Source organism: Trichosurus vulpecula, chromosome 3 (assembly GCF_011100635.1).
Source record: "Trichosurus vulpecula isolate mTriVul1 chromosome 3, mTriVul1.pri, whole genome shotgun sequence".
Classification (NCBI taxonomy): domain Eukaryota; kingdom Metazoa; phylum Chordata; class Mammalia; order Diprotodontia; family Phalangeridae; genus Trichosurus; species Trichosurus vulpecula.
In genome coordinates this window covers 403,634,155-403,706,243 of record NC_050575.1, presented here as the reverse complement: position 1 = coordinate 403,706,243, position 72,089 = coordinate 403,634,155, and the positions used below count along the sequence as shown (strand labels likewise).

The 72,089-nt window shown below is 39.6% G+C and overlaps 1 protein-coding gene and 1 pseudogene across 1 annotated transcript; one reads left to right on the top strand and one right to left on the bottom strand.

Annotated features, from left to right (window-relative positions):
* Positions 1–13,906: 13,906 nt before the first annotated feature.
* LOC118842733 lies at positions 13,907–21,978 on the top strand (annotated as a pseudogene).
* An 8,303-nt stretch (positions 21,979–30,281) lies between these two features.
* On the bottom strand, positions 30,282–69,927 carry LOC118842732 (zinc finger protein 420-like). The gene is made up of 9 exons (XM_036750106.1): positions 69,783–69,927; positions 67,403–67,484; positions 60,905–61,088; positions 59,696–60,004; positions 59,292–59,614; positions 58,575–58,665; positions 36,663–36,789; positions 35,821–35,916; positions 30,282–34,350 (listed from the first exon to the last, which is right to left on the bottom strand). The coding sequence occupies exons 1-9, from the start codon at positions 69,925–69,927 to the stop codon at positions 31,811–31,813; spliced, it is 3,897 nt and encodes a 1,298-aa protein (XP_036606001.1). The 3' UTR covers positions 30,282–31,810.
* Positions 69,928–72,089: the final 2,162 nt, after the last annotated feature.

Here is a 72,089-nt window from a genome sequence, read left to right as displayed (position 1 = left end):
AGCTTGAGAGAAAGTGAATATTGGTTTCCTGTCATGGTTGCAGAGAAGATGGAAAAAATGGGAAGAAAGGAGATAGGGAGGCCATACCTGATGATTGTTTTTAACCTCTTTCTTATAAAATAGATGAAGTAAATCATGGTGAAGAGATATTGTGATCTGAAAGAATTGAATGATGTGGAACAGTGTTCTCTGGAGTAAAAAGAAGTCATCTGCCATTACAGTGAAGATTTGAGGAGTTTATAATTGTGATCATCCTTTATTTTCTCTTGCAAAGATTGTTTTTTTTGTTTTTTTCTGTATATATTTTATTTAATATTTTAGTTTTCAACATTTATTTCCACAAGATTTTGAGTTATGAACTTTCTCCCCATTTCTACCCTCCCCCCCATTCCAAGACGGCATATATCCTGATTGCCTTGTTCCCCAGTCAGCCTTCCCTTCTTTCACCCCATTACCCCCCCCATCCCCTTTCCCCTTACTTTCTTGTAGGGCAGGATAGATTTCTATGCCCCATTCCCTGTATATCTTGTTTCCCAGCTGCATGCAAAAAAAAAAAATTTTTTTTAATTTTTTAAGCATCTGCTTTTAAAACTTTGAGTTCCAAATTCTCTCCCCTCTTCCCTTCCCACAATCCTCCCTAGGAAGCCAAGAAATTCAACATAGATCACACATAGATCATTTTGCAAAATACTTCCACAATGCTTATGTTGTGATAGGCCAACTATATTTCCTTTCATCCTATCCTGTCCCCCTTTATCCAATTTTCTCCCTTGATCCTCTACCTTTTCAAAGCTGTTTGCTTTTGATTACCTCCTCCCCCATCTGCCCTCCCTTTTATCATCTACTGTTTTTTTAAATCCCGTTCACCTTACTTTCCTGTGGAGTAAGATACCCAATTGATTGTGCATATTACTCCCTCCTCAAGTTGAATCTGATGAGAGTAAGATTCACTAATTCCCCCTCACCTGCCCCCTCTTCCCTTCCAATAGAACTGCTTTTTCTTGCTACTTTTATGTGAGATAATTTACCCCATTCTATCTCTCTCTTTCTCCCTCTCTCAATATACTCTTCTCACCCCTTAAATTTATTTCATTTTTTTAGATATCATCCCTTCATATTCAACTCACCCTGTGCCCTCTGTCTATATTCCTTCCAACTGCCCTGATACTGAGAAAGGTCTCATGAATTACACACATCATCTTTCAACTTTGTAAGTCCCTTGTGATTTCTCTTTCTTGTTTACCTTTTCATGCTTCTCTTGATTCTTGTGTTTGAAAGTCAAATTTTCTATTCAGCTCTGGTCTTTTCACTGAGAAAGCTTGAAAGTCCTCTATTTTATTGAAAATCCATATTTTGCCTTGGAACATGATACTCAGTTTTGCTGGGTAGGTGATTCTTGGTTTTAATCCTAGCTCCATTGACCTCCGGAATATCGTCTTCCAAGCCCTTCAATTCCTTAATGTAGAAGCTGCTAGATCTTGTATTATTCTGATTGTTTTCCCACAATATTAAAATTGTTTATTTCTGCCTGCTTTCAGTGTTTTCTCCTTGACCTGGAAACTCTGGAATTTGGTGACAATATTCCTAGGAGTTTTCTTCTGGGGATCTTTTTCACAAGTCTATTGGTAGATTCTTTCAATTTCTATTTTGCCCTGTGGCTCTAGAATACCAGGGAAGTTTTCCTTGATAATTTCTTGAAAGATGATGTCCAGGCTTTTTTTTTTGATCATGGCTTTCAGGTAGTCCAATAATTTTTAAATTATCTCTCCTGGATCTATTTTCCAGGTCAGTGGTTTTTCCAATGAGATATTTCACATTGTCTTCCATTTTTTCATTCCTTTGGTTTTGTTTTATGATATCTTGATTTCCCATAAAGTCACTAGCTTCCACTTGCTCCAATCTAATTTTTAAGATGGCATTTTCTTCAGTGGTCTTTTGGACCTCCTTTTCCATTTGGCTAATTCTACCTTTCATTGACTTTTTGGAGCTCTTTTGCCATTTGGATTAGTCTATTCTTTAATGTGTTATTTTCTTCAGTATTTCTTTTTGGGTCTCATGCTTCATGGTTTTCTTCCATCACTCTCATTTCTCATCCCAATTTTTCTTCTACTTCTCTAATTTGCTTTTCCAAATCCTTTTTGAGCTCTCCCATGGCCTGAGCCCAATTCACATCTTTCTTGGAAGCTTTTGATGTAGGCTCTTTGACTTTGTTGACTTCTTCTGGGTGTATGATTTGATCTTCTTTGTCACCAAAAAAGGAATCTAGAGTTTGAGTTTGAGTCTGAGTGTGTTTTCGCTGCCTGTTCATGTTCCCAGCCAACTACTTGACCTTTGAGCTTTTTGTCAGAATATGACTGCTTGTAGAGTAGAGAGTACTTTGTCCCAAGCTTTAGGGTCTAAGCACTGCTGTTTTCAGAGCTACTTCTACTCCACCATCACCCCAGGCTCTGTCAAAGCAGCGCTTCTCTTCCCCCAAGAACTGCCAACCAGGACTGCAGTTCAGATCCAAGCAGGGCACAGCAAGAGAATCTGTCTTTGTGCCCACAAAGCGCTCCTTGCATTCCTTCTCTGATCTGCTGCTAGATTCCTCCCACCATGTGAGCCAGGGACTCGGGAAGCTGCTGACACTGGTGCTCTGGAGGCAGCCTCAGGAGCTTCCTGATGCTGCTACTGCCACCACTGCACGACCTCCTCCACCCCCAGAACTGGTGGCCAGACCACTCTGAACTTGATCCTGCAAGTTTTCCCCTAACCTGCTCTTTGGTGTTTGTAGGTTGAGAAGTCTGGTAACTGCCACAGCTCACTGTTTCATGGGCCCAAGGTCTTTTACGACTGGCTGACTCCAGGTCTGGTCTGTCCCGCGCGCGCGGCCCATGCTGGGCTGCCCTCTGCCCTCAGCACTGTGTGATAGACCTTTCCCGGCGACCATCCAGGCTCTCCTGGACTGGAGATCTGTTTCCCTCTGCTATTTCATGGGTTCTGCAGCTCTAGAATTTGTTCAGAGTCATTTTTTACAGGTGTTTATAGGGATTCTGGGGGGAACTTAAGCAAGTCCCTGCTTTTCTGCCGCCATCTTGGCTCTGCCCCAATTGTGATCATTCTTACAGCCAAAATATACTAAATAAATATGTTGTCATTTTTATTATTTGCATTGTTAATAAGTTGTATTTTTAGTAACAAGTTTAGTATTTATTTAATCACAAGAGAGGAAACGATTTAATATAGAGATATTAGTAACTGTTATTAGGAAAGGAGGTTTCTTCAATTCCTTCAATAAATATTAAACTCAATAAATGTCAAATGAAATGGAGTGAGAGTTCAAACCAACTAACTGATCAATGAGAAAGAGGTTAAATTTTTAGTTATTAAATAGGAAAACATTCAAACAGGACCCTGGATTGTTCTAGAGCTCAAGAGGATAAGACTAAATATGTGAATGAGTCAAGAAGTATCTTGAGGTCAAAGGATATAAACAGGAAGTTTTCAAAAGAAGAAATCAAAGCTATTGTTAACAGGATTTTTACTTAGCCAGTCTCTAACTTGAGAATGAATGGAACCATACAAAGCAGGACTAGAGACTGGAGTACCAGTAATGAAGTAGTTTAATTAATCAATTTCCAAGTGAGGAATGTTCTCTTAGTTGAAGTAAAAGCACAGGTTATATATTTACATCACAATCGGGGAAGGAAAGAGGAAGGTGGATTACAAACAATCATTTAGTGGTTTCCCGTGAGAAACACATAAGTCTCACAATATGACATTTCTGGAGTCAAGGTTTTGGAGGTTGTGACCACCTCCCCTAAAGTACAGAACTAGGGTTCTGTGGCTGAAACAGGTTCTTCAATCTTTGATTTGCTTCACTTAAGGTCCAGTGATTGTGAATGTTGTCAGAGTTTTGATTAATCAGTTTAAGCTGCATTGTGAGCTCTGACTCCTGAGCCAGAGAGGCAGCTCTTGAGAAAGGTAAATTGTTAGCACGTTCATTACACATATCATATTGATTAATATGAAAATTATAAATTCCCTTCTCATTCCCTCCTTTCTGCCAAAATGGTAGGAATGACCCTTGAAGGCCAATGAGGAACATTCATTTGAAACATGATTTTTAAAAAATTTCTTGATTATAGAAATTTGCTATAAAAGGAAAAAAAAGAGGAACATAGTTATCACATAACAGGGGAAAAACTCCCTTAACTCTGTTTGATTCCAGGCATGAGTTACATCTGACAGGCAATCATGTAGTTACTATGTGTTAAGGCAAGGCATAGGATTAACCAGGTGGAAATTTTTCTTTCCCAGAAAGGAAATAACACAATGGGGAAGTAAAGTCAGGAGGATTCTATCTCGGCTATGTCCTAGGTTATCCCCACAGCCTTTCCCAGGCACAGACATCCACCTTAACAGTCCTCAGACTGCTGCAATGCAATTTTCTGTTATTGGCTTTGTGACAATTCAGACAACTATCCCTTCAATCAGAGCTCAAAACAAATTACAGTCGCAGGAATTTTTACCTTAAGTAGCAAAATTTTCATTAATCACAACTTAAAGAGATAAGTACAACATAAAAGTGAAAGAAAAAAACCTGCTACTTCCATGAACATTAAGAGATTGAGGGGACAGTAGCAAGGAGAAAAAAAGGCTTAGTTCGTAGAGTAACTGCAAACCTCAGCCCACATCTGGTTTCTTGGGTTGGTGGTCTGCATCAGCTGTCATCTTCTTCTCATCCTGGGGTCTTGGGAACATCTGTCCACATCAGATGTCAGCTGTTTCAGACCCAGTTTAATCTTTAGGGTGGGTGGTACTGCCCTTTTGAGATATGACAGGTGGATCCAGGACTCCATTCCAGGGAGTTTGGGTGCAGTGGGAGTAGCGAACAGGACTTGAAAGGGGCCTTTCCACTGTGGCTCCAAGGAGTGTTTTTGGAGGTGATGTTCCCAGTAGACCCAGTTACCAGGTTGGATTAGGGGCTGAGTTTTGATTGGAGTTTCTAAAGAATAGGACTGTGAGACAAGTTGGTAAATCTGATATTTTCTGAGCCAACCCAATGCAGGAGGGACTCTTTGGCTGCTATGCTTCCCACCCACAGGTACAGTGGCATTGGGTGTCTTCTTATTATCTCATAGGGACTGAGCTTATCAGAACCAAATGGTCTAGACCTGAGGCTTAGCAAGAAAGGACTTTGGGCCAAGGGATACCTAGCTCCTCAGAGAGTTTAGCCAGGGAGGTTTTAAGTATCCCATTAGCTCTTTCAACCATTCCTGATGACTGGGGGTCACAATGGATTTCCTTAGGAACCCTTCACAATGAATGATTTTTCCTAAGGGGATTTTTGCTACTCTAGTGATTGTGGCAGTATGACAGGGGAACACTTCCACCCACCAGGAAAACATATGAACCATAGCCACAGCATAGTTATGACCAAGGGCAGGTGGCAGTTGGGTGAAGTCAATCTGCCAGGTTTCAAGTGGCGCGTCTGGGAGAGGAAACTGCCCATGAGCAGGCTTCAGAGGCTTGGATGCAGTGTGCTTGGGGCAGGTGGGACACATTTCATAGTCGGTGACAGTAGCTCTGTGAAAACTCCCCCACCAATATTTCTGAGCTAGCTCAATTAGCTTGTCGGGTCCCTAATGGCTGAATGAACAAAGATGTTCCATCATGGGGAAGGATAAGTTCTTAGGGAGTCCTATACATCCATTTGGGCTGACCCATAGTCCTGTAGTTTTATCAAATTTACATCCCTCTTGTTGAAGCTTTTCTTGCTCTGTGATAGGCATTCTTTTCTGGGCAGTAGCTATCTCTTCTTTTGTTAGGCTAGGAATCTTAGGCAGACCTTCAGAGAGAGATGGAAATACTAAGGCCATACCTATGGGGCAAAGTGAAAGTTCCACAGGGACCTGTACTATAGGAGCCTCTCCCTCGGGAGTTTGAGGATTTAAAGCTTCAGTTTTTGCTGCTAGGTCAGCCAAGTCATTTCCAGGTGCATGAATGCTGTTTTCTCAGCTATGCCCTGGAATTTTAATTACTGCTACAGCTTAGGGAAGCAGTAAAGAATCTGGTAGATGGGAAATCTATTTGTGATTTTTAATGGGCTGTCCTGAGGAGTTGAGGAAGCCCTGATGTTTCCATAGCATCCCAAAGTCATGTTCCAAAGTCTCATCCTTACTTTCCACCTCAGGTGGATAGATGGCAGGATTGAATGTGCTTACACCAACTATATTCCCCCCTTTCTCAGAGGCAAATAGACCAAATGGGAGAGCTAACTGCAGGGCAATAGCTAGGGCACTGATAACTGACCCAATATCAGTAACATCAGAAGTCCACCAGCTGGGGGGAGCTTGGTTGGGAGCTGGAGGGTTGGAAGGGGTTAAGGAGGGTGATGGGGATAAAGGACACAAGGAAGTGGTCCCTCCTGGTCAAATACAGTAGTGGCCTGTCCTAGTAAGTGTCCAGGGGCCTCAAGGACTGGGACAACAGGATGAAAAGCTCTGATCTCTCCAAGAAAAAGGGAGAGTGGTTCTGAGATATGAGCTGCAGGGGTCTTATTAGTAAGTAATGCCCACAACTGAGATACACTTTTGACTCTGGGGGAGGAGAGTGGGGAAGACAGAGGGGTTTAAAACTAAGAGTGTGGCACCGGTGTCTCCAACAGGAGTCATGAGGATTACAGGCATCGCGTGTACACCCCCCTCCTTTGGCTACCCCTCCTGCCAGCCCTCCCCAGCTAGTCATGCTGAGTGACTGGGATTGCTGGGAGGGTCCCTTATTGTTTTCTGGGGTGCTTTCTGGCACCAAGTCCTAGTCTCCCCTGTCCCAGATGAGACTACCATGAGTTGACACAGATCCAGATACTTTGGTCTGTATGAACACAGGCTGAGTTGGAACTGGTCAGCAAAGCCTATAGGATCCTCCCTGATGCTAGGATACTCCTTAGCAATAGCCTAGACTTCTCCACACTGCCTGGGCTTGAAACCATAGGTCCTGACCAAGCCACCCTCCTCAGGGTTTTTTCCTTGGAGAACTTTAGTTTGCTCTTCGAAACGAAACACTTTGAAAGGGGAACTAGTGGAGTCTTTTGGTAAAGATGGGCATATTTTAGGTAGCTGGATAGTTTGGGGGTTGTTAAGGAGAAGGTTTTCAAATAATTTAATCCTTTCTTTCGTTGATTCTAATTTGGACCTATGCTCTCTTTCCCTTACCTCTGAGTACTATTTATTATAGCTGTCTCACTTCAGAGGCCAAGTTTCCTTATTCATCAGTTTCTGCCTTAAACACTGATTTGGTTTTATCAAAGCTTCCCCAATGGGGCCAGCAAAGTTTTGGGTCATCACGAGTCAAATCAATCCAATTCTGGTGATATGTAGGACAGTCAAGGCCATATTTCTCATACATTTGAAAGGCACACGTTCCTTCTGGGGATTTGCTAATAGGAATTGCTGTATCTTCCTCCCTGCCTTTGCCACATGTCTCCCATTTTAAAGGTGAACACTCAAAGATAATGACACCACTTAACTAACAATACAATATGCAATACACAAATACACTATAACAGGATATAACAACATAAGTTCACAAAATACAAATGCACAATTACAAGTATTCTACACTATGCTAGCAAATCACTTGAATGATAGAAATAACATTCCACAATTCTAAGTCCAATTAAAAAATTCATTTCAACCAGTTTAAGCATACATAAAACCAACTGTACAAGCAATTCTTATGCAAAAAAATTTTACCTGATGCAGAAATGAAATCCTGAAGTCCATAGCTCAGACTGCATTTATAAAAGAGAGAAGAGAAAAACTGAAGGCCAGAGCCAGCCTGGCATTATAAAAGACCATGCAAAGCCAAATCTGTGTGGCCAAAAAACAAAACAAAAAACCCCACAAGCCTTGCCAAAGTGATCTGGATCAAGAAAAGGGGCCCTGAAGCATTCCTCATGATGAAAAGCCAGACTTGATCAGAGGCTGGGGCCTGTAATGGCACGAGAGTCAGGAGCGTTGAACTTGTCAGTCAAGTGAACTGGGACTTTCGGAAAAAAAAAAACCCAGCTGCATCTGTCCCTTCTCCCTGTACTGAAGAGCTCAAGACTTCACCCCATATCCATCCCTTAAAAATTTCTGACACCAATGAATGTTAACAGGATTTTTACTGAGCTGGTCTCTAACCTGAGAATGAATGGAGCCACACAAAGCAGGTCTAGAGACAGGAGTGCCAGTAATTATGTAGTTTAATTAGTCAGTTTCCAAGTGAGGAATGTTCTCTTAGTTGAAGTAAAAGCATAGGTTTTATACTTAAGTCACAACTGGGGAAGGTAGATTACAATCATTTAGTGGTTTCCTATGAGAAACCCATAAGTCTCACAATACAACAACTGTGGAGTCAAGTCTTTGGAGGTTGTGACCACCTCCCCTAAAGTACAGAACTAGGGTTCTGTGGCTGAAACAGGTTCTTCAATCTTTGATTTGCTTCACTTAAGATCCAGTGATTGTGAGTATTGTCAGAGTTTTGATTAAACAGTTTAAGCTGCATTGTGAGCTCTGACTCCTGAGCCAGAGAGGCAGCTCTTGAGAAAGGTAAATTGTTAGCACGTTCATTACACATATCATATTGATTAATATGAAAATTATAAATTCCTTTTGATGGGGTGCTTGGTGCTTGTGCTTAGACCCTAATTCTAACATTTCTCCTTAGTCTCTGCTTGGGTGCCTGTGCCTGGACCCCAATTCTAAAGTCACATCTCTCCCTAGCTTCAAAGCATTGGCCCTAGCAGATTTTCTCCAGTTCAAGGGCAGTATGCCTTAGCAAAACATGTATCTCTCCTGATATTGACTCCAGGTGCACCTATAGAATTTATTAGTTTGGACTCCTTGTGTATTGCTAATTGGCTGTGCACTGGGACATAACAATATTTACTACTTACTGACCTTCCTGATATGTATACTAGACAGTCAACTGTATACTCCCTTACATTCATCCTGTCTAACAAGACATTCGATGGAAGCAACCTGGATATCTTCAGCCAGCCCTGACCTTTGGTTGACTTAGTGACATTTCACAGTCAAAACCACACCCCCAGGTAGCCCCCCTTTGGGCTATTTCCCAGTGAACTCTGAGTAAGATACCTGCGCAGTAGATACTTTAAGAACTGACCACCCCTTAACCACTCCCTAATCCCACCCCAAAACACCTAATTGACAGGTTTCACCCCCAACTCGTATTTAAACTTTCCCTGTAGCCCTGTAAGGTTGCAGGTTCCCTAAGAACTCTTGCCCACTATAAAGCGTAATAAATCTTTGCCACCTTGACTTAAAGAATGTTTGAGATTGTTCATTCATTCCAGATGGCCCTGACCCTCTCCAGTACTCAGGTCTTTGAGGGGCACTCCCTTTCAATGACCCCATCTGGGAACTGCAGTCTTTGGGCTCCTGGACCTCATTTCCCTCATCCCTCAACATTTCCTCACTACCAATAGTCACATAAAATGCTGTAAATCACCAATAATTAGAGAAATGCGAGTTAAGTTTTACATATCACTTCACATCTATCAGATTGGCTAACATGACAGATAAGGAAAATGACAAATGGTGGAGAGGAGGTAGAAATATTGGGACACTAATACACTATAGGTAGAGTTGTAAACTGGTTCAACTATTCTGGAGAAAAATTTGGAACTATGCTCAAAGAACTTTAAAACTGTGCATGCCCTTTGACCCAGCAATACCACTATAGGTGTGTATCCAAAAGAGATAAAAGAAAAACTAAAAGTTCCTATAAGTATACAAATATTTATAACAGCTCTTTTTGCAGTAGCAAAGAATTGGAAATTGAGGGGATGCCCATCAACTGGGTGTGAACATGTTGTGGTATATGATTGTGATGAAATACTATTGTGCTATAAGAAATGACAAGGGAGATGATTTTAGAAAAACCTGGAAAGACTTATATGAACTGATTCAAAGTAAACTGAGCGGAACTAGAAGAACATAAGTCACAGTAACAGCAACATAACAGTGACCAACTGTGAATGACTTAGTTACTCTGATCCATAAAATGATACAGAACAATTCCAGATGACTCATGAAAAATGCCATCCAAAGCCAGAGAGAGACTGAAAGAACTATAAGTGCAGATTAAAACATACTGTTTTTCACTTAATATTTCTTGACATTTTTTTACTTGGCATAGAGAAATATGTTTTTCATGACTTCACATATATAATTGGGATCTTAATGCTTGCCTTTTCAGTGGGATTGGAGGGAGGGAAGAAGGATTGGAGGGAGGGAAGAGCATTTGGGATAAAAAAAATGAATGTTAAAAATTAATTAAATTTTTTTTTGAAAAGCATCCTGAGGGGTGACCTACAAGAAGTATAGTTGATCCTATAATTCTTACTACCTAAACTGGTGCATTAATTACTTGATACAAGAAATAATTTTGATATTGTCTCATTTTGTGACATCGGTCGTTATGTGAGTCTTCTTCTAATGACACTAGGCTGACTTAGAACCTTTGACTTTGATCATATGAGATTGGATTGAGCTGATTTTCCTACTGTTCTCTGTCAGTTGAGTGCTGAATTTTGTCACACATATTCATGCTTCATTATTCTTTTTGTGTGTGTGTTTTCAAGAATGAATATTGCTCCAGGGAAATGCACAAAAGTCATGGCTCTTAAAGAGCACACTCCAATGACTATTAGAGATACTGCAGTTGCTGTTGGTGTGAGGAAGACAAACACTTCAAGGCTTATTCAGGCTTATAATGAAATAGAATCAGTTTAACTGAAGCTCAAAGGAAAAAGCTATCAAAAATGAAAAACAATGCCGAGAACCCAGAAAGTTGGCTACAAAACAGACAAATTAATCCTTGGAAAGGAAGCAGAGGCTTAAGAGATTTACAGATTGATAGAGAGATTCCTCTTAAGTGCAGGGCAGATTTGAGAACAGTGAGACCAGTCAAAGCAAAACAAAACAAAAAACACCCTGCTAACTGTTGCCATGAAGAGAAACTACTCTTCACCGGCAAGACACTACGAAGACTAAACTACCGGATTGGAAAAAGGTTATTTTTACTGATGAAACTCACATTTTTATTCAAGGCTATACCAAAAGCATTGTCAGAAGGACTCCAAGTGATCTGGTTAGGAGTGGGACATCTTCACCAGACTGTAAAACATTCACCTAAAAAGTGTTTGGGGGAATTTTTTTAAAAATCACTATTATTTTGGAAGTTTTTTTTTCCCATTGAGGGAAATATGACCCTGAAATACTGAGAAGAAGAATTGTTCTGGAAATACAGAAATTCATAAATGGGGGTGGAATGCTCCATCTCCATACTCTATAAGTGATTGCACATCATACCAATTACCAGGAAAGGTTAAGAAATTCTTAGTATATTCATTACACATATCATATTAATTAATATGAAAGGGGGTAAGATTCGTTAGCCTCACTCTTCTAGGATGAAGATGGTTATATCACTTCCTCATGAGATTCTTATGGGTACCTCTGAGGGCTTGCAGTGTCTCTTCTTCAATGCTATTACTCAATAGTGACTAGGTCCCCACGTCCATTTAACCAATTAATATCAATTAGCTTCAACAAGGGGATATTTACTTCAAAGAAAGAGCAAACAGAGAAATCCAAACATTTCCCCCCAAAACCTCAGGGAACACTCGCCTTTAGTGCCTCAGCCTCTGGAAAGAATGGGTTCATACTTATTGAAATATCTGCATAGCACTGGTCCCACCAAATTCATGTCCAAATGTAGGCTTCTCTTCTGGATGATGCCTGGGCTAGGTCCCAAAGGTCACTTCTTAGAGCCACAAAATCAGACTGGTTGGCTGCAAACCACAGCACAGCCTCCATTCTTGGACTTCTTTGTGGCTCACTCATCTGATGTTTTGAAATTTTGGATCAGCTGGGTGGTGCAGTGGCTAGAGCTCCAGGTCTGAAATCAGAAAGACTTGAGTTCAAATCTGGCCTCAGACACTTACTAGCTATGTGACAAGTCATTGAACTTCTGTCTCTCTCAGTTTCCTTATCTGTAAAATGGGAATTAAAAAAATAGTAATGCCTACCTTGAAGAACTGGTGTGAAGTTCAAATGAGATCATAACTGTAAAGCACTTAGCACAGTGCCTGGCACATGGCAGATGCAATATGAATGTTAGCTATTATTGTCATTATTATTATTATTATCATTATTATTATTATTGAAATTGACATGGTTTAGCCTATAATCTCCTTCACTTAAAGGAATAAAGTCCAAGGGAAAGAACTGAGGTCCATGTTCATGGGTCACATATTGACTTGAATGGGGAAGGCCTGCCTCTCTTCTCTCACCAAGAAGACAGCACCTGGTTAACCAAGATCCTTTTGAATGACCCTCAGGTCCAGCTGCATTGCTCTAGCCCATCAAAGAGGCTCCTTCTTCTCTTCATCTTGTTAGCAGACCTGTTCTAGTTACAGAATGTCTACACATGCTCCAAAGATTATGTGAGAATGACTTCAGTCTAGAACTCTGCACAGTCTCCTAAGAGCTGGGCTCACTGGCCAGTCCCCATATCCAAAGATGGAAAGAATCATGTTTCAGTGGCCTTGAACCTCACCTGGTTATAATCCATTAAAACCTAGCAACTATAATAAAAGCAAGACTTGAGAAAATGGATTATTCAAGGAATATACACTTAATATCCAATATGATAAAAATGTGGTTTCACGGGGAAGAATCAAATAGGATAAAATCTTGTGAACTCATTGCCAAATTATATAAAACAAGTGATCACAAGCAAAGGAAAACACAATGCACATGAAATATTTTTAAAAGATATAATACGTTGTAAGATTTATTGTAAAAGTCAGTAAATAAAATTACTTTCTCCAGTCATTGTGTCCCCCTCATAGACACTGTCCCCACATGGGTGTCCTCCTTTCTACCTCCATTCCTCAGCTTTCCAGATCCTCTTTATGTGTTGACTTTCTCCATTAGAATGTAAACTCATTGAGAGCAGGGATTGCCTTTTTTTAAAGACAGGTATAAAAAGATAGAGAAATAAAGCATTTATTAAGAGCTTACTATGTGCCAGGCATTGTGGTATGCTAGACAAGTTATGATTTATTAGGGGAAAACAAAAAATAAAGGGGAGTTGAAGGGGAGGGGCATTGAGAAGGAAGAAGGGTAGCATGGTAGCCCATGGGAAATGGAGGGTGGGGCTGGAAATTCAGAGAGCAGCTTGACTGAGAGGGGTCCTCCTGCTATGGGGGTTTGCAAGGCAGGCCTTAGGGTGGAGCAAATCTCAGAGGAGTAGAGCAGCCAGTGTGGAAGGGAAGCAGACCAGAGATTCCTTCTATTTGTATCCCAGAGCTTAGCACAGTGCCTGGCCTGCCTCTCTCTCTCTGTCTCTCTCTGTCTCTCTGTCTGTCTGTCTCTCTCTCTCTCTCTCTCTCTCTCTCTCTCTCTCTCTCTCTCTCTCTCTCTCTCTCTCTCTTTCTCTCTCTCTCTCTCTCTCTCTCTCCCAAGTATTTCTTGTGCCAGGGTAGATCACAAACACCCTGAGAGAAGGAACCCCGGGCTTATTCCTGCCTTCTTTCCCAGAATGGTTGAGGAGTAATTTTTAAAGCTCCCATTGGAAGATGAATTTCTGATCCTATCCCCAACTTGGCCCAACTTAGCCCAGAGCCACCCCTTGATCTGGAGTTCAGATCGGGAAGCCCCGGGAGCAGGGAGGAAGTGGTTGACTGGTATCTGCTGCTGTCATCAGGTGATTATGGCTCTGGTGCTGAGCCCACCGGCACGGTGGGATGGGCAGCCTGGTGAAAGTCCTTTATAACTGATTCTGTGTCATTGTAAGCCTCGATGTGTTTGCCTTCCCTACACGACGAACTACACCAGAGGCGACAAGCATGGTGTGGCTATCGACAGCGTTGGCTTTGGTGGCAGGGGTGGCGCTGCTAGTGAACAGGGTCTGGAGGCTCGTCCTGGGCGGCGGAGGCCCAAACCTCTTCCGCCGAGGACGTGGAGAGGCCTCGGCGGGAGCTGGTGTCGGACGGACGGAGAGTCTTGGAGGAGGGGCCTTAAGCAAGGTGGGCATGGTGAAAGGGATATGGGGCCGGGGAGATGCAAATAGGAGAGGGGCCGGAGTTCTGCTTCTGGAGTCCAGGGAGTCGTGGGTTCGAATCCTCCCTCTCAGCCTCTTACCTGTGCAATGCTGTAGAACTGTTTTACGGGAGAACAAAGTATAATCTAACCCTTTGTCCTTGATCCTTTGAATGGACCTCTGACTCACGTGCCTGATTTCTGAAGTTGCAATAACTAATATAATAACCGGCCAAGAATGGGTACCACAATGCTGACAAAATTCGTACCTGATTTCCTTTCCCACCAGGTATGCCCAGGTTTTATCAGCAGTTTTTATTTAGGTATAGTCATCCCACACCAGCACATATCCGTTGTGCTTATTCTATTCAACACACATTCCTTCCTTGCCTATTATGTGCAAGTCATTGGACTACACCTACTTTCCTTCTCCTTTGCTAATCCCCGGTCCATCAAGTGATGATATTATTGCTTGGGCTCCAAGTCCTAAAGTCACCTTTTCCTTTCCTAGCTCAATCTGGTTTATTCATTCAGGTCTTGCTCAGCAGATAGGAAAAATTTTCTGTTGAAATGGGCTATATTTCTCACTGCTTTTGAGTTAGAGAAGCAATGTCAATACAAGTATAGTGGCTTTTCATATTGTATGAAGTCAGAGACTCTCATTTTGCTCCAATACCCTACCTCCTGATCACTTGGTACTGTCTGAGATAGACTCCTTCTTTTCTGGTCTTGTGTGCAGCTTTCTCCATCACCTGAGCGCCAGACCAGCTGGAAGCAGGGGTGATTGGCAGTGGTATTGGGGGCCTGGTAGTAGCAGCTGTCCTGGCCAAAGCTGGGAAATGAGTCCTGGTGCTGGAGCAACATACCAAAGCAGGTGGCCATAGTCATATTTTTAATCAGAATGGCCTGGAGTTTGACACAGGTAAAGTGTAGGAAGAGAGGGACATAGGGAATAAAATTATAATAGTAGAGGCAATCAACACATCCTTTCTAGAGTTAGGCAAATCAAAAAATAAACAAGAAATAAAGACCTAAAAGGGTTTTAGAAAATGATAGATCTTTGGAGATTATTGAATAGGAATAGAAAGGAGCATACCAATTTCTCACCTGCGGATGGGACTTCTACAAATATTAACAATGTATCAGGTCTTAAAAACTTCACAAACAGGTGTAGAAAAGCAGACATATTAAACACATCCTTACTGACTGAAATTCAATAAAATTAATTCAATAAAGGGCCACTGAAGAAATGAAAATAATTAAAGGCCAATTAACTTAATCCTTAAGAACTGGCGAGTTAAAAAGGCCTCATTTCTAAAATATACAGGGAGCTGAGCCAAATATATAGGAATACAAGCCATTCCCCAATTGAGAAATGGTCAAAGGATATGAACAGGCAGTTTTCAGAGGAAGAAATTAAAGCTATCTATAGGCATATGAAAAAATGCTCTGGATCACTACTGATTAGAGAAATGCAAATCAAAACAACTCTTAGATACCACATCTCTCCTGTCAGATTGGCTAAAATAACAAAACAGGAAAATGATAAATGCTGGAAAGGATGTGGGGAAATTGGAACATTGTTGCATTGCTGGTGGAGTTGTGAGCTGATCCAGCCATTTTGGAGAGCAGTTTGGAACTATGCCCAAAGGGCTATAGAAATGTTCATACCCTTTGACCCAGCAATACCACTTCTAGGGTTGTATCCCAAAGAAATCACACAAGTGGGAAAAGGACCTATATGTACAAAAATATTTATAGCATCTCTTTTTGTGGTAGCCAAGAACTGGAAATCAAAGGGATGCCCATCAATTGGGGAATGGCTGAACAAGCTGTGGTATATGAAGGTGATGGAATACTATTGTGCCATAAGAAACGGGGATGATGCAGACTTCGTAACAACCTGGAAAAACCTACACGACATAATGCTGAGTGAGCGGAGCAGAGCCAGGAGAACGTTGTGCACAGCCACAGATATATGGATTCCGTGAGGACCAACCCTGACATACTGCGCTCTTCTCAGCAACCTAAGGGGCAAGGACAACTCCAGGGGACTCACGATGGAGAATGCTATCTTCATCCAGAGAAAGAACTGTGAAGTTTGAATACAGATCGAGGCGCACTACATGCTCGCCTTTTTTTTTGCTTCTCTTTTGTTTTTGTTTTTGGGTTGTTTTTTTTGTTTGTTTTTTTTTGGTTCTGTTTCTTCTTTCTCATGATTCATTCCATTGGTCAAAATTCTTCTCCACAACTTGACTAGTGCATAAATTAATTCAATGCAAAGTTATACATGACAGTTATATGAGATTCCATGCCATCTTGGGGAGGGAGGGGGGAGGAAGGGGAGAAAATCTGGAACTCAAAACTATGTAGAACCGTGTGTGGCAAACTAAAAACAAATAAATAAATAAATAAATAATTAAAAAAATATCATAGAAACAACAGATAATTTCATTAAGAGAAAACCAGAATTTTTTGTATGCAGTCAAAGCAGTCCTTAAAAATAAAAAAGTTTATATTTCTAAATTTTTTAACAAAATAAAGAAAAAAACCAATGAATTTGTACCAAAAACCCCTAGAAAATAAATAAATTGAATCCCCAACCCCAAATTAGCTAGGTGTAGTGGTACACCACTTAAATTCTGCCTCTGGGGAGGCTGAGGATGGTGGATTTCTTGAGTTCAGGAGTCTTGAGATGGTGATTGGGTATCCACATTAAATCCAGAACCAATATGGTGAGTACACAGGAATGGGGGAGGGGATAAGGATTGGGGTGGGGTAAACTGTCCCATGTTAAAAAGAGAGCAGGCCGGAGCTCTCATGCTGATACCACTGGAGAAGATGGGAAAGCCCAATCTAAGAAAGAAAGAAAGAAAGACAGTGTTGTGCCAAAAAAAGCAAGCAAGACCCGGATATAAATTTTGATGTGGATTTATTCAAGTGTGCGACTGTTTGGAGTAAAGACTCAAATCGAACAGCCCTGAGCAGGGGTAGGTCAGGTTATTTAAAGGGAAAGAACATATGCTTCCCCAAGGCCTCAGGCACAAAGGTCCGGCCATCTCCCAAAACCCACCACCTACACTCCTTCTTCCCCACTTTTTTGGCCACGAAGGAATCATCTGAGGGTGAATAGGAGGGAAGAGGGGTGGCAGAGGGGAGGGGGTCTGAAACAAAAAGAAGGAGGGCAGCATCCGAGAGGGATGCCGCCTGGGCGGTGGCTGCTGGTTGCCAACTGCCTCAGGGGAGTTTCACATGACTATACAAGAGTACCAATTTACCCAATTATTTGACTAAAAAATTTTTCCATTTCCCCCCATAAAACCTTCTAGGTCTTTGGGTATCACAACTTGACAATAATAGCATTTTCTGACAAATATCTTTCCTTTTTAAAGCTTTTACCAGGACCTCACAATCAAATTTTAATTTTTAAAAGAATGTCCTAAAAGCCAATTATTAAAAATTAGTCCTACTGACTTTAAAAGCCAGGTTCAGAGGTCAACTAGTTTTGGACCCCACTGTTCTCTCTCTTTCAGTAAAACTTCCACTTCCAGGCTTTCCCAACTTATTGTACAAATAGGGATCCCAGTACTGCTGCTACAAAACCTAGAAGTTTATAATTTCTTAAATTAAACTTTAAAAGACATGGTCATATAACTTAACAGTTTCCTAATCCCTTTGTTATTTTAACAGTACAATTGTCAATCTAACAACACTTAGAGAAATTGCCTCTCTAACAACATTGCATTTCTAAAAATTTTGTTACATTGGTTGGTGAACAACTATTAAGTTCATCTGGGACAGAAACCAGAAACTAGAAACCAGAAATGGTTGGGGACCTGATGTCTCAGACACACCCATGGGATCGATGTATTCCCACTGAACACTTAAGCTGTATGCGGCCCCAAATCGCCACCAGAACCAGAAGGGAATTCCCACCAGAAACCTGACTTACCTCTGGGCTCTGGAACGTCTCAGAGGCCGGCTCCCCTGGAGGTCGGGACGAGGAGATACCCACTACCTGAAGACGAGACCCCGCCTGGCCCGGGTTGTGGGGGGTGCTACAGGCCACCCCCAAATCTCGCTGGGGCCTCCAGAAATGTTGTGCCGAAAAAAGCGAACGAGACCCAGATATAAATTTTGATGTGGATTTATTCAAGTGCACAACTCTTCAGAGTAAAGACTCAAATTGAACAGCCCCAAGCAGGGGTAGGGTCAGGGTATTTAAAGGGAAAAAACACAAACTGATTTCCGTGGAGATGGGAGCACAAACTGTGGAGAAAGCTGGGGCAGGATTACTCCCGTGGAGATGGGAACACAAACTGTGGGGCGAGCTGGGGCAAGATGGAGGGTAAATTGGGGGACAGGGCACAACAAAAGAAAGGGATGGGGGAAGGAAGGAAGAAATTCTGGAAATTAAAAGAAATAGATAAAATCCAAAGCAAAAAAAATGAATTGAATTAATAGATAAAATTAGGAGCTGGATTTTTAAAAAAAGCACTATTTTAGGCTAATTTGATTTTTTTAAAAAGAACAAAACCTAATTATCCATACGAAAAATTAAAAAGGAGAATTCACAACAAATGGTCACTGGACCTAGAGGCAGGAAGGCTTGAATTCAAATCCAGCCTCAGACACTTCCACTAAAGGAAAAATAAAAACAGAGTAGAGATGGCATTATAAGCAATTTCTCTCAAACATTCAAAGACCAATGAATTCCATTATTTCACAAAATGCTTGCAAAAATAGATAAAGGAGAATCCCACCAGATTTTTTCTATGACACAAATATAGTCTTGATGCCTAAAGCAGAGAGAGTCAAAACTGAAAGAAAACATCAATATCTCTAATGAACACTGACATAAACATTTTAAATGAAATATTAACCAAGAGGCTATAGCAGTATATCACAAAAATTATATTCTGTGGCCAAGTCGGCTTTATACCAGAATTGCTGGATTGGATCAATAGTAGGAAAGCTACAAACATAATATATTGTAGTAATAAAAAGAACAATAAGAATTGTGATTCTATCAATAGATATAGAAAATGATTTTTGATAAATTATGACACATCATTCTGTTACAATATTAAAACATAGGAACAAATGGACCTTTCCTTAATATGGCAAGAACATCAATCTAGGGCAGTTAGGTGGTGCAGTGGATAGAGCCCTGGGCTTGGAGTCAGGAAAACCTGAGTTCAAATTTGGCCTCAGACACTACTAGCTCTGTGACCCTGGGCAAGTCCTGTAACTCTGTTTGCCTCAGTTTCCTTATCTGTAAAATGAGTTGGAGAAGGAAGTGGCAAACCACTCCAGTATCTCTGCCAAGAAAATCCCAAATGGGGTCACCAGGAGTCAGATATTGTTGAACAATAATATCTATTTAAAACCAAGAGACAACATTATACATAAAGGGGATAAACTAGAGACCTTTCCAATAAGATCGTCCAAATGATGCCTAAGTTGTGAGCCTGGGAGACTGAGAAGATATTGGCACCATTGACTGTAATAGAGAAGGTAGGAAGATGGGAGGTTTGAGAAGAAAGATGGCGATTTTGGTTATGGACATGTTGAGTTTAAGATGTCTAAGGGAAATCCAGTGCAAAATGTCCAATATACAATTGGAGACATAAGACTGGAGGTCAGGAGAGAGGTTGGGCTGGACAAAGAGATAAGAGAACCGTTTGCATAGAGATGATCCACGGGAGTTAATGAGATCACCAAATGAAATAGTATAGAGGGAGAAGAGAGGAGAAGGCTCAGGACAAAGCCTTGAGGGACACCCATGGCTGATGGGTATTACATGTATGAAGCTCCAGCAAAGGAGATGGAAAAGAAGGGCTCAGGGAGGAAGGAGAAGTAGGAGAGAGCCATGTCATAAAAACCTCAAGAGAAGAGAAGATCAAGGAGAAGATAGTGCCCAATAGTGGCAAAAGCTGCAGAGAGGTCAGAAAGAGGAAGCTTGAGAAAAAGCCATTCTCTCTTATAATGAAGAGGTCACCGATCATGGGGAAGACCAGTTTCAGTTAAATGCTGAGGACTAAAGGTTTAAGGAGATCTAGTATGGGGTGGGGGGCATTGTAGTGGTAGTAGATGACTTCAGACATGAATTAAGGGAAATCTAAGTAAAGAGACAGAGATCTCAGCTGACACTGGACAACCCCATTTGATTTGCACAGGTCACACAGCTATTAAGTGTCTGAGACCAGATTAGAAATCAGGTCTTCCTAACATGAGGCCCAGGACCCTATCTACTGCACTTCCTAGCTGCCTCATCTTTAGGAGACTGTTTCTTTTTTCTGGCTCTTGGAGGAGGTAATCCCATTTCTTGCCGCTGTTTGACAGGAATCCACTATGTAGTACAGGTGAATGAGGGCAGCCTTATCCTCATTGCCCTGGACCAGATCATGAAGGGCCACCTGGACTGGGCTCTCTTGGACTCCCCCTTTGACATCATGGTGCTGGAGGGACCCAATGGCAGAAGGGAGTTCCCCACATATGCTGGGGAAAAAAGCCTATATTCGGGACCTCGAGGAAAAGTTTCCTTGTGAAGAAGCAGCCATTGACAAGTACATGAACATGGTGAAGGTAAGACTGGGCTGAGCTGGGAGGCTCCTCTCTGTCTGCAGAGACCCAAGAAGGGCCAGCACTGACCTACGGGGGGGAGGGTGGAGATGGAGGAGGGACAAGAATTCTGGCCCCAGGTGCTTCTCATCGGGACATTGGAGGTTTGCCTGGCACTCCCATGCCATGGCCTCAGGGATTTCCACCTTTACAAGCACTGAGGACCCCCTTGAAGATACACTGGTGGGCAGGAAAGTCTTAGCACCCAACAAGTCACTCAGAACTGTCTGCCTCAGTGTCCTCTTCCGTAAAATGAAGATAATACTAGCACCTACCTCCCAGGGTTGTCCTGAGGATCAAATGAGATAATACTTGTGCCTGGCACATAGTAGGTGCCATCTAAAAGCTATTATTATTATAAACCAATCCTTAGTAGGCTCTAGTTTATTAGATTAGCTCCTGTCACCTCACAGGGTCCTGAAGAAAGGGGATTTGATGGAGGGAAGGAGGCCTCAGGCCAGGTTGGGGGCATTGAACACTCCTGTGGAAAATGAGCCATCTGTGATCTGTGGGCAGTCAGGGGCGAGGGGGCACAGCCTGAGGGCACTGGACAGAGGAGGAGGGGGCATTGAACACTGCTGTGGAGAATCAACCATCTGTGATCTGTGGGCAGTCAGGGTGGGAGGGGTCACAGCCTGAGGGCACTGAACGGAGTGGGAGGGGGCCACGAACAGGAAGAAGAGCCCAAAGCAGTGGTGGAAAAACCCTAAAACAAACATCCTACACTCCCCAGTTTTACCTTCAGTAGGGCAGGGCAGGGCTCAGGTCACTGTGTTCCCCTGGGAACAGTACTGGTTCTTATTAAGTTAAGGATTAATGAGTCAAATGTTCAAAATGCAGATTTTTCTAAGAATTACTTGGGAAATTCTGGGAGGGATGCCCCTTTAAATTCAGGCTATGCTTCTTCCTGACTGCCTAGTATTGAGATCTGGCCCATGTCACTGAGGCCTCAGCTCTCCAGCTGGCAGGGGCAGGGATGCACTAACTTCTTTCTCCCTGGGTTCCTTTCTTTCCCCGGGAGGTAGCAAAAGGAATTCTTCATATGGCCATGCTGAAGCTTATCCCTATGCCCGTGGTGAGGCTGTTAAACAAGTTTGGGATGCTGGCCTTTTTCTCCCCTTTCTTGAGAGCAGCCACCCAGAGCTTAGCGGACGTGCTCAGCCAGCTGCCTGCGTCCCTGGAGCTCAAAGCCATGCTCGGCTATATCTTTCCCACCTATGGTATGGACCTTCAGCTCTGGGAATGCTGGGGGTAAAGGGAGCAGCCGGGTGGGAAGAGGGAGGCCTGTGTGAACAGGCTGCTGGTCTCTTGGCTCTCAGGTTGTTCCTTCCTTGCTTTGCTGGACGTAGGTGGAGAATGGTTTATACCTGTGACCCTTAAGAGTCTGTGATCAAGAAGGCTGGTCATCTGTCACTTTTCCCCATAAAAGTTCCCTTTACTCTGTTCCCTGAAGCTCTTGCTGTCCTGTGAGATGTGGCTGTCAACTTTAAATAAGCCATCTTTGCAGTCTTGAAGGAGAACTCTCTCATTACCCCAGGTTTGGTTGGTGACAAGGTTCCCTGATAGATTAGGGATTGGGGGAGATTCTGTTCCTGAAGGTAAACTGAGTAAACTTGTTTTAGAAGGGATTGTCATCCTAGCCTATAGAGTGTGAGTGCCAAGCCTTAGAATACTCACCTTGCTTCTCTCCCACAAGTGTGCACCCAAAGAATGCCAGTTTCTCTCTGCATACCATACTAATCAACCACTTCCTGGAAGGAGCATATCCTTTTTTTTCTGAATTCATTCATGGCCAGGCAAATATTCCTAACACTGGGCCAGAGGCAATAGCTCAAAAGAAGAGCTGTTCAGTGCTAAATAAATAAATAACACGTATTTAAGGGTGTATATGTATGTATATTATACATATATGTATATATATACGTATATACATACATACATACCAAAGGTAATAGGAATCTGGAAATGTAATTGAGGCCATCTTGTTTCTAAATTGTATTTTTAGAGTTCTCTTGGGCTGTAAAATTTGAGAGACCCTTGTGAGGTCTGAATTTTGTTATATATAAATTGATCTTTTTAAAAAAAGGGTGTGATAAAAATGTGATAGTTTGAAACTGTTATGTTTGGTTATAAACAAGTAATATTACAGCAGATTTCCCTTTCGAAATCTGGGCTATTTATAAAAGTGTGTACAGTGGGGGCAGCTAGGTAGCGTAGTGAGTAGAGCACTGGCCTTGGAGTCAGGAGGACCTGAGTTCAAATCTGGCCTCAGACACTTGACACATGTACTAGCTGTGTGACCTTGGGCAAGTCACTTAACTCCAAGTGCCCTGCCAAAAACAAACCAAAAAAATAAAAATAAAAAAATATCTTTTAAAAATGCATACAGTGGTTCAGGGTGTTAATCTCCACATATTGGTAATGAGATGAATGACTTCCTGTGTAAGGAGACTTAAAAACGCATTCACCTAACTTGCTGGGTAGTTTCAAGTTTTAAATACATAAAAATGTTTAAGGTATTATTACATTTGTATGATTTAAATGTTGTTAAGAATTGTATTATGAGATAAAAATGTTGAATGGGTTAAAAAGCTGTTATTGAATTATTGTTGAAATTATAAACTTTTAATTAAAATTGTTTTGCTATCACTTAACAGCATTTGTGAGATTGTTAACTAAGACTTTGTGAGATCTCCTCTTGTAATTTTTGCCAATCACGTACAGAATTGTTTTGTCACAATTTGGCACTTTGTGATATCTAGGAATTTAGTTATTATAATACTTTGGGAGTTTATGAAAAACAATTCCCATTATAATCTACATGTTGTTAGATTAAGAATTGTACTTAATCAAGAATCAAGGCTGTTAACTAAAACAAGAATTCTTGGCATAAATTCTTATCAATCCTGTGTAAAATCTTGAATTTTATGAGTCTCTGGTTGGGACCATATGGTAGGCAGATATGCACAAGCTGAATGTGCCTTACAGAGATACCCAGACGGTTCTGGGCAAATGTTAACGCCCCCTTTTGTTGAGTGGGGTGGAAACTGATGTCTCTTTGATCAGGATCCAGTGACCTAGGTCTACCCCAGAACCCATTTTAATACAGCTCCCCTCCCTGAATGTAGGCCTGTCAATTGGCATTCCTTGGGAACACCTACTCTTTGAAGGGAATATGTTTTACCTTTTTCAACCTGGTAGAAGGGAAGGAGGGGGGAAGGGCAGCAGTTACTGGGATTTAAATTATACTGAGAGAGAATAGCAGGGGTCAGAAACCAGACGACCTCCAAACCTGGCTTTTTAAAGTCAGCAGAACTGATTTCTACTTATTGGTTTTTAGGATAAGATTAGAATTTGAGATGTAGGACCTGGTAGTGAAACTTGCCATCTGATGTAAAAGAACCAACCTTCTGGCGTAGATGATATGATGCTGCCTTTTTTTATGGCAGGTCTCTCTAATCAAAATAAGTAGTTAGTGATAAAAGGAAAGGTATCTGTCAGAATCTGTTACTATTGTGAAGTCATAGTGCCTAAAGACCTAGGTTTTATGGGGAAAAATGGAAAATTTGATTAATGCGAATATGTGAAATCTTGCTATTTTCAATCAAATGACTGGGTACATTTGTATTCTTGCATAATCATGTGAAAGATGACATTCTTTCTAAATATTAATGGGAATAATTAGACAAAGAGAAAAAAAAGTTTGTGAAATAAAGATACAAATGTAAGGTTGAATCATTATCCCATAGATTAAGGCTGGGATTTAAAGTTACTTTGCATCTATGTGGAATAAAGTCCTTAAATGTTTTATGGTGAGGTAAGAGCAATCGGGTATTAATACAAACGCTGTAATTAATTACTGGAATTAAATCAGAGACATTTTCAGTTTGGGGAAAAGAATTTCAGTATAAGTTTCTTAGATCAGTTGTAGAATATACTTTTGCAATTGATGGGAAAAATTAAATGTGGTTGTTTGGATTTGAATTCATTCCATGGTCTAAAATGTAAAGATAATGCTAGCACTTGAACCTGTCATATTTATATGGTTCAATTCTTGAAGTATATCTCATTCTTTCAGATCAGGTATAATTAGAGGAGAATAGAAAAGCCTGGGAAACTGATACAAATGTGTTAGAGCAATAACTCATGATTTTAATGGGAAGATTTTGTGAAGAAGGGTGGAAATGCATGCAAGCTATTTATGGCTCGCTTTGGAGATGTTGCTTAAGCAATGTGAGATTACAGTCATATCTTAAACTGATTATTGGAACTTGCTATTCAAAGACTTAATGGGACTGTTAACTGTTTCTGAGTCTAACTCCCGGTGTGAATATAAAGGAAGGCTGTCTGAGCCACTAATCCATGATGCCATCAGCTCTGTTAGGGGCAAGTATGAACTGCAGGTATGATTTCATGGGAAGGTTGTGAGAGCAACTGCCCCACATGTGGTGAGGTGGGACTCTCTTGATTTGATTCCTTAACTGAAACCTGGCAGACTTTACACCGGGCTCAATGCAGCTTGCAGTTTGACACAACCTCTGCCTGGAGTTTACAGGAAGTTACTATAAGTTAAGTCCTTAATCTCTTAGTGACAGATTTATATAACCAGAAGGTTTTGTCAATACAGTAACAAATCTATTAGAATAATTGATTATGGAACATCTTAGGTTACTATAGGACTGGGACTAGTGTTCCTGTAAAAGTTAGGCTCCTTTATAAGGGACTTGTATAAGTTATGGTCTTTTAATTCTTGGTAATGGTATGGAGACAATTAGGTCAAGGGCTTGTGAGAATATTATTTTGTTATATGGTTAATATCATGCTTGTCTAAAGTTTTGTTAGAATTAGCAATGTTAAAAGAATAATGGCTTGCGGCTTATTATTTAAATGCCATCAAAGAAACATGGCATGACTGAAAGTTTATGATGTTATATATACTGTGTTAAAAATTGATTATTTAATGTATTATGTATGTACTGGAACTTGTTAATTTCTTAGTGAAATCTCATCCTCCTGGTGAGGAAATTAACAATAGATTAAAGTATAAGAAACTGGGTTCTGATGTGAATTTTTTAAACATGACAATTGGTCAAGGTTTCAATTTTGAATTTGTAAAAATGATCAGGGTATAAGGATTAGAAATGGTAACTTAAAATTGTGCTAAGGTAACTTTTGTAGGATAATGGAAAGGAAACTGGTTCCTACAAGAAGAAGATGCTGAGATGCTGTGCTGGAGATGGCTGGAACAAATACCAAGGACAAGAGGACTTCATTGATGATGTTCCCTGCCAGACAGCTGTATGGGAAGAGACTTTTGGATCTTAAAGGGACAATTGCATTATTGTTTTCTTTTGGTTCTGTATCTTTCCTCTTTTAAATCAAATTTACCAATCGTTCATCTACTTGATTGTTTCTCCCTCTGAAACGTTGAGTTTTATCTCTTCACACAGTTTTTTTTTTAAATTTGTTAATGTCTTTCTTGAGTTTAGTATTCCTATTTTGGTATTTAATTGCTTTTTAAAAATGATTGTTTCATTTTTTCAAATTCGTTTTAGATGCACACCCAATTCATTTGTGAGTCAGTCAATTAGCATTAAGCACCTATTGCTAAGTGCTGGGAATACAAATCAAGGCAGGAAAATATAGTCCATGCCCTCAAGGAACTCACAGTCCTATGGGACAGACTATACAAACAATTCTCAAGAAACAAAATACATGAAGTATAAGTTGAGTTTTGTCTCAAAAAGAAAGCACTAAGTTTAAAGAGGACTGGAAAAAGCTTCTTGCAGAAGTTGGAACTTTAGCTGGGACTTAAGGGAATTCAGGGAAGCCAGGATGAAGAGAGTATTCCAGGCATGAAGAGCAGGCAGTGAAAACATTGCAATTTGGGAGATGAAATGTTCATGTCTAAGGAACAGCAAGGAGGCTAGTGTCACTAGCACAGAGCACTGATATTTTCTTCCTTCATCTATCCTACTCTTCCCTCCCTCCCTCTCTCCTCTGTCCCCATTATGCACATGTTTAGAGATACACATTTTCTCCTATGGGCTGCTTTGGCTGCACCCTAAAATTTGGGCATTTTGCATTATTAGTAATATTAATGAAATCATCTATCATTCCTATAATTTGTTCCATGATCAGTTCTTTAGAATTTATTCAGTCTCCAATGGACTTTTCTTTCATAACTGGCCCTTTAAAAATATACCTTTCATTGTTGTCATTAAAGAATTCTGGTTTTTGGAAGTTGTGAGGATTTTACAACTTAACATTCAGCAATTTTTGCTAAGGCTTATAAGAGATGATTGAATTTTTGTTTCCACATAAATCATGTGATACATAATTTGTAAAACATAAGGAGTCATACCAGTCAGAAAGTCTCTTACTACAGGAAATGAAAAAAATGTGGTGGAGGATGCAGCTCAGTGGTAGAGCAGATATTCCTTTCTTTGTCCTCTGAATGAGTAAACCTAGTGAATACCTTTTTCTGTGTCAACAACTTCCAAGGCTGGATGAGGCTTCATTGGGGATGGGGGCACCTTGAGCCAAAACACTATCTTGAATAGTGCGATTTTCTTATGTTAATGTAGGGGAAACACTGGTAAACTGGGTTCAATGCTCTTTATCAATTGAGAAAATTCCTTTCTCATGCTACAGAGATCACAAAAATCTGAGTGACGCAGACATCTTGAGTTGAGATTAAAACTATTTCTGGCTTGTCATTCTTTCACCAAATAAAGTACAAAGAAAACGAGGATGAAAAGGCAGGGGTGGGGGTGGGAGAGAGGAACCTGAAAAGTGGGAATGGGAAATGTTATCGGGGTGGAGATGGGGGGGAAGGGGTTAGGTGTTTTCAGATAGGCTGTGAACCCTGAAACATCCAATGGACAACAGGGGAGGGAAATGTGAATTGGGTTAGGAATAAAAAGCTTTGTAATTGTCTTAAAGGGTGTGCCTTTTGTTAGGGGTCACCCATTCAAAACATAAAATAAAAATCTTTTTTCCTGAATTCACTAATGGCCACGTGAAGTTCTTGGTAAGACAATTGTTTCTCATAGATTCCAAACACATTTAAGTAATACGTATAATCTTTTAAATAATGATTCAATAATCACAAGTAGTTTTACATATTTAACTTTTCTAAAGTTATATTTAGGTCATGACATCTTATTTATTGTTTGGTTAGATTTATTTAGGGCTAAAAGTGTTGTATTGGGTAATTCACTATTACATTTTTACTGTCCGTTTCTCTTTGTAATTCAGTTTTCATTTTAAGTCTCTAGCTGTGATGTCATTCAGCACATATATTTCAAGTATTGAAATTCATTGTCTATGTTGCCTTTCTGAAACATGTAGTTTCTCCATTTCTCTATTAATTATGCCTATTTTTGTTGCTGCCTTGTCTGAAATTGCAATCAAGTCAGTGGTGATATATCTAGGCTGCAAGCCTGGATGACTGGGAATATGGTGGTCCCCTGGATATTAAAGATGTCAGGAAGAGGGAAGAGTTTTGGGGGAAAGATTGTGATACATCTCACTATAGGAGCAGGGAGAAATTTCTTGTTTTGTTCACGTGATGTAATGTGTACTGGGGGGGGGGGGTCAGGATAAGATATATTGATGGTCCATAGATGAGTAACAGAATATGCTTAATAAAGTATATGGGTTTAGAAAATAGAAGAGGAAGCCGATTTCCAAAAGACATGGATATAAAGAACAATGACATAGCAAGGAATCGAATAACAAAATTGTAAAAATCAAGTGGTCGCAAATAAAGAGATATGAGAAGATACCCCCAACTTAGCCCTCAGTTGTAGTGGAAGGTCCATAGATGTTACATGCTTTTGGATTTCTTAATGTATTGACCAGTTATGCTGATTATTTTTCCTCTCTAAAAACCAAATCACTACGGGATGGCTCCCTTGGGAGATGAAGGAGGGACCACATATGGAAAAAGAAAACATAAATAAGACTATTTTTTAAAAATTTGTGATTTGTCATTGTGATTTCCATTTTGGACTTTTTGAGTTTAAGATGTTTATAGGACATTCAATTTGTTATGTCCATCTGCCTATGGGAACAAGGCCTCACACATGTTCCTAACTCCTTTTGCTGGTACCTTGTACAACTTCTTCTCCCTCCTCTATCTAGCAAGGCATGTTACTAGGAGGGAAGGATTAATGACTTCCCACTCAGGATACACAGTATGACCCATGGTTCCTGGACATGTTCTGTGTTATAAGGCTGCTGTACTTGTTTCTCACCTCCTCCTGCTGTGCTTACATAGGCCCTGAGAATAGCGGATGTTTTCAGATGTTTCAAGGAAGCCACTTGAAAATTCTCCCTAGGGCCAGATGGAAGGGGAATGAAATAAAAATAAAAACCAAAATTGTGGGCTACCTGAAACTGACTTTACCGAATTACATAAGTGGAGAGTTAGCAAGGGCCATGTGGGCTATGTACTGCAAATAATATTTGAAAACTAATTTCCTCCATGACATGCATTAAGGGTGCCTGTCCAGTCTCCAAGCAGGGCACAGCCCCAACTACCTCTTTAGGAAGCCCAATTCTACTTTCAGATAGTTTTAATTGGTAAGTTTTCTTAACTCACATCTAAATTTGCCTCACTGCGATTTTTACGTTATTCCTAATCCTACCTTCTGAAGCCAAAATAAGAAATTCTAGTCCTTCTTGCACCAGGTAGCCTTTCAAACCAATCAAAGGATCAAAAACAGTTATTAAACATATATTATGTGTCAGGCACTGAGTTCAACAAAGGTGAGAAGGGCAAAGAATGTAACAGTCCTGATTTCCAAAAAGCTTACATATAAATGTTTGTATGTACACACTCACAAAAATATAAATAGATATTGTTGTTCTGTCATTTCAGTTATATCTGACTCTTTGTGACCCCCATCTGTGGTTTTCCTGACAGATACTGGACTAGTTTGCTATTTCTTTCTCCAGGTCATTTTGCAGATGAGGAAACTGAAACAAACAGGGCTAGGTAACTTGCCAGAATCATACATTAAGTGTCTGAGGCCACATCTGAATTCAGGAAGATAAGTTTTTCCTGACTCCAGGCCCAGCACTGTATCCACTACACCACCTAACTGCCCCTTATGTAATGGTGGTTTATATATATTCATCTCAGGAGATCTAGACTTGTTCGACTAGACCTTGATTATAGATTATTTTTTTATTTAAAAATTTGCTTTTATTTTTAGCAATTATTTTATCATCACTCTCATAGAAAAAAAAGACAAGTATAACCTTCATTAACCGTTAACCCTGAAAGTCTGGTTAAAGGAAGCAACAAGCTAGGTGATAGAAAATTTTATATTACATATTCATTTATTCCCTTAAAGTTTAGCAGATACATACATGTATGGAGCCAGACAAAGTCTGACTGCCTGAACAGAAAAATATTTTTATATTTAAATATTTTTAGAACAGTCACAATTCAGCATATCTGTGTTATTCAATTTTATGATCTCCATGTATGTTTAACCATGATACAAGAAAAGGATTTTCCTTAATGGAATAGGCTGTAAATACAGTAAGAGAGTTGACAAGGGTCAGATGAAACTATAACCTAGCATTTCTGTGTTTAATTTACCATTAACATTCCATAACATAGTCTACGCCCATAAAATATTAAGCAAGAGAGTTTCTTGGGATAAGGGTCTCATCCTTTAATGGTTAATAGGCAGAGGAAAGAATGCTCTTAGGTCAGCTGATCTGGCCTTGCTGACACAGGAAAAGGTATTCTCTGAGTTTACTTTGAGAACAAAGAGGTTGCTAGGTTCAAATTCTTCTTCTGGTTAATCAGCTTAAGCCTAGTTAATCAGTTTGGGCTCTCCCTCTGGTCAAACAATTCAGGCTCTTCCTCTTATTGAAATTACTAGATTTATATAAAAATGATCATCAACACATACATACAGACATGTATAGTCCTGCAAAATAAATCCCCACATTGGTCATACCCCAAAATTTAAGTTTCAATCTGTATTTTAAATCTATCACCTTTCCAGAAAGAGATGGGCGGTATGATTATCTTCAGTCCTCTAGAATCATGGTTTGCCTAGGACAATTGTTTACAGTAGGGCTGTCCAAAACGCAGCCCGCGGTACTATTTATGTGGTCTGCCTACAAGCATAAAAATTTATATAAATGCTTTAGTAACCAAAGGCAAGCTACCTCAGAGGTCTCACTAAAATGGCAAATTAAAATATATTGTCTATTGTTTCAATAAAAACCTAAGGTTGGACAGCCCTGGTTTATAGAGCTGTTGTCCATCTTGATGGGGGTAGATAATCCACACAATGACTTCCCCATAAGGATGAAATCACAGGTCCAGAACAAAAGAGACACATAGGCAGCCTTTCTCCTTTGAGGCCTCTGCAGAGGGGAGGGATATCTTCTCCCATGGGGTTAAAATAAGGGTTCTCTGAGCTGCATCCAGGGATTCAGAATCACAGTCTAGTCAACTAGTCAGTTCCACACCCCTTACATTCATGAAGGATCACTCTAGTATGAATTCACTGATAGATACAGTGTCCTTAGTCTAAAGGCATCCCCTTCAGAAAAACTCAAAAGGCTTCTCCACAGAATTAGTTCTTTGATGTTGAGCAAGTTGTGTCTTCAGGCTAAAGATCTTCCCACATTCATTGCATTCATAAAGTCTCTCTCCAGTATGAATGTCGGTTGTTGAGTAAAAACAACACTCAGGTGGAAGGCCTTCCCTTGTACATTACATTCATAAGGTATGAATTATTTGAAGTTGAGAAAGATCTGACTGGTGATGGAAGGTCTTCCCACATTACTCACATTCTTAAACAATTTCTCCAGTATGAATTCTCTGATGCACATTAAGATGTGGCTTCTTCCTTAAGGTCTTCTCATATTCACTACACACACGAGGTTTTTTTTTTCTCCAGCATGAATTCTGGATGTTTAATAAGATCTGAGTTGCAATGGAAGGCCTTCCCATACTCCTTACATTCATGAGGAATCTCACCAGGATGAATTCTCTGATGGACATTAAGTAGTGACCTCCATTCAAAGGCCTTCCTACATGCATTCCATTCCTAAGGCTTTTTTCCTGAATGAATTCTTTGGTGTTGAGTAAAGGTCTGTAAGGTAAAGGTCTTCCCACATTCATCACATTCATAAGGTTTCTCTTCAGTATGAATTCTTTTATGTTGAGTAAGATCTGAGTTGTAGGGGAAAGTCTTCCCACACTCCTTGCATTTATAAAGAAAGTCTCCAGTATGAATTTTCTGATGTACAGTAAGATACTCCTTCTTCCTGAAGGCCTTTCCACATTTACTGCATTCATATTGTCTCTCTCTAATACGAGTTTTTTGACGCTCAGTAAGTTGTGCCTTCCTCCTGAAGGCCTTTTTGTATTTATAAGATTTCTCTTCAGTATGAATTCTTTGATGTAGAGTAAGTTCCGAGTTGCACAGGAAAGCCTTCCCACACTCCTTACATTCAAAAACAATGTCTCCAGCATGAATTTTCTGATGCACAGTAAGATGTGCCTTTCTCGTGAAGGCCTTTCCACATTTGCTACATTTATAAGGTTTCTCTCCAGTATGAATTCTCTGATGTACTCTATGATGTGAGTTACTCTTGAAGGCCTTCCCGCATTCACTACATTCATAAGGTTTCTCTCCAGTATGAATTTTTTGATGTTGAGTAAGATGTGAGTTATAGGGGAAAGCCTTCCCACATTCCTTACATTCATAAAGAATGTCACCAGTATGAATTCTCTGATGTAAAGTATGATGTAGCTTCCTCCTGAAGGTCTTTCCACATTCACTACATTCATAAGGTTTCTCATCAGTATGAATTTTCTGATGCACTGTAAGTTGTGAGTTAGTCCTGAAGGTCTTCCCACATTCACTACATTCATAAGGTTTCTCTCCAGTGTGAACTCTCTGGTGCACTGTAAGTTGTGCCTTACTCCTAAAGGCCTTTCCACATTCACTACATTCGTAAGGTTTCTCTCCCGTATGAATTCTTTGATGCTTAACAAGTTCTGAGTTGGAGAGAAAAGCCTTCCCACACTCCTTACATTCATAAAGTATCTCTCCAGTGTGAATTCTCTGACGCAAAGTATGACGTCTCTTACTCCTCAAGGTCTTCCCACATTCCCTACATTCATAAGGTTTCTCTCCAGTATGAACTCTCTGGTGCACTGTAAGTTGTGTTTTACACCTAAAGGCCTTTCCACATTCACTACATTCATAAGGTTTCTCTCCAGTATGAATTCTTTGATGCTTAACAAGTTCTGAGTTGCAGAGAAAAGCCTTCCCACATTCCTTACACTCATAAAGTCTCTCTCCCGTGTGAATTCTCTGATGCTCAGTATGACGTCTCTTACTCCTGAAGGTCTTTCCACATTCCCTACATTCATAAGGTTTCTCTCCAGTATGAATTCTCTTATGCACACTAAGCTCTGGCTTTCTAAAGAAGGCCTTACCACATTCACTACATTCATAAGGTTTCTCTCCCGTATGAATTCTTTGATGCTTAACAAGTTCTGAGTTGGTGAGAAAAGCCTTCCCACACTCCTTACATTTATAAATCATCTCCCCAGCATGAATTTTCTCATGCACTGTAAGTTGTGACTTAATCCTGAAGGCCTTCTCACATTCACTACATTGATAGGGTTTCTCCCCAGTATGAATTCTCTGATGCATAGTAAGCTCTGACTTAATCCTGAAGGCCTTTCCACATTCACTACATTCATAAGGTTTCTCTCCTGTATGAATTTTATGATGCTTACCAAGTTCTGAGTTAGAGGGGAAAGTCTTCCCATATTCCTTACATTTGCAAAGCATCTCTCCAGTATGAATTCTCTGATGTAAAGTATGACGCCTCTTACTCTTGAAGGCCTTTCCACATTCACTACATTCGTAAGGTTTCTCTCCTGTATGAATTCTCTGATGCACAGTAAGCTCTGAATTATTCCTGAAGGTCTTCCCACATTCACTACATTCATAAGGTTTCTCTCCAGTATGAATTCTCCGATGCAAAGTAAGCTCTGATTTACTCCTGAAGATCTTCCCACATTCACTACATTCATAAGGTTTCTCTCCTGTATGAATTCTTTGATGCTTAACAAGTTCAGAGTTGGAGAGAAAAGCCTTCCCACACTCCTTACATTTATAAAGCATCTCTCCAGTATGAATTCTGTGATGCTCAGTATGACGTCTCTTACTCCTGAAGGTCTTTCCACATTCACTACATTTGTAAGGTTTCTCTCCTGTATGAATTCTTTGATGCTTAACAAGTTCAGAGTTGGAGAGAAAAGCCTTCCCACACTCCTTACATTCATAAAGCATCTCTCCAGTATGAATTCTGTAATGCAGGTTCAGATACGACTTCCACCTGAAGGTCTTTCCACATTTACTACATTCATAAGGTTTCTCTTCAGTATGAATACTCTGACGCAATATAAGTTTTGACTTATACCTGAAGGCCTTCCCACATTCACTACATTCATGAGGTTTCTCTCCAGTATGAATTTTCTGATGCACAGAAAGATACTTCTTGTTCCTGAAGGCCTTCCCACATTCACTACATTCAAGAGGTTTATCTCCAATAAATTCTCTGCTCTCTGAAAGGAAGAATAAAGAGCTGATTAACCCTGCCTTTTTTGCCCTTTCCCAAGGTACTTAGTTGCTCAAGGTTTTAGAGCTATTGTCTTGCCTTCTCACTTGAGAAGGCTACTCTCACTAGTCTTTCACTAAGGATAAATTTATCTTATGTGAAAATATGACTCAAAGGTAATATATGTAAATGAATTAACTTAGGATGAAATTACCTGGAAGAATGAATGAAGCTTAACTCTACTATAAGTGGTTGACATTTGAATGGAATATGGCTATTCAGAAAAAAACAGATGACTGAGAACTTGCAAATAAATCCTTACCATCTGAAGTGAAAACAGGAAGGGAAAAGAAAGATTGAACAGAAAGAAAACAGAGAAGTGAGTTTAGAGTGAGGAGGAGAAATACATATATGAAGTAAACAGAATAAAGAAGAAATAAGGGGAAAAATATGACAATTGTGCCTTAAATTTCCTTAAAAATCCACCATATCTCTTTTGTAAGCAATTGATTAAATTTGTAAGAGGAAGACAAACAGGTATTTTTGACAAGAGAAATTAATAACTATTTAAAACATTATTCAAACTCTGGTAAACAAAGAAGTAAAAATGAAAACTATTTAGAGCTAGCAATAAACAACTACCAGATTAGCAAAGATAATTTAAAATGATAAATTTTGGCAGTTATATTGAAATAGCTATTTATTAGGCTGCTCCTGCCATTATTCTGAAAAGTAACAGCAATTTCAGCCACAGCTACAAAACTGCTGATACCCTTTGACCCACTGGCCCCACTAAAAGGTCTCCATCCTCAAAATGTTACTGAAAGCAAACAAAACACTCTCTGTAAAATTTTTACAACAGCTTTTTGTGAAAGAGCAAAATAATGGTCCAATGATGGGCTTATGACTACATACATAAGTCCTACCACATGAACATGTAAATGTGCCTTTATAAACATAATTTCAAAGCATAAAGAAAAACAGGATGACACATAACATGATAGGCTGAAGAAAGGGGAATTAGGTTAGGGTTAAATATTTTAAAAAGTAACAGCAGTAAAACAACATAATCATAAAAACAAAACAGAAGGAAGTATCAGAAGAGAACTCAGAAGCAAAATGAGCACATTACTTAATATTTTAAGTGATACACTTATTTTAAAAGAGAGAATGAATTCATGCAAGTGAGGTAGAAAAATGCCTGCTTAACATAATCTTCAATGAATAGAAGAGAAATAACTGCCCTGTATTGAGGCAACAACCTTCTTTGACAGTGGAGGTACATTTCAGTAAAAAGATACATTAAAAAGTAACGTCTTGAGGCAAAAAATGAAGTTTTGAAGTCTTAGCTTCTCTCAACAGACTTGAGAAGCTTTGACAGACCACTCTGTTCAACATCTTACAGGAGCTTTGACCTAAAATGACCAAGAGATCAGTATTTTGCCACGACCTATCTGCTTGGTTTTTACATAGTCACCTGGACAGCTGTTTCTTGGAGTATTTGCCTCTGGCGTCCAAGATGCTTCATTTCTTTCCAACTGGTAGATCACATCTGGTTTGTCAACTGCAAATCCTGTTAGTTGAAAATGAAAAAGTGCTAAGCAGGCATCTCAGAGTTCCATCATAAAACAGATAGATGAAATAGTCCTTACAACTCTTAGTAGAAAGGTGGGGGATAAAGGAGCTGAATGCATCTTACGCCACCAAGGGTACTATATTAGCTGATTTCGTCAGTTGTTTTTTTTTTCAGCCATGGAAGGCTCAATGGGTTGGTTGGAGGGAGAACTAGGCTTTTTTCTTTCTTTCTTTTTTTAGGTGGAAGGGGAGGAAAAATTGCATTTTTTTTAAAGCATCCATAAAACTTGCTAAAAAGAATTAAAAACGAGTTCAAGCCTTCTTTAGGAAAAAAGTAGGCATGCTAGGAGGACCTCAAGGATAGTAAGAAGGACCACTCAAAGATATTCTATATTATGGTAAAATGGATTACTGAACAGGACTAGGAGCAAATAGATCATGTGACTCACTCCCTGCTTAGACAGTGGGACTTTGTATGATGAAACCTACACTGGGATCAAAATGAAAATCTTGGATTTGAAGAAACAGAGAGGGGAAGATACATTCTCAAAGATAACGACAAATCAAGAAATCAATTTCCAGGCATACTAAGCAAAGACCTTTTTCCTGGAAACAGTTAGCACAAGCCATCTGTCCCTTGGCTACAAAAGGGTTAGGAATAGTTTCCTTTTAAATGCCAAAGAATAACTGTTAAAATCTTGAAAGCTACCATAGTATATATCAAGACTATGTAGCTGTTCTTACCCAGAGAGACCAAGTTCCCATAGTTCTCCAGCATCACATCCCTGTACAACTTTTTCTGAGATCGGTTCAATTGTATCCATTCCTCCTGGGTGAATTCCACTGCCACATCCTTGAATGTCACCGATTCCTGAAATACCAGAAATAGTTGTGCTTACCCAGCTACAGCACTCACTCTTATGAAATCCAAATGTAAACTGCTTGCCAGTAGGGTGAGGTAACTGAAGGCATTAGGACAGTAAATGGCACAGGGAATTGAGGGAATTGAATCAATCACACTGACTCCATTTTGACTCAATTCTGGAGGTAGCTCAGTTTTTTCTGTTCAATTTTTGGTTTAGCCCAACTTCTGTCTTGTGAGAAAAATTGACTGAATTATGGGAATTGGGAGAAAACCTTATTGCATTGTTTGAACCTAGCTCTGTGTGGCTGGGAAAGGAGACCACCTCTATCTGGTGTTTAGAGACCCTTACCTAAGGACCGAGGTTATGCTGACCAGAAACCCAGTCAGATTCAAAAAGATTAATGTAAGGAGTTTTCCCACAATTGTACATCTCAAGCAACTGTAATAGCAATTTAGATCTGAAGATCTTTCCCACCATTAATAGGCCATGTGACCTACTTACATCACAGGAAGCCTAAGTCACATGTGGTGGGAGGAGCTTGCTGAGAGGTAAAGGAAGTTGTATCACAGGAAATGCTGATAAGAGTAGTTAGAGCAGTTATGACAGTTAGAGATGAGGGAAAGAACAGATATGCTGTGCTTTTAAGTTTCCTTCTCATTTGGCAAGGTCCCAGTAGGGGGCAGAGAGGTTTTGGCATAGTGAAGCTCCATGCTGAGATACTGTGTTTTAAGTTCCTTGCTGTTATGATAAAGTGGGCTCACTGGTGGGAGCTGATGGCTTGGTTATGGGATCTGGTTATTTGGTGTCTGAATAAATGTTTTACTACTTCTACCTTCTACATGTAGAGTCTTTTGTGATACAGAACTACACAGGCATAACCACAATTATCATCGATGTTGTGTTTATAGCCTTGCTGATATAGCAACCTGTATGTCTTCTCTGAAAACTAGCTCCATAGTGAACAATTAGCTATTGTTTCCAAGTTCCTTTGTTGTATACAGACACCTGGGTGGAGTGTGACACCTTGTTTTCTGAATTCAGGGAACTGGACCGGTTGCTCGACCTCCCCCCATGTGGAAAGTTACTAATATTTCCTCTAATTAGAAATCAGATTATGTAATATATTATTTGTTTTTAATTAACTGGTCCTTTTTGATTGTTTTTAATGTATAAAAGTACACCTACCCCTATATTCAGGGTCTAGCCCAAAGCTGAAGAAGGGGCCTGATCCCAGTTTGTTGGGCAATTGCCATGCATTGCTCAATAAAGTGACATGCCCAAAAGACTGAACCTTTGTTTCCTCAGGCATTTCATTTTTCACTTACCAGAGCGGATTGTTTCATTTATTTATTTGTTCCCAGGACATTGTCTGATATATAGCAGGCACATAGAAAAAACTGATAAATAGAAGTATGGATAGAATGATTTTACACACACACACACACACACACACACACACACACACACACACACACACATTTCTAATGGTAGCCATCTCTAGGGGTAGGGGAGGAGGGAAGGGAAAAAAAGAAATTTACCTGATAACTTTATTATATATTTAAAAGGAATGGCAAGTTGTACATAATAAATTTGCAGTTTCACAAGCAATTATATATATTTTTTTATTATACTATGTTTTGGAAATGCTAATTTCATTCTATGAATTTAAAATTAAATGAATAAAATTTCTTTAAAAAGAATTCCTCTCCAATTAGTTTGTAAGCTCCTTTAGGGCAGGGGCCCTTATTGTCATCTTGTATCCTCAGCACTTAGCACAGTGCTTGGCACTTTGTAGGTGCTCAATAAAGGCTTATTGTTATAAATGGTTCCAATCACATCAATTTTAAACATTTTTTTTTAAACTATGTGCCCTCATGGCTCCTACTTCTGCCCTCTGAGCTGAGTAATTATCTGAGCAGGATAATTCCTTTTCTACTTGCTGAAATAAAACAATGATAATGAAATAGTTGAAGATAGCTATAATGTGGTCCTAAGTCTTCTCTTCCAGGATAAACAAGCCTAGTCCCTTTGACCAATCAGCCTAATCTCTTCATAACTAAGGCAGTTACCTTCCTCTTTTCATCCAATTGCTGCACTTCTTAAAATGTGCTGCTCTGAAATGAACACAATTGTGTTCAACGCTCCTGGAACTCTAAAAGCAAAAGTGAGCATGGGGGAACACAATCTCCTGCATGTAACAGTATGTGAAAATTATTTTACTGCTGAAAAGGTTGTTAAAGGACCATTACTTTCCAATTCATATATTTAGAGCTGGAAGAGACTTTAGAGTCCAATTTTCACATTTTACACACTAGGGAAGTAAGGCTCAGAAAAGGAAAGTGACTTGCTTGAGGTCAAAAAGGAAATAAATGGTAGGTGTGCATTTTGAGCCCAGGACCTTCCAGCTTCAAATCCAGGGCTATTTCCACTGTACCATGTTGTATTCTCCCTATACTCCTTCTGTATATTCAGACCAAGGCTACAACTGAGTTTTTATACAAAAACATTCATAAGAGCACTCTTTGGGGTAACAAAGAACCAGAAACAAATGGAATTCTCGCCAATAAAGAACAGCTAGGAAAAAAATGTCATATGAATAACACTGGACTATTATTACAAAGTTAAAAATAACAAATGCAAGGAATTCTGAGAAGCACCAGAAGATGTGCATTAACTGACAAAGTGCAAAATAAGTAGACCCAACAGAACATAATACACAAAAACTACAAAAAAAAATTTAAAAAAATACTGAACTCCAGGTAACTGAAAAAAAGAGTTGAATTTATTACTTATCAGGCTTATGGAGAGATGAACACTTATGAATAAACAAGAGACAGACAACAAAGTCAGGTATAAAATGGACAATTTTAATTATGTTAAATTAAAAAGGGTTTTTTTTAAACAAATAAAACAAATATAGCCAAGATTAGAAAAAAAAACAGAAAATAGGGGGAAAATTTTTCCAGACAGTTAATTAGAGGTCTCAATCTAAAACATATGAAGAACTTTGTCAAATATTTAAGAATATGTGTCATTCCCCAACTGATAAATGGTCAAAAAAAAAAAAAAAAAAGCAAATAGCTTTGAAAAGGAAGCACAAAAATTTACTGAAAAAAACTCCTTAAAAATTAGAATTGGGCAAGTGGAAGCTAATGATTCCAGGAGACATCAAGAATCAGTCAAACAAACCAAAAAAAAAAAAAAAAGAAAAGAAAAGAAAAAGTAAAATATAAGAAAGTGTAGAATACTTCATTGCAAAAACTGACTTGGAAAATAGATCCAGTAGAGATAATTTAAGAATTAGGGGACTAACTGAAAGCCATGGTCAAAAAAAGAGGCTGGATAGCATCTTTCAAGAAATTATAAAGGAAAACTGCTCTGATATCCTACAGTCAGAGGGGAAAATAGTCATTGAAAGAATCCACCAATCCTCTCCTGAAAGAGATTCCAAAATGAAAACTCCATGGAATATTGTAGGCAAATTCCAGAATTATCAGGTCAAGGAGAAAATATTGGAAACAGCTAAAAAGAAACAATTCAGATATCATGGAGCCAGAGTCAGGATTGCACAGGACTTAGCAGTTTTAATATTAAAAGATCAGATGACTTAGAATACCATATTCCAGAAGGCAAAGGAGCTTGGATTACAACCAAGAATCAACTACCCAGAAAAATACAATTTTTCAGGGCAAAAGATGGACATTCAATGAAATAGGACACTGTGAATCATTCCTGATAAAAATACCAGAGTTGAACAGAAAATTCAATCCTCAAATAAAAGGAAGCATAAAAAAATTATTATTCAATAAGGTTATACTGTTTACATTCTTACATGGTAAAATGATACTTGTAAGTCTTGAGAACTGGTATCTTTATTACGGCATTTAGAAGGGGTGTACACAGACAGAGGGTGTGGGAATAAGTTGACTTTGATGTGATGATTAAAGGGTGAAAAAAAGGATTCTACTGGGAGAAGTGTAAATTACATCACATGAAGATGCACAAAAGACCTGTCAGAGTAGAGGGAAAGAAGGGAGTGAGGTAAACATTGTTTGTACCTTACTCTCACTGGATTTAGTTCAAAGAAAGAATAATATACACACTCAATAGGCTATAGAAATTTATCTTACCCTACAGGGAAGTAGGAGGAGAAAGAGGAAAGAAAAAGGAGTGGGGTAGATTAAAGAGAGGACAGAAGTAGTAGGGGAAGGGGGAAAGAAAAGGGATGGGGACTGATAGAAGGGAGGGCAGATTGAGGGAAGTGGTGATCAGAAGCAAAACACAGGTAAGGAGGGACAGTAGCAAAGGGGAAAGAAAAGTATAAACAGGGGGAAACTGCACAGTAAACTAAACTGTAAATGTGAATGTGAACTCATCCATAAAATGGATTAAAAAATAAAATCCTACAGTATAGTGTTTACAAGAAACACATCTGAAGCAGATAGATACACACAGAATAAAGGTAAAAGACTAGAGCAAAATATATTATGCTTCATTTGAAGTAAGAAAAAAAAAAGGCAGGGTAGCAGTCCTGATGTCAGACAAAGCAAAAGCAGAAATAGACCTAATTAAAAAGATAAGAAAGGAAACTACATCTTGCTAAAAGGTATTATAGACAATGAAGTAATAATTTTCCCCAAGCTGTATGGCATCCAAATTCTTAGAGAAATTAAGTGAGTTACAGGAAGAAACAGACAACAAAACTATACTAGTAGGGGACCTTAACTTCCCCGCTGTGAGAAATAGAGAAATCTAACCACAAAATAAACAAGAATAAAGTTGAGAAGGTGAATATAATTTTAGAAAAGTTAGATATGATATACCTCTAGAGAAGAGTGAATGGGGAAAGAAATATACCTTTGTTCTTAGCAGTACATGGCACCTACACAAAAACTGACCAAAACCTTAACAATCCCATGCAGAAAAGCAGAAATACTAAATACATCCTTTTCAGATTATGATGAAATAAAAATTACATGTTAAAAGTAGACTAAAAATTAATTGGAAACTAAAAAAATCTACTCCCAAAAAATGAGTGAGTCAAACAACAAACCATAGAAACAATCAATGATGTCATGAAAAAGAAAAATAACAATAAACTTACAGGATGCAGCCAAAGCAGTTCTTACGGGAAATTTTATATCTCTAAATGCATGCTAACATGAATAAAATAGAGAAGAAGGAGATCAATGATTTGGGCAGGAAAGTGAAAAGCAGAAAAAGAACAAATTAAAAATCATCAATTAAATTCCAAATTAGAAATTCTGAAAATCAAAGATTAATAAAATAGAAGAAAACTATGGAATTAATAGTTGGTTTTATGAAAAAAAAATTGATAAACCTCTGGTTAAACTGGTAAAAAAAAAGAAAGAAAACCAAATTATCTTTTTAAAAAAATCATTATTTATTTAATACTTTTAGTTCTGAGCATTTTCACAAGAGTTTGAATTACACATTTTCTCTCCATTTCTCCCCTCCCCCCCACTCCAAGATGGCATATATTCTGATTGCCCCGTTCCCCAGTCAGCCCTCCCTTCTGCCACCCCACTCCTCTCCCCCCCATTCACTTTTCCCTTACTTTCCTGTAGGGCAAGATAGATTTCTATGCCCCACTGCCCGTATATCTTATTTCCTAGTTGCAGGCAAAAACTTTTTTTTAAACATCTGCTTTTAAAACTTTGACCTCCAAATTCTCTCCCCTCTTCTCTTCCCACCCACCCTAAGAAGGCAAGCAATTCAACATGGGCCACATGTGTATCATTGTGCAAAACCTTTCCACAACTCATGTTGTGAAAGACTGTGTATTTTGCTCCTTCCTATCCTATCCCCCTTTATCCAATTTTCTCCCTCGACCTTGTCCCTTTTCAAGTGTTTGCTTTTGATTGCCTCCTCCCCCTATCTGCCCTCCCTTCTATCATCCCCCCTTATTTATTTCCTTCTTTCCTGTGGGGTAAGATACCCACTTGAGTATGTATGTTATTTCCTCCTCAGGTCAAATCCAATGTGAGCAAGATTCACTCATTCCCCCTCACCTACCCCCTCTTCCCTCCCAACACAACTGCTTTTCCTTGTCAATTTCATGCGAGATAATTTACCCCATTCTATCTCTCCCTTTCTCCCTCTCTCAATATATTCCTCTCTCATCCCTTAATTTGTTTATTTTTTTTTTTTTTTGGTAATCATCCCTTCATATTCAACTCACCCCATGCCTTCTGTCTCTATATACATATATACGTATATTCCCTTCAGTTACCCTAATACTGAGGTCGCATGAGTTATACACATCATCTTTCCAGGTAGGAATGTAAATAAAACAGTTCAAGCTTAGTAAGTCCCTTATGATTTCTTTTTCTTGATTACATTTTCATGCTTCTCTTGATTCTTGTGTTTGAAAGTCAAATTTTCTATTCTGCTCTGGTCTTTTCACTGAGAAAGCTTGAAAGTCTTCTATTTTATTGAAAATCCATATTTTGCCTTGGAGCATGATACTCAGTTTTGCTGGGTAGGTGATTCTTGGTTTTAATCCTAGCTCCATTGACCTCCGGAATATCATATTCTAAGCCCTTTGATCCCTTAATGTAGTAATGTATTTCTATTTTACCCTCTGGCTCTAGAATATCAGGGCAGTTCTCCTTGATAATTTCTTGAAAGATGGTATCTAGGCTCTTTTTTTTTTTAATCATGGCTTTCAGGTAGTCAATAATTTTTAAATTATCTCTCCTAGCTCTATTTTCCAGGTCAGTGGTTTTTCCAATGAGATATTTCATATTGGCTTCCATTTTTTTCATTCCTTTGGTTCTGTTTTATAGTATCTTGATTTCTCATCAAGTCACTAGCTTCCATTTGCTCCAATCTAATTTTTAAGGTAGTATTTTCTTCAGTGGTCTTTTGGACCTCCTTTTCCATTTGGGTAATTCTGCCTTTCAAGGCATTCTTCTCGTCATTGGCTTTTTGGAGCTCTTTTGCCATTTGGGTTAGTCTATTCTTTAAGGTGTTATTTTCTTCAGTATTTTTTGGGGCCTCATGTTTCATGGTTTTCTTGCATCACTCTCATTTCTCTTTCCAAATTTTCTTCTACTTCTCTAACTTGCTTTTCCAAATCCTTTTTGAGCTCTTCCATGGCCTAAGACCAGTTCATGGTTTTTTTGGAGGCTTTTGATGTAGGCTCTTTGACTCTGTTGACTTCTTCTGGCTTTATGTTTTGATCTTCTTTGTCACCAAAAAAGGAATCTAGAGTCTGAGTTTGAGTCTGAGTGTGTTTTCACTGCCTGTTCATGTTCCCAGCCAACTACTTGACCCTTGAGTTTTTCATCGGGGGTGGGGGGATGGGGAGGCGGGGGGAATGACTGTTTGTAGAGTACTTTGTCCCAAGCTTGAGGGGCTGCATTGCGGTTTTCAGAGGTAGTTCTACACAGCAAGCTCTGCCACACCAGTGCTCCTCCTTCTCCAAGAACTGCCAACCCAGGACTGACTCAGATCTTAAGCAGGTTTTGCACTCGGGCTCTGATCTGCCACTCAATTCCTCCCACCAGGTGGGTTGGGGGCTGGAAGCAACTGCAGCTGTAGTTCTGTCCTCAGAGTTGCACCACCCCTGCTGCCCCTGGGGCGGTGGCTGAACCGCAAACTCTTTTCGCTCTGTCCCCGAAGCTTTTCCCACTAACCTTCTCTGTTGTCTTTGGTGTTTGTGGGTTGAGAAGTTTGGTAACGGCCACAGCTCACTGATTCAGGGCGCTAGGGCCTGTTCCGCCTGGTTCCTGGTCTGGTTGGGCTGGTCGCAGCCCTTGCTCTACTCCTCTCCCAGCTCCGTGTGATAGACCTTATCCAGCAACTATCCACGCTGTCCTGGGCTGGAGCCCTGCTTCCCTCTGCTATTCCATGGGTTCTGCAGCTCTAGAATTTGTTCAGAGCCATTTTTTTAGGTTTTTGGAGGGACTGTGGGGGGAGCTCATGCAAGTCCCTGCTTTCAAGCCACCATCTTGACTCTGCCCCCTCGAAAACCAAATTATTAGTATCAAAAATGAAAGGGATGAATTCACTATCAAGAGGAAATTAAAGCAATAATTAGGAGCTATTTGGGCCACCTGTATGTCAATAAATCTGACAATCTAAGCAAAAAAGAGATGAATATTTACAAAAATGTACATTGCCCAGATTAGTAGAAGAGGAAATAAAATACTTAAATAAACCCATCTTATAAAAAGAAATTAGGGTATTCTGGGAGGCGAGGTAGCCCAGGCTGGGGTGACTCCAGGAGCCAGGATGGGGGGGGGGGCGGGGCGAGGGGTGTCAGAGGAAGTGGCGCCTCTGGTCCCAAGGTGGGGGTTCTGCAGTAATAGCAGCAGCAGCAGCAGCAGATTCAGCAGCCTGCTCCAAGGCACTCCCCCCACTCTCCTGTGGGCTGGGAACATTTGTGTAGCAGTTATCAAAACTACTTGGTATGGGCTAAGAAACAGAGTGGTGGATCAGTAGAATAGGTTAGGTACACAAGACACAATAGTCAATGACTATAGCAATCTACTCTTTGGTAAACTCAAAGAATCCAGCTTCTGGGTTAAGAATTCACTATTTCACAAAAACCGTTGCAAAAACTAGAAAATAGTATGGCAGAAACTGGGCATAGACCTGTATCTTACACCATATACCAAAATAAAGTCAAAATGGGTTCATGATTTAGGAATAAAGGCTGATACTATAAGCAATTTGGGAGAGCAAGGAATAGTTTACCTGTCAGATTTATGGGAAAGGGAAGAATTCATGACCCAACAAGAGATACAGAGCATTACAATGCAAAATGGATAATTATGACTATGTTAAATAGAAAAGTTTTCGTATAGACAAAGCCAATGCAACAAAGATTAGGAGGGAAACAGGAAATTGGAAAAAAATCTTTACAAACAGTATCTCTGATAAAGGCCTCATCTCTAAAATATACAGGGAACTGAACCAAATTTATAGGAATACAAGTCATCCCCCAACTGAGAAATGGTTAAAGGATATGAACAGGCAGTTTTCAGAGGAAGAATTTAAAGATATCTATAGTCATATGAAAAAAATGCTCTAAATCACTATTGATTAGAGAAATGCAAATCAGAACAACTCCTAGGTACCACATCTCTCCTGCCAGATTGGATCACATAACAAAACAGGAAAATGATAAATGTTGGAGAGGATGTGGGAAAATTAGAACATTGCTACACTGCTGGTAGAGTTGTGAACTGATCCAGCCATTCTGGAGAGCAATTTGGAACTATACCAAAAGGGTTATAAAAATGTGCATATCCTTTGACCCAGCAATACCACTTTTAAGGCTATATCCCAAAGAGATCAGACAAGTGGGAAAGGAACCCGTATGTACAAAAATATTTATAGCAGCTTATTTTGTGGTGCAAAGAATTGGAAATCAAGGGGATGTCCATCAACTGGGGAATGGCTGAACAAGTTGTGGTATATGAATGCAATGGAACACTACTGTGCTATAAGAAATGAGGAGTGGACAGACTTCATTACAACCTGGAATGACTTATTTGAACTGATGCTGAGTGAGAAGAGTAGAACCAGGAGATCAATATACACGATTACAGACACATGATATCTGTAGGGACTAACTTTGATAGACTTGACTCTTCTCATCAATACAAGGCTCAGATACAGCTCTAAAAGACTCACTATGGAAAAAGCTATGCACACCCAGAAAAAGAATTATGGAATCTGAATGCAGATGGAGGCAAACTATTTGTTTCTTTTTCCTTTTTCCTTTCTTTTTGGTTTCGTTTCTCCATTCTCATGATTCATTCCATTCATTATAATTCTTCTTTACAACTGGACTATTATGTAAATAAGTTCAATGTGAAGGTAAATATAGCACCTACATTGGATTACATGCCATCTTTGGCGGGAGGGGAGAGGAGAGGGAGGGAGAGAAATTTTGGAACCCAAAAACCTGTGGAACTGAATGTTGCAAATTAAATATAAAAATAATTAAAAAGAAAAAGAAATTGAACAAGCAATCAATGAAGTCCCTAAGAAAAAAATCGCCAAGGCCAGATAGGTTTGAAAGTGAATTCAATGAAAGAACAATTAATTCCAATACAATACAAACTATTTGGAAAAACAGGCAAAAAAGGAATCCTACCAAAATCTTTTTATGACACAAATATGGTGCTGATATCTAAAAACCAGGAAGAGTCAGAACAGAGAAAGAAAATTATAGACCAATTTCCCTAATGAATATTGCAGCCAAAATTTTGAATAAAATATTAGCAAAGAGATTACAGCAATTTATCACCAGGATAATATAATTATCACCAGGTGAGATTTATACCAGCAATGCAGGACTGGTTCAATATTAGGAAAACGATCAGCATAATTGACCATATCATTAACAAAACTAACAGAAATCACACAATTATCTTAATAGATGCAGAAAAAGCTTTGGACAAAATACAGCAACCATTCCTATTAAAAACACTACAGAACACAAGAATGAATGGAGTTTTCCTTAAAATGGTAAGTAGTATCTATCTAAAACCAACAGCAAGCATTATATGTAATGGGGATAAGGTAGAAGTTTTCCCAATAAGATCAGCGGTGAAACAAGGATATTTATTATCACCACTGTTATTCAATATTGTACTAGAAATGTTAGCTTTAGCAATAAGAGAAGAAAAAGAAATTGAAGGAATTAGAATAGGCAATGAGGAAACAAAATTATTACTCTTTGCAGATGATATGATAGAATATTTAGAGAACACTAAAGAATCAACTAAAAAAACTACTCAAAATAATTAACTTTAGGGGGGCGGAGCCAAGATGGCGGCTGGTAAGCAGGAACTAGTGTGAGCTCCGTACCGAGTGTCTCCAAAAACCTATAAAAAATGGCTCTGAACCAATTCTAGAACGGCAGAACCCACAAAACAGCAGAGGGAAGCAGGGCTCCAGCCCAGGACAGCCTGGATGGTCTCTGGGTGAGGTCTATCCCACACGGAGCTGGGAGCTGGGAGCTGGGAACGGAGTGGAGCAGAACCCCGCCTGAACGGCATGGACCATCCAGACCAGAAGCCGGGCGGAGGGGGCCCTAGCGCCCTGAATTAGTGAGCTGCGGCAGTTACCAGACTCCTTAACCCACAAACACCAAAGACTGCGGAGAAGGTTAGTGGGAAAAGCTGCGCGAGTAGAAGGAGTTCGCGGTTCGGCTTCCAGCTCCGGGGGCAGCGGAGGTGGGGCAGCTACAGCTGTTGTTACTTCCGGCTCCAGGCCCACCTGGTGGGAGGAATTAAGTGGCAGATCAGGGCAGGAGTGCACAGCCTGCCGAAGATCTAAGCCCAGTCCGGGTTGGGGGTTGGGGAAGGAGCAGTGCTGGTGTGGCAGAGCTGGCACCTCCCCCCAAACGTGGAACATAGAACTCTCTAGTCTACAAGCAGTCATACCCCACTGAAAAACTCAAAGGTCAAGTTAGTCGGCTGGGATTATGGCCAGGCAGCGAAAACGCACCGAGATTCAGTCTCAGACTTTGGATTCTTTCTTTGGTGACAAAGAAGACCAAAACATACAGCCTAAAGAAGACAACAAAGTCATAGAGCCTACACCAAAAGCCTCCAAGAAAAACATGAACTGGTCCCAGGCCATGGAAGAGCTCAAAAAGGATTTGGAAAAGCAAGTTAGAGAAGTAGAGGAAAAATTGGGAAGAGAAATGAGAAGGATGCGAGAAAACCATGAAAAACAAGTCAATGACTTGCTAAAGGAGACCCCAAAAAATACCGAAAAATACACTGAAGAAAACAACACCATAAAAAACAGACTAACTCAAATGGCAAAAGAGCTCCAAAAAGCCAATGACGAGAAGAATGCCTTGAAAGGCAGAATTACCCAAATGGAAAAGGAGGTCCAAAAGACCACTGAAGAATATACTACTTTAAAAATTAGATTGGAGCAAGTGGAAGCTAGTGATTTTATGAGAAATCAAGATATCATAAAACAGAACCAAAGGAATGAAAAAATGGAAGATAATGTGAAATATCTCATTGGAAAAACCAGTGACCTGGAAAATAGATCCAGGAGAGACAACTTAAAAATTATTGGACTACCTGAAAGCCATGATCAAAAAAAGAGCCTAGATATCATCTTTCAAGAAATTATCAAGAAGAACTGCCCTGACATTCTAGAGCCACAGAGCAAAATAGAAATTGAAAGAATCCATCGATCGCCTCCTCAAATAGATCCCAAAAAGAAATCTCCCAGGAATATTGTCGCCAAATTCCAGAGCTCCCAGATCAAGAAGAAAACACTGCAAGCAGCCAGAAAGAAACAATTTGAGTATTGTGGAAACCCAATCAGAATAACCCAAGATCTGGCAGCCTCTACATTAAGAGATCGAAGGGCTTGGAATACGATATTCCAGAGGTCAATGGAGCTAGGATTAAAACCTAGAATCACCTACCCAGCAAAACTGAGTATCATGCTCCAAGGCAAAATATGGATTTTCAATAAAATAGAGGACTTTCAAGCTTTCTCAGTGAAAAGACCAGAACTGAATAGAAAATATGACTTTCAAACACAAGAATCAAGAGAAGCATGAAAAGGTAATCAAGAAAAAGAACAAGAAAAAGAAATTGCAAGGGACTTACTAAAGGTGAACTGTTTTGTTGACATTCCTACATGGAAAGATGATGTGTATGATTCATGAGACCTCAGTATTAGGGTAGCTGAAGGGAATATGCATACATATATGTTTATGTATATATATGGGTGAATGTGTATGTATGTCTATATCTATGTGTGTATGTGTATATATATACATATATATATATATATATATATATATATAGAGAGAGAGAGAGAGAGAGAGAGAGAGGGAGAGAGGGAGAGAGCGGACACAGGGTGAGTTGAAGATGAAGGGAAGATATCTAAAAGAAATAAAATCAAATTAAGGGATGAGAGAGGAACATACTGAGAGAGGGAGATAAGGAGAGATAGAATGAGATGGATTATCTCCCATAAAGGTGGCAAGAAGAAGCAGTTCTGTGGGAGGAGGGGAGAGGGCAGATAAGGGGGGGAATGAGTGAACATTGCTCTCATCAGATTTGGCCTAAGGAGGGAATACCATACATACCCAATTGGGAATCTTACCCCACAGGAAAGAAGAGGGAAGAAGATAAAAACAAAATGGGGGGGATGATGGAGGAGAGGGCAGATGGGGGTGGAGGCAGTCAAAAACAAACACTTTGGAAAGGGGACAGGGTCAAGGGAGAAAATTCAATAAAGGGGGATGGGTTGGGAAGGAGCAAAATATAGTTAGTCTTTCACAACATGAGTATTGTGGAAGGGTTATACATAATGATACCCATGTGGCCTATGTTGAATTGCTTGACTTCTTAGGGAGGGTGGGTGGGAAGGGAAGAGGGGAGAGAATTTGGAACTCAAAGTTTTAAAAACAGATGTTCAAAAACAAACAAAAATGTTTTTGCATGCAACAAGAAAATAAGATACACAGGCAATCGGGCGTAAAAATTTATCTTGCCCTACAAGAAAGGAAGGGGAAAGGGGATGGGAGGGGAGTGGGGTGACAGAGGGCAGCGCTGACTGGGGAACAGGGCAACCAGAATACACGCCATCTTGGAGTGGGGGGGAGAGTAGAAATGGGGAGAAAATTTGTAATCCAAACTCTTGTGAAAATCAATGCTGAAAACTAAATATGTTAAATAAATTTAAGAAAAAAAAATAAATAAAATAATTAACTTTAACAAAGTTGCAAGATACAAGATAAACCTACATAAATTTTCAGGATTTTTATATATTACTAACAAAGTGCAGCAGCAAGAGACAGAAAGAGAAATTCCAGGAAAAAAAAAAACCAAATTGTAGACAACATAAAGTATCTGGGAGTCTACCTGCCAAGACAAACCCAGAAAATACATGAACACAATTAAAAAATACTTTTCACGCAAATAAAGTCAGATCTAAATAACTGGGAAAATATCAGCTGCTCATGTGTAGGCTAAGCGAATATAATAAAAATGGCAATTCTACCTAATTTGTATGTGTACACACACACACACACACACACACATATACATATTCAGTGCTGTGTCAATCAAACTACCAAAAAAAATTTTTACAGAGCTAGAAAATTGTACCAGTAAGGCAAGTGTTACAATACCAATGGTGACCATGAATATGCCTGTGTAGTTCTGTATCGCAGAATATAAGACTCTCTATATAGAAGGTAGAAGTAGTAAAACATTTATTCAGGCACCAGAGGATCAAATCCCCAAACCAGCAACTCCAATTCAACATAGCAGCAATTCCATCCCCAAACCAGTAAGTCCCCTTCATCAAAACAGCAAAGAACTTAAAGCACAATATCACAGCAGAGAGCCAAGCCATCCCATAATCTTCCCCTCTGCTGAGGCCTTCCTGTAAACACTCACTCATAAATCCTAGCTGTCTGCTTGCCTGAATCCTCTCCTCCAGCTTTCTGGCTACCCTCAGAGTATATATGCCCTTTTCAGAGCCCTAGGACTTCACAACCCTTGTGACCTAATTAGCAAAAGGGTGTGGGCCTTCCTACAAAGAAGCCTCCCTTAACTAGCTCCACCTGAGACCTATTAATGTCATTAATGGGTGAGGAAGATCTTTAATTACGTTAATGCCACAAAAATATAACAACAAAATTCATCTGGAAGAACAAAAAAGTCAAGAATATCAAGGGAATTAATGAAAAGAAATACAAGGGAAGGTGGCTTTGCTGTACCAGATCTAAAACTATTATAAAGCAGCAATCATCAAAACTATCTGGTACTAGCTAAGAAACAGAATGGTGGATTAGTAGAATCACTTAGAGAAGACAAAGTTGGCAATGACTATGCTAATCTACTGTTTGAAAACCCCAAAGACTCCAGCTACTGGGATAAGAACTCACTGTTTGACAAAAACTGCTGGGAAAACAGTATGGCAGAAACTAGGCATAGACCACCATCTTACACCATATACCAAAGTTAAAATGGGTACATGATTTAGACACAAATGATGATACTAAGCAAGTTAGGAGAGCAAGGAATAGATTACCTGTCAAATCTATGAAAAAGGGAAGGATTTATGACCAACCAAGAGATAGAGAACATTATGAAATGCAAAATGGATAATTTTGATTACACTAAATTAAAAAGGTTTTTGCAAAAGCCAATGCAATAAAAATTAGAAGGAAAGCATAAAGCTGAAAAACAATTTTTACTGCCAGTGTTTCTCATAAAAGTTTCAGTTCTAAAACATAGAGACTGAGTCGAATTACAAGAATACAAGTCATTGCCTGATAAACGGTCAAAGGATATGAGCATGAAATTTTCAGATGAAGAAATTCAATAAAAACATGCTCTAATTTACTATTGATTAGAGAAACGCAAATTAAAAGAACTCTGAGGTACCATATCACACCTATCAGACTGGCTCATATGGTAGAAAAGGAAAATGATAAATGTTGGAGAAGAGGTGGGAAAATAAGGACACTAATGCATTGTTGGTGAAGTTGTGAACTGATCCAACCATTCTGGAGAACCATTTGGAACTATCCCCACAGAGCTATAAAATTGTGCATACTCTTTGATCCACCAATACCACTGCTAGGTCAGTATCCCTAAAAGATCATACAAAAAGGACCAACATTTTAAAAAACATTTATAGCAGCTCTTTTTCTGATGGCAAAGAACTAGAAATTGAGGGGATGCCCCTCCACTGGGGAATGGCTGAAAAAGTTGTGGTAAATGAATGTAATGGAATACTATTGTGCTATAAGAAATGATGAGCAGGCAGATTTCAGAAAAACCTGGAAAGACCTACATGAACTAATGCTGAGTGAAGTGAGCAGAATCAGAATATTGTACACAGTAACAGCAACATTGTGAAATGATCAACTTTGATAGACTTAACTCTTCTCAGCAATATAATGATCTAAGACAATCCCAAAAGACTCATGATGGAAAATGCTATCCATATCCAGAGAAAGAACTATGGAGTCTGAATGCAGATCAAAGCCTACTATTTTCATTTTCATTTTTTTCTTTCTCATCGTTTTTCCCTTCTGTTCTGATTCTTTTTTCATAACATGACTAATGTGGAAATGTTTAATATGATTGTACATGTATAACCTATATCAGATTGTTTACCCTCTTGGGGAGGGGAAAAGAAAGGAGGGAAAAAATATTTGGAATCCAAAATCTTACCAAAGTGTACGCTGAAAATTATCTATATATATAATAAGAAAAAAATGTTTAAAAAAACTATTAAGTGGAAAAAAAATAAAAAATGTAAACCTCTTCTTCTAATTGGTTAACTTTCTTTTCATGATTTTTAAATTGCTTTTATTTTTTGTCTTAATTTTCCCTCAATCTTACTTGATCTTTTAATTCCTTCTTTAATTCCTTCTAAGTTCATTTTAGAGTTCTTTTCGCACTTGTGAATATTTGAGTGGGGTAGGAGTGGTTTTTTTGACCTCACTATTTTCCTCTGAATATGAACTCAGATCTTTTTCACCAAAGTATCTATCTATGGTTAGGTTCTTTTTCCTTTCTTGTTCATTTTGATTTTTATTTATTTTTAGTTTATTATCATCATCAAGTTTTAATCTCAAGTTGTGGGTAATGTTGCCCTAGGCCTCAGGTGCCCTACTGTTATTTTTTGAATTCTGTCAAATGGCTCAGGTACGTCTCTCCTCCCCTAAACCACAGTTAGAACTCCCACCCCTGGTGCCACAAAAATGTTCTTCCTCCCTGTGGTACTGTACTCACTGGGCATGTGCTTTTTTCTCTTCACCAACAGCTATAGCTAGGGATGGTGGGAGGAGAAGAGGGATTCTACAATCTTCTGGCATTTAGCCATCTCCCGTTCCTTAGATGAAAGTTTAAAGTAAAAGTGTGTGAGGTGAAATTTCTTGTCTGCTTCCTGACAGATCTGATCCAGGGCCTGATACTTATTGATTCAGTGGAGTATGTGCCAGCAGGTGATTACTCTTCACTTAAGCTAAACATCACCCTTAAAAATCCTCATTTTTCTGAGGTCCTCTCAAGTGACTGTCTTAGGAGGACACCTGCTTTACCCCTTTATTTTTGTTGATCTCCCTTCATTTTGTGGTAATTTTCTGTCTGCCTGTGAAGGAAATCTGGAGAGTCTAGAAACTTCTGACCTACTCTGCCATCTTTCCAGAATGCACATCAATACTGGATCTATATGCACCAAATACTATAGTTTCTAAAATTTTACCAAAAAAGTTAAATGAATTACAAGGGGAGATAGTGATACATAATAGTCAGGAATTTTAATCTTCCCCTCTCAAAACTAGATCTAATGGAAAAAAAAAAGAAACAAATCAAGGTACTGAATAGAATTTAAGATAAGGTAGATACAATTGATACCTGGAGAGAATTGAATGGAAATAGAAATACATGTTTTTTTCAGCAGTTCACGGAACCTTTACAAAGACTGACCATACATTTTTGAAATATGAACATTTTACAGTTAAAATGAGAAATATTAAAACTATCTTTTTCAGATTACAATGCAATAAGAATTATACTTAATAAGGGACCACAGGAACATAGACTAAATGAGGGGCAGATAGGTGGTACAGTGAGTAGAGCACTGGCCCTGGAGTCAGGAGGACCTGAGTTGAAATCCAGTCTCAGACATTTGACACACTTACTAGCTGTGTGACTTTGGGCAAGTCACTTAACCCCAGCTGTCCTGCCTTGCCCCCCTCCCCCCGAAAAAAAACCCTAAATGAAGATTAAACAATCTAGTTGTAATGAATGAGTGGGTTAAAGAAAATCATAGAAACAATAATTTTATTAAAGAAAATGACAAAAAAATGAGAACATATCAAAACCTACGGGATACAGCAAAAGCAGTGATCAGAGGAAAACGTATCTCTCTAAATGCTTACCTCAATAAAATAGAGAAAAAAAGACCAATGAATTGGGTATCAATATACTAAAAATTAAAGGTGAATTTAATAGAACTGACTATAAAAAAGCCACTGAATTAATAAATAAAACTAGGAGTTGGTTTTATGAAACAGAAAATAAAGTAGATAAACAATCAGTTAATTTGATTATAAAAAGAGAGAAGAAAATCAAATCACTTGTATCAAAGATGAAAAGGGTGAATATAACACCAACAACGATGAAATCAAAACAATTAGTAGGAATTAATTTTGCCCAATTATATGCCTATAAATTTAACAATTTAGGTAAAATGGAAGACTATTTACAAAAGTATAAATTGCCTGGATTAGCAGAAGAGGAAATAGAATATCTAAATAGACCTCTTTTAGAAAAAGAAGTAACAAGTCATAAATGAGCTTCCTAAGAAAAAGGACCAGGACCAGACGAATTTACAAGTGAATTCTATCTGACATTTAAAAATCAACTAATTCCAAAATTAAATAAATTACTTGGAATAACAGGCAAAAAAGGGATCCTACCAAACTCTTCCTATGAAACAAATATGTTACTGATACCAAAACCAGTTAGAGGAAAACAAAAATTACAGACCAATTTTTTGTTTGTTTTTTTTTTTTTTTTGGAAGGGGAAGGCAGGACAATTGGGGTTAAGTGACTTGCCCAAGGTCACACAGGTAGTGTGTCAAGTGTCTGAAGCTGAATTTGAACTCAGGTCCTCCTGACTCCGGGGCTGGTACTCTACTCATTGCACCACCTAGCTGCCCCTACAGACCAATTTCATTAATTAACATGGATGCAAAAATCCAAAATAAAAGACTAGTTAAAAGGTTACAACAATATATTACAAAGATTATACCCTATGATCAAGTAGGATTGATACCAGCAATGCAGGAACAATTTAACATAAGGAAAACTATTAAAGTAATTGATTATGTCAATAATAAAAGTCTTAAAAATCATGTGATTATATCAATAGATGCAGAAAAGACTTCTGATAAAGTACAATACTCATTTCTATAAAAAAAAACTTAACAATATTGGTATAAATGGATCTTTACTGAATTGATAAAAATGAATGGATAAAAAGCCTTTATCTAAAATGACCAGCAAGCATTGTTTGTAATAGAGAACTAAGATAAGGATGCTCACTGTCACCAATATTATTCAGTATTGTATTGAAGATCCTTGCAATAGCAATAAGAGAAGAAAAAGAATCAGAATAGGGAATGAGGTAATAAAAATATCTCTTTTTTGCAGATGATATACTCGAAAAATCCCAGACACATTAATTGAAACAATTAATAAAGTAGCAGGTTACAAAGTAAATCCACACAATTCATCAGCATTCCTATATGTCACAGAACCAAACCCTGCAAGAAAAGACAGTAAAAGATAACCTTGTTTAAAATAACTCGATAGTATAAAATACCTGGGAGTATACCTGCCAAAACAAACCCAGGGTCTATACAAATAAAATTACAAAAACTCTTCACAAAAAAGATTTAAATAACTGGAGGAATTCTAGTTGCTCATGCATAGGGAGGGCCAATATAATAAAAATGGCAATTTTACCTAAATTATTTTATATATTCAATGCCATCCCAATTAAATTACCAAAAAAAATATTTTACTGGATTAGGAAAAAAAAGTAATATATTTGGAAGAATAAAAAGTCAAGAATAACAAAGGAACTAATAAAAACATGTCAAGGAAGGAGGTTCTGTAGTACCAGACTTTAACTACATTACAAAGCATTAATTATCAAAACTATCTGGTACTGGCTACAAAAAAGAAACGCAGACCAATGAAAGAGAGTAGACATACAATTTACAGCAGCAAACAAATCTAACAACTTTTCATTTGACAAGGGTAAAGACTTAAGGTTTGGGGATGACAAGAATTCATTATTTGGTAAAAATTGTTGGGAAAACTGGAAAGCAAAATGGAAGAAACTGGGCACAGACCAATGTCTTACACCATTTACCAAGATAAGTTCAAAATGGATACGTGAGCTAGATATAAAGAGAGGTATCACAAGAATATTGGAAGAATGTCAAAGGTATTACTTATCAGACTTATGGATAGGTGAACAATTTATGAATAAGAGATATAGTGTGAGGTTTAAAACAGATAATTTCAATTACATTAAATCAAAAAAGTTTTGTACAAATAAAATGAACATCACCAAGATCAGAAGGAAAGCAGAAAATGGCGGAAAAAATTTTTACAGTTTCTCAGATAAAGGGCTTGTATCTGAAATACATAAAGAACTTTGTTAAAATTATAAGAATATGAATCCTTCCACAACTGATAAATGGTGAAAGGATATAAAGTTTTCCAATGACAAAATCAAAACAATTTATAGTCATGTGAGAAAATGCTCTAAATCGCTGTTGATTAGAGAAATGAAAATTTCAAAAACCTTGAGATGTCACTTTATATGTATCAGTTTGGCTACAATGATGGAAGGAGAAAGCAACAAATCTGGAGGGGATGTGGAAAAATTGAGATGCTAGTTCACTGTGCTGGAATTGTGAACTGATCCAATCATTTTAGAGACCAACTGGGAATTATGCCCAAAGAGTTATTAAGTGACTTATATCCTTTGACCCAGCAATACCAATACTAGGTCTATTCCCAAAGGAAATTAAGGAAAAGGAAAAGAACCTATATGTTCTTAAATGTTTATGGCAACTCTCTATGTTGGAAAAGAAGAACTGGAAATTGCAGGGATGCCCATCAACTGGAGAAGGGCTAAACAAGTTGTGGTATATGACTGTGATGGAGTACTACTGTGGTGTAAGAAACGATGAACTCAAAGCTCTTAGAAAAACATGGAAAGACTTGCACGAAATAACGAAGAGTGAAATGAACAGAGCCAAGAGAACACTGTATACAGTAACAGCAATGTTATTTGAAAAACGACTTTAAATGAATGTTAATTTGACTATCATAAATGCCCAAATTAACTATGAAGGTGTTATCTGCATCCAGAGAAAGAACTGATAAACAAAAGCATGTATAAAATAATTTAACATATACATTTATGAACATGTGCATATATAATTATATATTACTTATATACACACACTCAAACACACTTATTTGTGTCTAATGCTAGCCATGGGGGCGGGAGTGAAGAAATAAAAGAAAATAAAAAAAATTTACATGATAGCTTTATTACATATTTAAAAGGAATAGCAAGTTGTACGTAACATATTTGTAGTTTCATGTGCGATTGCCTTTTTTTATTATGTTATGGAAATATTTGTTTTATTCCACAAATTAAAAATAAAGTTAAGTAAATGTGAAAATGAAACAGAACTGTAAGACTTGGCACAGTAGTAGCAATATTACAACACTGATCAACTGTGAAACACTTAGCTACTCTGATGAATATAATGATCCATGAAAATTCCAAAGGCCTCATTTTTTTAAAAGCAAGAGAGAACTGATGAACTCTTAGTGCAGATTGAAGGATATTCTTTTCACTTTCGTTTTTCTCACATTTTTTTGACCAGGGTTAATATGGAAATATTTTGCATTATTTCACATGCATATTGTTTGCCTTCTCAGGAGGGGGAAGGATTGGAGGGACGGAAAGTATTGGAACGCAAAACTAAAAAAAAAAAAAACAACACAAAATAAATATAAGGTATTTGTGTGTGTGTGTGTGTGTGTGTGTATGTGTAAAGAGAATAAATTGGTGTCTATGCTGTCATTTAACTTTAAATATATGATTCTTTGATTCTCACATTTTCTAGGGTTGTAGCATAAGAGAAAGTCATATCCAGGTCTTTGCCCTGAGACTGTATTTCAGGAAAGCAGCAGGTGGCACTCACCTGTCCAGGCCTGGCTGTCAGCATAGGAGCCATTCCCTCTTCCTCAAGGTTCCCACCTACAGGGGCAGGGCAGAGGCCACAGAAGGCAGAGCTGGGGTGCAAAGAGGAACCATGAAAATGAGGGGCCGCTCTATGGGTCTGCCCTGCTCAGAGACTAGAAAAATTAGTGGGGGGGGGGGCGGTACGGGATCAGGGAGGGTGTTGCGGGGGGCGATGCAGAAATAAAGTCATTTCTCGGGGGGGGGGGGGCAGGCATGTCCCTTTAGAGACAACTGGAAAGCACATGACCCTCTCAGCAGGGGTTGGGGCGGCGGACACGGATCCCCAGCAACATCAGGGAAAGGTTCCCAGAGAAGGCGATGCCCCGGAGGATGCCGGAAAGAGGAGATGGGGCCACAGGGAAGGCAGGACAGAGGAAGAGACGGACACACACTGGGAGCACTTGCTCTCGGACCCTGGGCACATGGGAAGGACCGAGGCCTGGAGGGGCAGGACCTGACCGGGGTCACGTGACGCGGCTTTGACTTAAGGAGGCTTAGAACCCACCCCCCAGACCCCACCTCCGCCTGCTCCTCCTCCAACCCTCTCCAAGACCCCTGGAAGTCCCCGGGGGCTTCCTTCCTCCTCGGGCGGACGCCCCTCCCCTTCCCCCCGAGCTCCCCAACCAGCCCCCGGGGCCCCGACCCCTCCGCACCCGTGCTCTCGGCTGCCCCTCACCCCGTCACACTTGAGCTCAGGACCACGGAAGGGAAGCCTCCCCCAACAAGCTTGGAAGAGGCGGAGAAGAAACAAGAAGTAAGTGACATTGGAAGACGGAAGCCCAACTTTCCCTCCCTTAGGCTTGGAAAATGCCCCCCGAGGCGCGCAAGGCTTCCTGGGAACGGTAGTCTGGAGGCTGAGGCGCCTTCTGCGCATGCCTGGAGCTCGGCCCCTCCCTCGCCCTGGAATACGGTCCGGTCTCCCTGCCTGCCCCGCCCCTCCCGTTCCTGGTTGACTTGGAACCTTGCCCTCTCCGCTGCTTCCCTTACCTCGTGCGAGGTCTTCACAGCCCCAGAGCACACGGGGAGTCACTAGGAGTGGGGTTCCAGACCGCGGTCTCTCCTCAGGCAGCCAGTCCCAACAGGCTGCAGCTCTAAGGAAATGCTTCGTGTGCGCCGCCATCTTGCCGAAGGAAGTGACGCAACCACGAAGGGAAGCGGCGGCTCCGACGAAGGAAACCAAGAGTTGGGGGGTGGAGGCACAGAGCGCTCGCTCAGCTCCCGGGAGTTTCCAGGCCTGAGGGGCAGGACGCGAGTGGACCCAGGGCAGGAGGAGAGGTCGAGAGGGTGCCGGCCCGCCAGCAGGGACCCCGGGAGGACGGAAGGCTTTGCTGTGGTCTGGGCTGTGTTTTCGCAAAGTGTTAACAGGATTGTACTGAGCCAGTCTCTAACCTAAGAATGACGAAATAAGCCAGAGACAAAGTGCCAGTAATCAGGTAGCCGTTTAATTAATTTGTTTCATTATGAGGAACACATTTGCAAATCGCCACTCTTTCTGATGGAATTCCACCTTGCTGAAGTGAAGACAGGGATTATATACATAAATCACAAATGGGCAGGCAGGGGGAAAGGTGGATTACAAACAATGGTTTAGTGGTTTCCCAGGAGAAATCCACAAATCCCACAATATAACAATTCAGGAGTCAAGTCTTTGGGCATCCTGACCAACTTCCCTATGGAGGGGCACCAGAGTTCTGTGACAAGAACAGGTTCTACAATCTTTGGTTTGCTTCATTTCAGGTACTTAAGCTGGGATTGTCAAATTTGATTAATATTTTCCAGCTACATTGTAAGCTCTGACTTACAAGAGAAGCAGATCTGAGAAATCTAAATTTTTAGTGTATTCGTTATACACGTCAATTATTATAAAAGTCATAATTCCCTTCTCATTCTCCGAACTACCATTGACGGCCAATGAGGAACATTCATCAGAAATATGATTTTGATTTCATGTAAGGATAAGTAAGTTACAAGTTTAATGCCAAGGTAGATGACAAGGCAAATTTAAAAAAACAAAAAACAAACATCAAACCAAGGAGGGCAGAATGGAGAATGCTGCCAAGGTTTTCCTGGCAACCAGGAGAGTAGCCCAGAGGAAGTTGAGAGGAAAACATACTTCAGAATGTTTTGGTCCCTATTCCATAAATCTTTTGCCAGCTTACTTAGAGCAGTAAGGTCTTCCTCTATTTGAGAGGATTGGTTGACACAGAAACAACATTCCTTCCTAGTGTTGGCTCAAGTCCACCCTCTCTGGGCTGTTGGGGCATCCAGCACCCAATGGCTTTGCAGTACCATGAGAGCAAGTGAGTCGACCTGTGTTTGGAGGCTAGTGACAAGCTTCACTGTACATGCCAGGCCCATGGCTAGTTCTTCCAAGAGGTTCCCCACAGATAGGTACAGGATGCCAAAGGTGGCTGCAGTACCAGTCAGGGATCCAACGAATGCCAACAGTGGTGCGGTAGGCAGGAAAGCAAGACTTCATTTCCCATGGAGGTACAACTTTAACTGGAGAGAAACTTAAGTGGAGTGGTTCCCTGGGAATAGGGATAAATTGAGTATAGTGTAGACAAAAGCACAGAAGCCTTCCCAGAAGAGAGGGAGGCTGTGATATAGTATAGAGATGCATGAGAAGAACAATCCTATGGATGGGGGGAACTCAACGGCAAAGCTATGGTATCAGAGGGTGAATCATGGGGAGATGGAGTGAAACTCATAGAGTTCAGTGCTTCCAGGCATAGATGTTTAGCTCTAACATTGTTATGGAACAAGAGGCCTTTCTGGGATTTCTACACTAAAGCAGAAATTAAATAGATACCTTTATGCCTTTATTTTTGTCAAAAGTTTTTGATTACCTCCACCCCCATCTGCCCTCCCTTCTATTGTCCCCCCTTTTTATCTTCTTCCTCCTTCTTTCCTGTGGGGTAAGATACCCAATTGAGTGTGAATGGTATTCCCTCCTCAGGTCAAATCTAATGAGAGCAAGATTCACTCATTCCCCCTCACCTGCCTTCTCTTCTCTTCCTACAGAACTGCTTTTTCTTGCCACTTTAATGCCAGATAATTTACACCATTATATCTCTCCCTTTCTCCCTCTTTCAATATATTCCTCTCTCATCCTTAATTTGATTTTTTTTAGAAATCATCCCTTCGTATTCAACTCACCCTGTGCCCTCTGTCTATATATATATATGTGTGTGTGTGTGTGTGTGTGTGTATATATATATATATATACATACACACACCATACATATGTATATATGCACATATATACACACGTATATATATATACACACACATTATACATACACACACACACACACACACACACATACATATATACGTATGTATGTATATTCCCTTTAGCTACCCTAATACTGAGGTCTCATGAATCATACACATCATCTTTCCATGTAGGAATGTAAACAAAACAGTTCAACTTTAGTAAGTCCCCTATGATTTCTCTTTCTTGTTTACCTTTTCATGCTTCTCTTGATTCTTGTGTTTGAAAGTCAAATTTTCTATTCAGCTCTGGTTTTTTCACTGAGAAAGCTTGAAAGTCCTCTATTTTATTGAAAAGCCATTTTTGCCTTGGAGCATGATACTCAGTTTTGCTGGGTAGGTGATTCTTGGTTTTAATCCTAGCTCCATTGACCTCTGGAATATCATATTCCAAGCCCTTCAATCCCTTAATGTAGAAGCTGCTAAATCTTGTGTTATCCTGATTGTGTTTCCACAATACTCAAATTGTTTCTTTCTGGCTGCTTGCAGTATTGTCTCCTTGATCTGGGAGCTCTGGAATTTGGCAACAATATTCCTAGGAGTTTTCTTTTTGGGATCCTTTTCAGGAGGTGATCTGTGGATTCTTTCAATTCTGTTTTACCCTCTGGCTCTAGAATATCAGGGCAGTTCTCCTTGATAATTTCTTGAAAGATGATATCTAGGCTCTTTTTTTGATCATGGCTTTCAGGTAGTCCAATAATTTTTAACATCTCTCCTGGATCTATTCTCCAGGTCACTGGTTTTTCCAATGAGATATTTCACATTGTCTTCCACTTTTCATTCCTTTGGTTCTGTTTTATAATATCTTGATTTCTCATAAAGTCACTAGCTTCCACTTGCTCCAATCTAATTTTATTTTCTTCAGTGGTCTTTTGGACCACCTTTTCCATTTGGCTAATTCTGCCTTTCAAGGCATTCTTCTCCTCATTGGCTTTTTGGAGCTCTTTTGCCATTTGAGTTAGTCTATTTTTTAAGGTTTTGTTTTCTTCAGTATTTTCTTTATTATTTTTTTGGATCTCCTTTAGCAAGTCATTGACTTGTTTTTCATAGTTTTCTTGCATCATTCTCATTTCTCTTCCCAATTTTTCCTCTGTTTCTCTAACTTACTTTTCCAAATCCTTTTTGACCTCTTCCATGGCCTGAGACCAGTTCATGTTTTTCTTGGAGGCTTTTGATGTAGGCTCTTTGACGTTGTTGACTTCTTCTGGCTGTATGTTTTGGTCTTCTTTGTCACCAAAGAAAGATTCCAAAGTCTGAGACTGAATCTGAGTCCATTTTCACTGCCTGGCCATGTTCCCAGCCAACTTACTGGACCCTTGAGTTTTTCATCGGGGTATGACTGCTTGTAGAGTAAAGAGTACTTTGTTCTAAGCTTGAGGGGATGCACTATTGTTTTCAGAGCTATTTCTATACAGTCAGCTCTCCTCCTCCCCCAAGAACCACCAAGCTGGACTGGACTTAGATCTTCAGCAGGCTCTGCACTCCTGCTCTGATCCGCCACTTAATTCCTCCCCCAAGGTGGGCCTGGGGCTGGAAGCAACTGCAGCTGTAGTTCTATAGCTATACCACCCCCACTGCCCCTGGGGCAGTGGCTGAACCACAAACTCCTTTCACTCTGTCCCTAGCAGCTTTTCCCACTAACCTTCTCTGTTGTCTTTGGTGTTTGTAGGTTGAGAAGTCTGGTAACTGCTGCAGCTCACTGATTCAGGGTGCTAGGGCCTGTTCCACCTGGCTCCTGGTCTGGTTGGTCCTGCCACCACCCACGCTGGGCTCCACTCCCCTCAATTCCCAGCTCCGTGCACGATATAACTCACCCATCGACCATCCAGGCTGTCCTGGCCTGGAGCCCTGCTTCCCTCTGCTATTTTGTGGGATCTGCAGTTCTAGAATTTGTTCAGAGCCATTTTTATAGGGTTTGGAGGCACCTGGCAGGGAGCTCATGCAAGTCCCTGTTTTTCAGCTGCCATTTTGGCTCTGTCCCACCAAGGTCAAAGGCTAGCAATTCAACACAGATCACACGTGTCATTATGTAAAGCACTTCCACAATGCTCATGTTGTGAAAGGCTAACTATATTTCCTTCCATCCTATCCTGTCCCCCTTTATTCCGTTTTCTCCTTTGACCCTGTCCCTTTTCAAAGGTGTTTGCTTTTGATTACCTCCTTCCCCTATTTGCCCTCCCTTCTATCATCCCCCCCTTTTTTATCCCATTCCCCTTATTTTCCTGTGGAGTAAGATACCCAATTGAGTGTGTATGCTATTCCCTCCTCACGTTGAATCTAATGAGAGTATGATTCACTCATTCCCCCTCCCCTGCCCCCTCTTCCCTTCCAACAGAACTGCTTTTTCTTGCTACTTTTATGGGAGATAATTTACCCCATTCTGTCTGTCTTTCTCCCTCTCTCAATATATTCCTCTCTCACCCCTTAAATTTATTTCATTTTTTTAGATATCATCCCTTCATATTCAACTCACCCTGTGCCCTCTGTCTACATTCCCTCCAACTCCCCTAATACTGAGAAAGGTCTCATGAATTACACACATCATCTTTCCATGTAGGAATGTAAACATAACAGTTCAACTTTAGTAAGTCCCCTATGATTTCTCTTTCTTGTTTACCTTTTCATGCTTCTCTTGATTCTTGTATTTGAAAGTCAAATTTTCTGTTTATCTCTGGTCTTTTCATTGAGAAACCTTGAAAGTCCACTATTTTATTGAAAGTCCATATTTTGCCTTGGAGCATGATACTCAGTTTTGCTGGGTAGGTGATTCTTGGTTTTAATCCTAGCTCCACTGACCTCCGGAATATTGTATTCCAAGCCCTTCGATCCTTAATGTAGAAGCTGCTAAATCTTGTGTTATTCTGATTGTGTTCGCACAGTATTCAAATTGTTTCTTTCTGGCTGCTTGCAGTATTTTCTCCTTGACCTGGAAACTCTGGAATTTGGCGACAATATTCCTAAGAGTTTTCTTTTCGGAATCTTTTTCAGGAGGTGATCTGTGGATTCTTTCCATTTCTATTTTACCCTCTGGTTCTAGAATATCAGGGCAGTTTTCCTTGATAATTTCTTGAAAGATGATGTCTAGGCTCTTTTTTGGATCATGGTTTTCAGGTAGTCCAGTAATTTAAAAATTCTCTCTCCTGAATCTATTCTCCAGGTCAGTGGTTTTTCCAATGAGATATTTCACATTGTCTTCCACTTTTTCATTCCTTTGGTTGGTATCTTGATTTCTCATAAAGTCATCAGTTTCTACTTGCTCCAATCTAATTTTTAAGGGGGCATTTTCTTCAGTGGTGTTTTGGACCTCCTTTTCTGTTTGGGTAATTCTGCCTTTCAAGGCATTCTTCTCGTCATTGGCTTTTTGGAGCTCTTTTGCCATTTGGGTTAGTCTATTCTTTAAGGTATTATTTTCTTCAGTATTTTGGGGGGTCTTCTTTAGCAAGTCGTTGACTTGTTTTTTATGGTTTTCTTGCATCACTCATTTCTCACCCCAATTTTTCTTCTACTTCTCTAATTTGTTTTTCCAAATCCTTTTTGAGATCTTCCATGGCCTGAGCCCAATTCTTATTTTTCTTGGAGGCTTTTGATATAGGCTCTTTGACTTTGTTGACTTCTTCTGGCTGTATGTTTTGATCTTCTTTGTCACCAAAAAAGGAATCTAGAGTCTGAGTGTGTTTTCACTGCCTGTTCATGTTCCCAGCCAACTACTTGACCTTGAGCTTTTTGTCAGAACATGACTCCTTGTAGAGTAGCGAGTACTTTGTCCCAAGCTTTAGGGTCCAACCGCTGCTGTTTTTGGAGCTACTTCTACCCCACCGTCACCCCAGGCTCTGTCACAGCAGCACTCCTCCTCCCCTAAGAAACACCAGCCAGGACCACAATACAGATCCAAGCAGGGGACAGCAAGAGAATCTGCCTCTGTGCCCACAAAGTGCTCCTTGCACTCCCACTCTGATCCGCTGCTACATTCCTCCCTCTGTGTGAGCCAGGGACTTGGGAAGCAGCTGACCCTGGAGCTCTGGAAGCAGCCTCTGGAGCTTCCTGCTGCTGCTACTGCCACTGCTGCACCACCTCCTCCACCCCCAGAGCTGGTGGCCGGACAACTCTGAACTGGATCCTGCAATTTCCCCCTAACCTGCTCTTTGGCTTTTGCGGGTTGAGAAGTCTAGTAATTGCCACAGCTCACTGTTTCATGGCCCCAGGACCTGTTCTGGCTGGCTGACTCTGGGTCTGGTCTGTCTCGGCACGGCCCATGCTGGGCTGCCCTTTGCTCTCAGCACCATTTGATAGACCCTTCCCGGTGACCATCCAGGCTCTCCTGGGCTGGAGACCTGTTTCCCTCTGCTATTTCGTGGGTTCCGCAGCTCTAGAATTTGTTTGGAGCCATTTTTCACAAGTGTTTGGAGTGATTTTGAGGGAGAGCTTAAGCAATCCCTGCTTTCCAGCCACCATCTTGGCTCTGCTGCCACCATAAAACTAAATCTTTGCCCCTTTACAGACCTCCACAGAGGGGAGGGATATCTTCTTCTCCTATGGTGCCTAAATAAGGAATATCTGAACTACATCTAGGGATTTAGGATCACAGTCTAGTCAGTTGGGGGAATCTTCCCACACTCCTTATAATCATGAAGAATCACTCTAGTAGGAATTCTCTAATGGACATAATGTAGTGTCCTTTGTCTAAAGGCCTCCCCAAACTCAAAGGTTTCTCTCCAGAATTAATTCTTTGATGTTGAGCAGGTTGTGTCTTCAGGCTGAAGGTCTTCCCACATTCATAAGGCCTCTCTGCAGTATGAATGCTCTGGTATTGAGTAAAAGATACATTTAGGTGGAAGGCCTTCCCGTGTGTATTACATTCAGAATCCATGAATTATTTGAAGTTGAGAAAGATTTGACTTGCAATGGAAGGCCTTCCCCCACTACTCACATTCATAAAGAAATTTCTGTAGTATGAATCCTCCGATACACAATTAAGATGTAGCTTCTTCCTGAAGGCCTTTCCACATTCACTACATACAAAGGTTTTTCTCCAACGTGAATTTTTGATGTCTAATAAGATCTGAATTGCAATGGAAGGTCTTCTGACACTGCTTACATTCATGAAGAAACTTACCAGGATGAATTCTCTGATGGACATAAAATAGTGTCGTGCATCTGAAGGCCATCCTATATTCATTACACTCTTAAGGTTTCTTTCCTGAATGAATTCTTTGGTGTTGAATAAGTTGTAACTTCACTCTGAAGGTCTTCCCACATTTATTATACTCATAAGTTTTCTCTTTAGTATGAATTTTTGATGTCGAATAAAATCTTAGTTGTAGGGGAAAGCCTTATGACACTCCTTAAATGTATTAAGGATGTCCCCAGCGTGAATTCTCTCATGAACAGTAAGATGTGACTTCCTTCTGAAGGGCTTTCCACGTTTGCTACATTCATAAGGTTTCTCTCCAATATGAATTCTCTGGTGCACTGTAAGGTGTGTCTTATATCTGAATGCCTTTCCACATTCACTGCATTCGATGCTCCTTGCTCCACAAGGCCTTCCCACATTCATTACATTCAGGAGGTTTATCTCCAGTAAATTCTCTGCTCTCTGAAAGGAAGAATAAGAAGCTGGTAAACCCTGCCTTTTTCACCCTTTCCCAAGGTTCTTAGTTGCTCAAAGGTTTTAGAGCTTTTCTCTCGCTTTCTCACTTATAAAGGCTGGTCTCGCTAGTTTTTCACCAAGAACCAATTTTATCTTATTTGAAATTACGATGACTCAAAGGTAATATGTAAATGATTTGACTGAGGATGAATTAGCCTGGAGGGATGAATGAACCCTTACTCTTCTTTAATTGGAGACATTTGAATGGAATAAGACTATTCAGAAAAAAAACAGATGACTGAGACTTGCAAATGTATCCTTGTCATCTGGGGTGAAAATAGGCAGAAAAAAGACTGAACAGGAAGAAAAGAGAACAGAGTTTAGAGCGAGGAAGAGACATAGATACAGGAAGTAAACGGAATAAAGAGGAGATACGAGGGGGAAAATGGGACAACTGTTGCCGTGAATTGCCTCTAAAAATCTAGCGTACCTACTTTGTAAAGAAATTTTGATTGAAATCACTAAGAGTGAGACATACGGGTATTTTTGACAAGAGAAATGATTAATAATTACCTGAAACTTTACTCAAATTCTGGTAATTAAAGAAGTAAGAAGGAAAACAATATGGAGGTAGCAATAAAGTCATCAGATTAGCAAAGTTACCTTAAAATGATAAATTTTGAAATAGCTACTTACTCAGCTGCTGCTGCCATTTTTCTGAAAAGGAGCAGCAATTTCAGCTAGAGCTACAAAACTGTTCAGATCCTTTGGTACCAGGTCTGGTTCCTCAACGTTACTGAAAGCCAATAAAGCATTCTTCCAAAGTTTTTCACAACACCTTTTTGTGAAACAGCAAAATACTGAAAACCTATAGGTCCCATGATGGGGTTATAGCTACGTAAATTCTGTCATATGAACATATTAATGTGCCTTTATAAACATGATTTCAAAGCATGAAGAAAAACTGGATGACACATAACATGACAGAATGAAGAAAGGGGAATGAGGTTACGATTAGAAATTTTTAAAAGTAATAGCAGCAAAGCACCATAATCATAAAAACAAAACAAAGGAAAATATCAGAAGAGAACTAAGAAGCAAAAAGAGCACATTACTTAACGTTTCAAATAATACAGTTATTTTTAAAGGGAGAATGAATCCATGGAAGTGAGGCAGGAGAATACCTGCTTAAGAGAAGGTAATCTTCAAGGAACAAAAGAGAAATAACTGCCTTCTACTAAGACAACAACTTTCTTTGAGGGTGGAGGTACATTTCAGCAAAGAGATGCATAAGAAAAGGAACTTGTTGAAGTAAAAAAATGAAGTTTGAAAGTCTCAGCTACTTTCAACAGGACTGAGAAGCTTTGATAGGCCATTCTGTTCAACATTTAACAAGATCTTTGACTTAAAATGACCAACAGATTACTGGTTTGCAATGATCCATCTGCTTGGTTTATATGTAGTCACCTGGACAGCTGCTTCTGGAAATAATTGCCTCTGATATCCAAGATGCTTCATTTCTCTCTAATTGGTCGATCACATCTGGTTTTGAAACTGCAAATCCTGTTCCTTAAAAATGAAAAAGTGCTAGGGAGTCATCTCAGAGTTCCATCGTAGAACAGAGAGATGAAATATTCCTTCCAACTCTTAGTAGAAAAGTGGGAGAATAAGGGAGATGAATATGTCTTATACCACCAAGGGCACAATGTTAGCTGATTTTGTCTGAGACTTTTGTTTTTCAAACATGTGGGGCTCAATGGGCTGGGTGGAAGGAGAAGTAGTGTTTTTTCTTTCTTTTTTTTTTTTGAGTTGTCAGGGGGAGGAGAAATTAATTTTTTTTAAAAAAGCATCCATAAAACTTAATAAAAGAATTCAAAACTGGTTTAAGCCCTCTTTGAGAAAAAAGTAGGCCTGCTAGGAAGACCTCAAGAATAATGCAAAGAACCACTGAAGGATATCCTATATTAGGGTAGAATGGATTACTGAGTGAAACTTAGGAAAAATAATTAAATTGACTCACTCCCTGATGAGACAGTGGGCATATTGTGCATGATGAAACCTACATTGGGCTTAAAAAGAAAATCTTGGATTTGAAGCAACAGAGAGGGGAAGATACATTCTCAAGGATAACAACAAATTAAGAAATCAATTTCCAGCCATATTGAGCAAAGACCATTTTTCTGGAAACAGGTAGCACAAGTAATCTGTGTCTTGGCTACAAAAGCATTAGGAATAGTTTACTTTTGTATGCCAAAGAACAACTGTTAAAGTCTTGAAAGACTCCAAATGGGTAGTTTTTCTTACCCAAAGACACCAAGTTCCTATAGTTCTCCAGCATCACATGCCTGTACAACTTTTTTTGAGATGGGTTCAATTGTACCCATTCCTCTCTAGTGAATTCCACAGCCACATCCTTGAATGTCACTGATTCCTGAAATACCAGAAACATTTGTGCTTACCGAGCTATAGCTCTAAGTGTTTTGAATTTGAAATGTAAACTGCTTGCCAGGAGGGTGAAGGAAAGGAGGGCACTGAATCAGCAATTCGTACAGGGGATTGAGGCAATTCAGTAAACCACACTAACTCCATTTTGTGACTAAATTCTGGAGGTAGCTCAGTCCTTTTTTTGGTTCAATTACAGGTCTAGTCCAACTTCTGTCTTGTGAGAAAAAGTTATTCAATTGTGGGAATTGGGAGAAAACCTTATTGAATTGTTTGAACCTAGCCCTGCATGGCTGGGAAACCAGAACACCTCTACCTGCTGTTCAGAGACCAGAAACCCAGTCACATCCCAAAAGACTGATGTAAGGACTTCTCACAATTCTATATCTCAAGCAACTTGTATGTTTTCTCTGAAAACTGGCCATATAGTAAACAATTCGAAATTGTTTACATGTTCCTTTGATTGTATGCAGATAGTTGGGGGGAGTGGGACACCTCTTTTTCTGAATTCAGGAAACTGAACCTGTTGGTCCCCACCCCTTAACAAGGAAAGACCCTAATCTTTCATCCAATTAGAAATTAGATTACCTAATAATGTATTATTTGTTATTGTTTATTTTTCATGTATAAAAGTATATCTCCTCCTATATTCTAGGTCCAGCCCTAAGTTGAGGAAGGGACCTGGTCCCAGTTTGTTCTGTAAGTATCATGCCTTGCTTAATATAAAATTGATATGCCCAAAAGATTGAACCTTTGTTTCCTAAGTCATTCCATGCTTCACTTCTCATAAGGGATTGTTTCATTTATTTATTTGTATCTCAGTACAGTGTCTGGTATACACCAGGGATTTAAGAATTCCTCAACTAAAAAAGAACTGAAAAATAGAACTATGTATAGAATGATTTTACACACACACAAACAGAAACAGACATTTCTGTCTAATGGTAGCTATCTCTAGGGTTGAGGGGGGAAAGAAGGAGGAAAAAAAGAAATGTACATGATGACTTTGTTATATATTTAAAAGGAATTGCCAGTTATGCATCATAAATTTGCAGCTTCATGTGCAATCACTTTTTTATATTATGTTTTGGAAATGCTTGTTTTATTCCATAAATTAAAAATTAAATGAATAAATTTTTTTTAGAAAAATATTCCTCCCTGATTAGTTTGTGAGCTCCTTAAGAGTGGGAGCCATTATTGCCATCCTTTGTGTCCTCCACACTTACCACAGTGCCTGGCACTTTGTAGGTGCTTAATAAATGCTTATTGTTGTAAATGGTTCCAATGACAGCAATTTTAAATGTGTGTTTTTTTATACAATGTACACCCATGGCTCCTACTTCTGCCCTCTGAGCTGAAGCAGCAGTATGGCTAATTCCTTTTCTACTTGCTGAAATAAACAATGAAAGTGAAATAGTTGAAGATAGCTATCCTGTGGTCCTAAGTCTTCTCTTCCAGTCTAAACAAGACCAGTTCCATTGCCCAATCAGTCTGATCTCTTTACAACTAAGGCAGCCTCCTTCCTGTTTTCATCCAATCCCTGTGCTTCTTAAAATGTGCTGCTCTGAACTAAACAGTGTTCAATGCTCCTGGAATCATAAGAGCAAAGGTGAGCATGGGGGACTACAATCTCCTGTCTGTAACAGCATGTGTACAATTTTTTTCTGCTGAAAAGGGTGTTAAAGGACCATGACTTTCTAAGTCATATATTTATAGCCTGAAGGGACTTCAGAGTCCAATTTTCTCATTTTGCATATTAGAAAAGTGAGGCTCAGAGGGAGAAAGTGAATTAAGTTCAAAAGAGGAGTAAATGGTAGATGTGCACTTTGAGACCAGGTCCTCCTGGCTTCAAATCTAGGGATATTCTCACTGTACCTTGTTGCCATTCCCTTTCTGTACAACCAGACCAAGGCCACAATTGAGTTTTTGCACAAAAACATTCATAAGAGCATTGTTTGGGGCAGCAAAGAAGTGGAAACAAAATGAATTCTCACCAGTAAAGGACAGCTAGAAAAAAAATGGCACATAATAACACTGTCATTTATAAAGGGTAAAAAGGACAAATATGAGGAGTTCTGAGAAGCACTGGAAGATATGCATTAATTGACACAGTGTAAAATAAGCAGACCCAACAGAAAATAACACGCAAAATTACAAAAATATAATTTT

Bases quoted from the DNA above. Each gene is read 5' to 3' on its own strand.
- LOC118842732 (XM_036750106.1), bottom strand. From the start codon at position 69,927: ATGTTTCTGGTATTTCAGGAATCAGTGACATTCAAGGATGTGGCTGTG. The intron at 59,615-59,695 runs GTTGGGACTGGC...GGGGCTGTGAAG, and splicing joins TTTCCTTAGAGCTGCAGCCT to ACCTCGCACGAGGTAAGGGA. The intron at 36,790-58,574 runs GTGAGTGCCACC...CTGGTATTTCAG, and splicing joins TGACAGCCAGGCCTGGACAG to GAATCGGTGACATTCAAGGA.